We start from the raw sequence: 69,627 nt of genomic DNA on the forward strand, positions 1-69,627 counted from the left end.
TAGTTGGATACTTTGTATCCTTCATTCCTCCACTGCTACAGAAAGCAAGACAGTCTCTTACATCTAGTTGGATACTTTGTATCCTTCATTCATGCATTGCTACAGGAAGAAGTCAGTGTCTTACATCTAGTTGGATACTTTGTATCCTTCATTCCTAGACTACATGTTTCCCCACTGTGTCACATCCCTTTACTTTGAGGAGCTCAAGCCTGACTCCACAAAGATTTGTAGGGAATTTCTCTCGTTGTCACAAAGCATACCTGTCTCCCCCACCCCCATTTTGCTTCAGAAGGATGTGCTTGCTGGCTATGGAGTCTTGTATTTGTAGGGACAAGATAAAGCTCAGTGGAAGAGGCTTTGCCAGGTCACACCAGGCTCTGGGTTCCAGCTCTGGTACCATACACATAAAAATATAACCGAACAAATAGGCACCTGAAGTCCTTTTCCTACTTGACCCTTGGGAGTTGCGGTTCGCTGCTCCACACTCTTCTGTGCTTCTGATGTTGATTTGAATTCTTGCTCCCGTGTGCAATGTGCTACACTTTTTCAGCCTATTATTTTCCAGTCCTTTTTCCTTTGTTCTTTCTAGTGGATAATGACTATTACTCTGTCTCCAGCACACTGATTCTTTCCTGTCCATTCTTCTCTGTTCTCACTTTCCAAATATTCTACTTTACAGTTCTAAAAAATTTACTTGGTGTTTGTCTCTATCATTTGTTCTCTAGTGATGAGAAAATCTCTTTCTCTGTTTCTCTCTCCTCCCTTCCCCTTTCTTTCTTTATTGAGGATTGAGTCTAGGCCCTTGAATATACTGGGCAAATACTCTACCACTGATCTATGTCTCATCCCCTTTTAAGCTTTCTGTTTTGAGGCAGGGTCTTAGAGTATCTAACTTCAAATCTCCAAAGTCACTTAGGCTGGCCTTGAACTCAGTCTGTAACCAATGGAGACCTTGGATTAAGTTTGTAATTTTCCACCTCAGCCAGAATGCTGAGATTATAGGTCTGAACTACAAGATCCAATTTACTCTCGTACTCATTTCTGATGTGTGTCTCTTTACCTTATAGAGCATGGTTACAGTAGTGTTTCATAGTCTCTGGGTGATGACTCTCACAGGCATGTCATTGGTGATGAGTATCTGTTGACTATCCCTCCCTGTCATGTTTTCTCGACTCCTTGAACATTAAAATGACTTTAGTACACACAGAGACACACACACAGAGACACACACACAGAGACACACACACAGAGACACACACACAGAGACACACACACAGAGACACACACACACACACACACACACACACACACACACACACACACACACACACAGAGAGAGAGAGAGAGAGAGAGAGAGAGAGAGAGAGAGAGAGAGAGAGAGTTGGTGCTGTATTGACTCAGTGTCCTGATACAATCCTTTGGGAATGTTCAAATTTGGTTTGGTTTTAGTGGGGAATTAACCCTGTCAGCAGTTTCAGGGTGCTCCAAGAGGCTCCAGTCCTCTTGGAGGGGTGGTGGTGGCCAAAGCCTACTCACTTTCCCAAGCATGTGCTGACTGCTTTGTGGCTGTTCTGTGGTATCACTCAGGGCTTTGCTAGAAATGTGGGCAGGGCACAGGTCTAACTTCAAATCTCCAAGTCCTTGGAACATGGCTCTGGGTTTGCATGCCAGTGAAGTTCAAGGAGAGCCCAGGATGTGGGTGTACTCTCTCACACAGGCATTTCCTTCTCCAGTTTTCCAGTTTGACCCCACCTACCCTTCTCAGGAACTTCTTTTTCCTGGTTCCTCATGCCAGAGCCACCAAACCTCTCAAGGTTTTCACCACAACCCTGCTACAAAGTCCTGCCCAACCCTGAAGGGCAGGGCCCTCATGCAAAGCCACAGGAGAGAACAGACCATGGACTTTGTTTTTTATTTTCTAACCCGTAAGAGTCTCTTTCCTTTTGTATTTGGGTGGGAAGGCTTTTCATGAGGATCTTAGCTATCCAAGCTGATACTTTTCCACTCCAAAGCTGAGGCCCACCCTAAGCTCAATGCCTCTGGAAGGAAGAGAGAATAAAGACTTGGTTGCTTCTTGAATTCTTGCCTTCTGCCATGATCTGCCTGACCTGTTTACTTTTCAGAAAACTCCAATAGTTTAATTTATCTAGACTGTTAAACTTCATTGTATTGTTATTTTAAAAAATCTGCTTCATATCTGGGGCTTGCATGTAGGGCTTTACTTGTGCAAAGATCTAACTCTGCCACAGAGTTACCCCCTCATACCCCAGGCTTGCTTTCCACAGGATCCGTCTGGCTGCTGTTTGCCAGTAGCATGCCTGAGCACCTGTTCTCCCTGGAAGGCAGCAATAGGGGACAGCATTGGCAATTTTTGGAGGCAAAGCTAAATTTTTCAGAGCTAAAATGTTGCTTATTTTGTAGTATTTATCTTTTTTTTTTTTTTTTTTTGAGACAAAGTTTTCCTGTGTAGCCCTGGAACTCACACTGTAGATCAGGCTGGCCTCGAACTCAGAAATCCGCCTGCCTCTGCCTCCCAAGTGCTGGGATTAAAGGCATGCGCAACCACGCCCAGCTAGTATTTATCTTTCTTAACTCTTCACTATTCTGAGGCCAGAAACAGCCAGCTTTAAGAGACTAACACCTGCTGTTTAGCAGCAATTAGGTTAAGTAAAGGATTTATTGCTAGGATGCCTTTCTCTGGCCAGGAGAGAGAACCAGAGTGAAAAGAAAGGGAGAATTCAAGCACACACACCCACACCCCGACCAGACCCAACCACATGTCATATCAACTCCATAGTATTCAGGCATACTTGCATATCTATACCTATGCATGTACATATATACATACATGCAGACAGACAGACATACACATTTATACATTTGGTGGATGGGCTGATCCCCCAATGTCACACTTTATTCCTTCTCTCTGGCAATCTATACCTTCTTAGACATAAGCTCTTTATAAAATTACCTCATAGATAAAATGTTACACAAATGGGAGTTATAGAAGGATCCCAATAGTAAGTTCAAAGCAGTGTTTCATTCCATAAGCCCATTTTTAGCTCAAAGCAACAGTTTCACATGGCCTTGCTTTATCATAGTGCACATCTGTGGCCTCATCCTTGGACCTGACCTAGAACAAATGTTTTTTCTTAATTACAAATTTGTCCTAAGCCTTTTCCTCTTCTTAGTGTAATTTATGAAAACTCATTGTACTCTTTGTTATGTAGCCTTTACTTACTATTCTGTGAGGAGGGGGTACATTCTATTCTTGATTCTAATTTTATGATATCTTTCTGGCAAAACAACTAAAAACCATTTCTTAAAACTTTCTTCCTAAAATTGTTCGATTCAAACCAGGACTCTATAAAAACCATTAAGTCATGTAAACAGCGTTAATTCCTGAAAGTTCATCTTTATGTTGACCTGCAGGAAATGTGTTCTGTAGGATGATGGGCTGACGCATAAGAATCATTAAGCTATGCAATAGTGATAGGAAAAGTCGCATTAGCTGCAAGAAGCAATCCTGAGACAAAGTCTCTTGGGACCTTGCCTCTCAGAGCTCACACTTTGTAAGTCATGAGAAAATGGTGGGCCACCTCCAGAAAGGTCACCTGCTAGCCTTAGCTTCTCCTAGATGACAGCTGCGTGAACACAGGTGCAAGGAAGGCAGAGGAAATACGGACCAGTTAGGAGTTGCCTACAGTCATCCAGGCAAGAGATAACAGTTTGGATGTCAGTGTCAGCCATGGAGGTGATGGGAAACTGCTGGATTGTGGATTTTACTTGATAGCTAAGATGACAAGATTTTCTGATGGAGTGGCTATGGGTATGGGACTGCACAGATTTGTGAATAGTCACTAAATGCCACACCGTGTGGTACTGCAGACACCTGCTGCTGTAGACAACATCTGTGCTGTGGAAACCCAGTGCTGTAGAAGCTGAACAAGAAAGGGCCTCTGGGAGAGCAGAGGGAAGTAAACCTCTACATTCCTGTGGTCCATTAATGTTTATTGAGATGCCTGTTGGCAAAGCTTAATGTTGTGCCAGCTAGCACAAATGAAAAGGTTCCAGGTGCATTTTGGAAGCGTGAGTAGTTAGAGGTCAGTTTGGAGCTAGGGCAATAAATTGGTCACTGATGAGGGGGGTGTTGGTCTGGCTGAGAGGGATACCAAAACCTCCTGGGGCAGCTGCCTCTGAGGGATGTATATGACTTTGCATGTAGAGATGCATTGGACATTCAGGGGCTCCTGGAACAGTGAGCAGGGGCTGGTAAGTCTTGAGTCTGAGCAAGGCGATATGCTTCAGGTTGTTGGCTGGGGTCTGGGAAGACAGGATGTGTGAGGAAGCGAGGCATACTCTTACCTAAGAAGAACTGTGGTGGGTGTGGCTAAGATCTGGGCCCTGGCAGCTGTACCAGGCTGCTGGATGGGCCCTATGCTGATGGACTCTCCTGTCTCCACATGCTGCCTTGTCTTGACCTCTAATGACATTTTACCCAGCTCCAGGCAGGTCCCCCTACCTACCATGTTCTCTCTTCAACCTTTAGGTGTTTGCACTTTTGCACGAACTGTGGCCTCTCTTGGAACTCTTTGTCTCACTTTGATGGCTCAGTCACCAGCCTTTGCATCTATCTCTGCTGGGCACCACATCCTTCAGGAAGCTAGCACTGCCCAAGTCTGTGCAATACACGATGGCATCTGTGCTGGCCTTAGCACAGCACTCAGCCTCTCAAGTCCGCTGTATTTCTAATCCTCCTCTGAAGACTAGACTGGAAGCTCCTTGAGGATAAGAACCAGATTTTTATTACCAATTATTTGCCTGGCATCATGACTGACATGTAATAGGCACTGGACAGGTGTTTATAAAGTGAATTAACTAAAAATGGAAGGTTGGAAATAGGGTGCACTGAGTGAACAGAGGTATGTAGACAGATGCAGCAGGACCAGAATGCCATGTTAAGGATCTTGGGCTACTTTCTGAAAGGCAATGGAAAGCCATGGAAGGTTTTAAGCAGGGGAGCCATGATTAGATTTCTGTGTGAGAAAGGCTTCTCTAGTAGCATTTTGCTGAGTAAGTTGGATGGAGACAAGAATGGAGACAGACAAGAGTGGGGAGAGTCAGACAAGGATACTATTACAATGATCTCAGAGGGCTTGGTGGTGGGGTAGGAGAATACGCGGCGTGGTCAACGTGCTCGGGAAGAGGTCACTGACTTGGAGAAGAGTGTGGGGAATGGGTATTTGTTTTCAGGATCTTGACTCCGTGTCACCTCTGCCTTACGCAACCGTGAGCCCCTCCCTGGTAAGGCTTGCACCCTTTCTCTCTGTGAGACCAGGATATCAGCCCCTTCCCTTGTCACGTTCTCATTAGTGTGAACTAGTGGGTTTCAGTCAGCCACCTCCTCAGTGTGATCCAGATGGACAGGCAGAGTCCTTGTGAAGTTAGCTTGGCAAGTTTATTGAAAACCCAGAAATACAAAGAGTAGTACAAACAGGTCCCACCCACCCCCAGACTCCCAGAGTTTGTAGACACAACCCTGCTGCAACCACAGGGCACAGAGTTGGGCCTCATATCACCACAAGAACAAGGCACACAGAGCTAAAGAGACCACCTCTCCGTCTGAACTCCACCTACTTGGCAGACCCACATACCGCAGATAAACCAACAACCATGAGAGAAATGGCCCGGATGAACCACTGGGAGAAGAACCATCACAGGAACTTAGGCATCCCCGGGGCCACCAAGGACTGTGTGCCCTTTGGGGTCAGGGGAGGGATTATGAAGCATCTTCTGCCAGGGAAAGGAAGAGGGAGGAACAAGATGGGCTAAGGATGCCTTCAGATTCCAGGGGTCTGTGCTCTTGCTGGCTCTGAACGTCCCCTCTCTCCCCAGGGGTACTGCTTTCTGTAGTAGTGCTGAAAATATATTTACTGTGGCTAGAGCCTGAGGAGGATCTGAAGGAAAGGAATTAGGGAGAAGCCGGTCCCCCTGGGGCTGGGGCTGGGGCTGGTGTGTCCACACAAGGAAGAATCCTTCAGGAGGACTTGGGCTAGGTTTGTGTGCTGGCAGGAAGAGTGGCTGGAGATCCCTCAGGACCAGAGTCTATGCACCTCAGGGGGATAGGAGCAGGGGATGTTCAGCTGGTTCTTCTCCAGGCAGTGGCCCCTGGGGCTAGATGCTCAGTACCTGGTCCTTCGGGAGGTGGTGGTAGATGAGAAGCGGATGCTGGAGCTCCTGTTACCACGACCACCACTGCAGCTGCTGAAGCCTCCCTCAGTGGGCAGTGCACAGGGGATGCTGGGAGCGCAGGCATCACCTACCAGCACTGAGCCTCCTCTGGACCCAGAGCTCAGCAGGTCCCCACCAGCCCTCAGGCTTGAGGAAGCCAGAACACCTCCGGTGGCACGGATGCCGCTGCTGGTGGAGAAGGTGACTCCGCCATTGTGGGAAAGGCTGGATCCAGAGACCAACTCGGGCCCACACAGCACACCTCCTCGAGAGCTGCTCACAGCTGCAGAGAGGGAAGGAAAGGAATGTTGACTCTAGGACTCACCAGCCACTGGCTGAGTGGCTCAAAGACCAAGACTACACAGAAAGCAGACACCAAATGGAAGTGGATGGATGCTGTTGCATCCCTGGGTGTTTTCCCATGCCTATAGACTGGCTGCCATTAATGTGTGCACATGTATACAAACTACTATTTATCTGTGGTCCCACATCAGGTGGATTATAAGAGGCCAAGCATCCAAATACTGGAGTCATGACCTTCATATAACCATACAGTGGTTCCTCTGTCATTATATTGTCCCTCTTGCTTATTCCCACATATCCATCAGACAAGAAATCCAGCCAGCACCAGTTCCTGCCCAGCTAACTGATGGCTCTGCGCTGTAGCCCAACTGCCCCACTAGATACAGTCCTTATGTCAGAACTGGAATCCAACTTAGTCTTGATGGAAGTAGCCCTGGCCTGTATGCTTTACATTATCTTCTCTGTTGTTGCACCAGAGTCCTTGCCACCCCTGTGACCTCTGGGCTTGACCTTCTGCAGAAGGCTGTTGCTAACCCTCTGCCTTCCAGCAAATCGTGGTTCTTCTCTGAGAGCACAGCTGGTATCCTTCCAGGATTAGTGTGACATTGGCTAGCACTCTCCTTCTCAAGAAGACTGGAGTTCTACAGAGGTGAGGCTCACACTGCTCTACAGCGATGGCGCCGTATCACACCTGCTTTGGGGATAGTCTATACACTTAGAAGCAGCAGGAGGTTGAAGGAAGGGGGTGACTTCCATTTAGCATTGTCCTATCCCTGTGACCCAGATACGAGTCACCTCTGTGACACAGCCTTTCTATTACTTCTGAGTCTCTGTGATGGCAGCCTACAATACCACTGAAAGCCAAAAGTCTCTTTCCAGAAACCTTTCCTACCTCGAGAGTCCCATAAACCGTTGTCTACTTTTTGTTCTGCGAGCCTCTGCTGAGGACACACTCCCAGTCCAGGGACACTGATAACCCTGCTTCCCTGACTGCCTTGGCCAGACCAGATCTTGGGAGATTCTTGACTCTCACAGGTACCAAAAGGAAATTTGAAGGGGGGCGGGGAGGGGAGAAGAAATGGGCTGAGAAAAGGCAAGAGATACTTACATATGTTTACTGGCCCAACACCTTCGCAGATCCTGGAGAGAGAGAGACAGAGAGAAATGAATTCCTATGAGCTATGAACCTGCTTGCTGTCAGGGGGCTTTCTGTTTGGGGAGTCCAGAAACTGGTGGGTCATACCCCCAACTGTTAGCGTATATTGAAACACACCAGTATCTAGACACTGCCTATAAATTGTTGCACTAAACTATCTGACGGCCTATGACTATTTTAACAAATTAATTAGCCAAGCAAAATGCCTATGACCTGGTGCAGCTTGTCTATAATTTCATTTGACAGCACAGCACCTTCTAAAACCCTGCCCAGGGCAGCCGACTCATAATGCATCTTTTTTGGGAGATACATTGTTCTCCCGAGAGACTGCTCATTCCAGGATTCTTCACCTGGTTCTCTCCCCTTATTTGGTCAACCTTTCTAGAAGTCTGACCTCACTCCTTCCTGGTCTCACCGAATTTCCTCGCCCTCCAGCAGCCTCCTGTAGGTGACAATCTCGATGTCCAGGGCCAGCTTGACATTCATGAGCTCCTGGTACTCCCGCAGCTGCCTGGCCATGTCCTGCTTGGCCTGCTGCAGGGCACCCTCCAGATCAGCCAGCTTGCACTTGGCATCATTGAGGGCTGCTTCACCCTGCTGCTCTGCCTCAGCCACAGCAGCCTCCAGCTTGGCACACTGCAGAGAACAGAGTTTGTATGTGAGCTTTGCTAGGGACTCAGGGGTCCCCGAGTGGGACTGGAAACCCTTCCCTAACTGACGGTGTGAAACCTGGCGTCAGGCCTGGGTTATAGCTTTCCATGGCTGCTTTTCCAGGGATAGTGATTATGGTCAGAAAGCGGCAGAGTGTTGCTGTTCCCTACCATCCATACCCATCAGGTTTTCACTGTTTTGAGACTTAAGAAATCCAGACTCTTCCATGCTTTTTGACCCCACTCCCCAGAGAATCAGCCCCAGGCCTTCCTTCTAGTCCATATTCCTGCTCCCCTCACCCCCCCCCCCCCCAGGAAGTTTTTATGGCCAACCCTTGGATTTGTGTCCAGGTCTTGCTAGATCCTTTACCTTTACCAAACTTGGTGTTCCTCGAAGCCAGGGCCCTGACCCCTCCCTCCACAGCTTTCTCCTCTTTTTTTCCCACCTGAGCCTTGGTATGCTCGATCTCTGCTTTCAGCCTCTGGATCAACCGGGTCAGCTCATTGATCTCATCCCGTGTGCTACGTAGATTGTCACAGTGCTGGCCAGCAGTCACCCGCATCTCCTCATACTGGAGGGGTTGGGGGAGCAGAGTGCAGTGTTTTGACCAACACAGTCTGGGTTGAAGGCCTCAGACCAAAGTCTTTACCCCAGGGCACCTGTACCCCTCCCCCAGTCTCCCATTGCCCACCTTGGTCTGGTACCAGGACTCCACATCTGCACGACTCCGCCTTGCCACCTCCTCATACTGTGCCTTGACTTCAGCAATGATCCCATCCAGATTCAGGTCCCGGCTGTTGTCCATCTTCACAATGACAGAGGTCTCTGATATGTGTGACTGCAGCATCTGGACTTCCTGTATTAGAGAAGCAGGGCAGAGGGGCTCAGTGGTCCATCAGCAGCTGGGACTCTGCCACAGAGTCCCCTGTGAATCAAGGACAGGGAGCATTGCTTCTTGCTTTATGACTGTGTGAGTCCCCATTCCTACCTGGCCTGGGGCTCAGAAAAAGGCATGATTGAGAAGCAATTGAGTCTAACTTTAGAACCCTTGTCATAAGCTCAGACCATACCTCTAGTACCTGCTTTGGCTTAGGTGACTATCAAAACCAGGGGTACCTCAGGCAAGCAGACTGACAGCTGGCTAAATTCATGTTTATCTAGGGCTGGTCATGATCCACTGAGAAGTAATAGTAATTTAAAACACAGTAGTGCCCGGAGATCCCTAGACCCAGAATCTTCAGAGACCCAAGGTCTCCACCCTGGTGAGACCTTCCCCTACATCTCTGTCTGGCTCAACTTCAGATTAAAAAGGTTGCTCGTCAGTAAATGACATTCACCGGTTTGGCTAGCAAAATCAGACGCATTTCCTTTCTTCTTTCAAATCGCTTTGCCATGCATTCCCAAACTCAGTCTTTAGCTTGGACAAGGAAGGTTTGGACCACAGATGATGGGAGTTCATTGTCAGGCCTAATGTGGCTGTGGAGACGCCTATGTCCCTGGCCTTCCTCACCTCCAGACACAGTGACAGAGAGCACAAAGACCTGAGTGGGGGTGGAAGCCAGTATCTTGAAACCTGAAGGCCTGATTCAGCCCCTAGAGTGCAGGCTGAGCAGTCATAGCCTTGAGTTCTTAAGAACCTCACCTCATGGTACAGAGCCTTCAGGAATTCAGTTTCCTGGATCAGAGCATCCACATTGGCTTCCAGATCAGACTTGTTCAGGAAAGCTGCATCTACATCCTGCGTAAAGAAAGAGAGGGATGAGCTCACGGCCTATGCTGTTCAGCCTTCCTAATTAGGAGGGGTCCGGAGATGTGCAGGAGGGGCCATCAGTTCCTACGGGGTCTCTTTCCCTACTGCAATGTAGAAGCTCACATAGGGGTTGCTGGGCCTTATCCTGGGCTTATTTAAAAGCAAGAAAAGGCCACAGAGATGACTCGGGAGGTAAAGTGCTTGCCACCAAGCCTGAAGACCTGAGTTCAATCTTTGGGTCCCACATGGTGGAAGGAGAGAACTAATTCTCTCAAGTTGTCCACACATGGACCAGGGTATGCATGTGCCCTTCCTGAGCAAACCAAAAAAAGGAAATGATTTTTACAGATAGAAGTAAAGAAAGCCTTGTTTATTCAAGAAATAGAGGAGTCCATCGTTTTCAAACTCACAGTATCCAAACACAAATAATCTGTGATCCTGCCAGATTTGAAGGGAGCTCGTGATTTCTGGGGTTCTGCTGTTTGGGGGAGCAGTTTTAGCCACCACAGGGCTGTTGGGAAGTTTCTGGGGCTGGAGCTGGAGCTGGTGTTCTGGAGAACATGTGCTCCCATGTAGAATTTCCCCTCATTGCTCCCCCTTACCTTCTTCAGCGCTACAAACTCGTTCTCAGCATTGGCCCGGAATGCCACCTCCTCTTCATACCTGGGAGCATGGAGATGAAGCAGGTAAGCCCTCTCTACCACTACCCCCAAGCCCTCACCAATCCTACAACATGATCCTGGTTTATTGGGGGGACTTGGTTCTCTGTTGCCACTCACAGGTTATCATATCTCAGTCCCACTTTTAAAACTTTCTCTAAGCCAGTGGCCCACAAAGTTCCTTACTTTCTCACCTTGAATTTAGGGTCTAAAATCTGGACCATTTTGAGAGACAACTCGGGGTCCTTGCAACTGAGCACAGAGGAAGAAGGACATAGCTCAGTGATCAACGTAGGCACTCCTTCCAGAACTAAAGATGGCTTTCCCAGAGTCAACTCATTCATTCCCCACTGGTAGTATTAAGGACAAGTCCCCCACTTCCTCAGCACCCACAGAGGGTCTCTTCCCACCTCCCCACCACTGTTCCCCATGCATCCCGGAGCCGGGTTTTGTAGCCAACAACTATCTGATCCTCATTCATGCAGCTGCTCTTATCTGCATTGGGATGCATATGGGGCACAGATGCCTATGGGGCACAGGTGTGGGCAGCTCAGGAACACTCACTTCTTCTTGAAGCCCTCAAGGATGTCCTGCAGGTGGTTCCTCTCTGCCTGCAGCCGAGCCTGGTCGCTGTTTAGTACATCCACCTGCCTCCGCAGGTTGGCGATATAGTTATCGAAGAGAGGCTCCAGGTTGCTCCGGGCACATTTCTGTTCTTGGAGGAAGCTCCACTTGGTCTCTAGGAGTTTATTCTGTTGCTCCAGAAACCTCACCTATGTATGAGAAGCAAAGGAAACACATTAAGGTGCTTGGTCGTGTGCCGGCGCGGAGTAGGTCTTCAGATGGCCAGCGAAGACTCTGTGCCATAGTACTGCTGTTCTTCTCTCTGCTGGCTTATATTATGCTTCCAACTCACCGGATGCCAGGAGGGTGGGTCTGTGACCCTCTCCCCACACCCAGCTGGTTAATAAAGACATTTAGTAATAAAGACATTTCAGTACTATGTCCCCCTCCACACCTGAGCGAGGTGTCAGCCAGTCCTGCTGGGCTTGCCTGAACCTGGGAATAGAAACCAGCCAACCCCAGCTGAGCGACAGCACTATACTGGGGGTCACCGTGGTACTAGGAGGTGGCTGCCTGGGGCTGCACACCATGGCCAGCATCCCTGGTATTCTATCAGCCGAGCTCCTTGGCTCAAAAGTATGAGGTCCCAGAGGTTCTCCCCCATCTCCTGACAGAAACCAAGCCTCATCTCTGGGCAGACATGGCCTGCCCAGGATCTGCTTTCGGAAGACTGACACCATTATTTCTCTCTACAGCTATTGGTGATCATCTGTGCTTCCTTCAATCCTGACTAGGTCTATGTAGCCTGTGTTGGGTATATTAGTTCTTTGTTTTTTATGTAAGCATCACTCACTCTGTTCTCTACTGAGTCTGAACAGATGACACCATCAGCTTCAGACACTATGAAAATCTCCTCCAGGCTACGGTGATCTTAAAGAATGAAGTACTTTAAGCATGATCCAACTGGGCTGAAACCCCCCACCTCTGTGGGAGACGTGTCTAAGTAACTGAGAAATAGAACTTGGTGTGCCCAAATGCCCTTAGGTTTAGCTGTATGTTTGTTTTTTTTTTCCCCCAGAAATTGTGGCCAGCATCTTAGTCTGTCTCATGATGCAACAGTTCCTCTGGCTTGTCTATTCTCAGCATGGAACAATCTAGAAGCCATTCAGCTCTCCATGCCCTTGGCATATGCCTTAAGTGGTGTGGGTCAAAGGCAGTGGCTCAGACTGGATGAGCTCTTTTGAAGGGAAGAGCATTCCAGAACCCCTTAACTCTCAATGCCCGTCCCAGAAGTTAAGCCTGCAAGGTACCTTATCAATGAAGGAGGCAAACTTGTTGTTGAGGGTCTTGATCTGCTCCTTTTCATCTCTCTTCACCCTCTGGGCATTGGGGTCAATCTCCAGGTTGAGGGGTGTCAGCAGGCTCTGGTTAACAGTCACAGCTGTGATAGCGGGGGCTGATGGGCCTCCAATTCCTCCGATTCTGTAGCCAAAGCCGGGGCCACCAAAGCCAGGGCCTCCGAAACCAGGGCCTCCAAATCCATAGCCAAAGCAGCTGCCAGCCCCAACCCCCAGGCCAACACCACTGCTGGCCCTAAAGCCCAGACCATCACCAGATCCAAAGGCCATCCCATTGCCAGCTCCAAAGCCAACTCCACAGCGGATGGGACGAGAGCATCCAACTGCTATCCGGGGTGAGGATGATCCAAAGTTGATGACGCTCCGACTACCAAAACCACCCAAGCCCCGGAAGCCAGGCCCACTCCTGCAGGAGACAGAGCTGGCCCGGAAGCGGTTCAGATGCTGAGGGGCCATTGCTGAGCAAGAACTGAAGCTTCCCACCCGACGGCCAGAGCTGACTCTGTAGGAGCGGCAAGACATGGTGGCTTTGTAGACGGTAGCTGAGGAGCAATGTGGAGCGGGGCGAGCTGGAGCTGGGAGTCTCTGTGAGGCTAGTGGATCCCTCTCACCTCTTTTATGTGTGTGTGGACATGAGGATTGGCCTCATAAAAACGAAAAAAGCCATTTGAAGGCATTTATGAGCTTGGGTAGTTAGCAGAAACTCTTCACATCTATAACATCCTTCACAATGAACCAATTCAGACACACCTATTCTCATCAGGATTCGGGCTGGAGCAGGCAACCTATAAACATTAAAAACACATAAACACATAAATATTAAAGTCTTATTTTTCCCCATAAGTCCACCGCAATTGCCATTATGGGGATATTAATTTGCTTTGCTCATAAATCCAAAGGCTACCCCCCCCCACCACCACACACACACTCTAAGTGTGGCTAACCACCAGAGAGTTAGAATGCTAACAGTTCTAGTCAGAGGCTCTGAAGGAATGTGGATACCCAGAGTTAAGTCTTAAGGTAGGAGGGGGTGTGCATAGGAGACAGGGTATGCACAGCTCCAAGAAACCATGCATTTGAAAGCTGCTTGATGCATCTCTGCAGACAGAGTCAACGCTCAGAAGACCCTTAGCATTCTGTCTACCCTTCAGGGTTTAACTGTTTACACAAGGGCTGAATCTACGGCTGAGTTCACTGGGGCTGATGTGGCCACGTTTCTGACTCGAGACTCTCCAAGGACATTTATTCTTTAGTACCTATTCTGTCCTGGGTACTAGGTGTAAAGTCACCCACATGACCTGGAGCCCCATCCCTCACCCCCAGGTATATCCCGGAGCTGAGTGACAGGCCTATCCTCACAGGTTCCTTGAACTGTTCATTTGATCAGGTTTCTTTGATTCTTTGACTGGGTTCCAGAAACAAAGCAATAAGTAAGTACCTGGATGCAAAACGGAAAACTCTAAGCTGACGGAGAGCATCACTGTTGGCAATCACAGATCTGCAGGACCTCACGCTCATCCTTCACATTCTAATATACAACACATCCTGTCCTTGTTTTGTGATGGGGGGAATGTGCTTGGCTTGGATGTGTGGGACATGGTTCCTATAGACAGACATTGATCCCTGTCTGTATGTAACACACACATATCCATATATTTACATATAAAGTTATATCACTGTATCAGTGCTTTTAATTTTTTTCTGAGAAGCCTACTCAGCTGAGCAATGCTTGTTTTCTCTATTGTTTGTCTAAAGAGGAAGAAGAAAAATAAAGAGCAGGGGAATATTTCTACTAAAGATGACCAGTAGCCTCTGCTGCTGACCTCCGCGGTCTCCTCAGCCCTCACTTCCCTTGGCCCACCAGCAGTGTTGGACTCAATCCACCAGTGTTGGCCTCCTTCCCACCTCCGGGCACTGCACGCTCCCAACTCCTTTTCCATCTTCTTGGCAAGTCCAGTCTCCAAACTCTGCATACCCAGTGTCCCCAGGCCAGCCCTGTGACTGCTTCTCACCTTTGCCTGTGCTCATACCCTGGTGACATCATGCAGACTCAGACTTTAAATAGTCTGTCCATCAGTGAGCAACATGCATAGTTGCACTTCGGAGTGTGTCTGTCTGTCTGTGTGAAGGTATGCACATAAGAGTTCAGGTGCTCATGAAGGCCAGAAGACAATGTTAGATCCCTTGGAGTTTTAAATTATAATGGGTTTTGAGCTCAATGTTGGTGCTAGGGCTGGAACTTGGCTCCTCTGGAAGAGGAGTGCATAATCTTAACCACAGAGATACCATTCCAGATCCCTAAGCATATGTTTTAACCAACATCTCCTACTTAGATATCAAACAGGCACCCCAAACAATATGTCCCAAACTCCTCCTGACTCCTCCTACTTCTTATTTTCCCCTCAGCCTCAGTCTCTGCAACAAACAGCTCCCGTGGTAAGTCTTGGGATCATCCTGCTCTCCCTGTTTTGCTTGGTGTCTCCCTCCATTCACCACATACCCGTCTTCACAAGGCCTGGCCCTCAGGTGCTTCTTGCTCTCTGCTGCCATACCAGCGGGAACCCATTGCTTGCTCCTCATTGGGTCTACTGACTCAGGCTCCTGAGAGGTCCCTGGCTTTTGTCTCTGCCCCTTCAGAGCATTCTGAACACCATGGTCAAGGGATCCTTCGAAGGCCTGTTTAAGCACGTCATATCTTTGCTGAGCACCTTCAGAACCGGTGTCTCTCTGTAATGACTCTGCAGTCCCTTCTCTGACTGCACCTGTCCCCACTGCCCCATTGCCCACTCTGCCCCGGCCACTCCTGCCTGTCTATCACTCACTCAGGATGGACTCTCCCGCTGCAGACATTTATCACTTGCTGTTTTTGCTTCTGGCACTGCTTCACCTCTAACAGCTTTCAGGTCTTTGTTTATACTCAACTTTCTCACCTGCTTTTGGGGCTCCCTGCCATGCTCCCCTGCTTCCTTTTCTCCTGAGGACTCCTTATCACTTGAGCACTCTTGCATGGGGTTGTCGCCAATCATCTGTCTACCGTGACTGGAGAGCTAGCTCTGGGAAGCAACATATCATAGGCCTCCCGAACAGGATGGTGGGAGGGTGTGTAGACACGCTGTTCGGTTTTGTTGAATGAATGATCCATTTCAGGGGTTAAAAGCAGAAATACAACAGAGAAAGGAGAGAGAGGGACATTTGAGCATTTGGCTTTGCATGTATTTTAGGAAAAGGATCCTTCAGGCATCAGAGTGGACAGAAGTAGCCCTGGAGACACCAGGGGCACTGAAATTTGAGAGGTCATAGAATGGATCCAGATCTTTCTCCTGGTTTGCTGGTTGGGATTCCCGGTTTGGGTGCCTGCTTGGAGAAGAGGGGTCTGGATGTCTCTGAAGCCAGGCAAAGAATCATGGGAGAATGGGAAGGGGACAAGAGAACCCCACTGGAGGTAGAAAGGGGAAGAGTCAGAGGGGTTGCAGGAAGGAGACCAGAGAGGGAGGAAGACTTGACTCAAGGATGGAGTTGGGTAGACTGGGTACAATTCCACTTTCACCACCCTGTAACAGTGTGGTCTGGGTCAGTGTGTTCTGGTGTAAGTAGGTACAGCAACAGAAGTACCTGTCTGCAGAGAAATTTAAAACCATAACACTTTCCATTAAAATCCCCTGCTTTATAACACTACCACACCCTTGCTGGTGTTAATGGGCAAATATCACCCTGGTACGTGGTTTGCCAGTGACCTTCAGGGGCCTGGTTAGCCTGTCTGAGGCCTTTCCTCACGTTTGTTCCCACTGCCAGCCCTCCCGATCAATCCTCCATCTACTTCTGAGCAGCCCCCCACCCCAGTTCTGTACTGTACCCCACATTCCCATTGCAAGATGTTCATTGCCCCACTGGGCATTCCCAGGTGTCTTCATCTGTGCTTTCCTTGCACCCTAAGCAGGAAGGGTGGGAGGGAGTGACTGGGGCCAGTCAAGCATATCCCTGTTACCATCAGCACTTTATAGTTCTGAGCCATTATTTTGCCAGATGATGCATAACACAGTCCTGAGCTGTGTTCTAGGGGGTGGTGGGTGGAGGCAGGGGGAGGAGTCGCCCTGGCAACTCTGGGCTGGAGGTTTTGCTGCTGTGACAGTTTCTCTGGTCAGGAAGCCTGGGTGTAATCCCAGAGATCTGCCTCTCCTCAGTGGTGTGACTGAGTCTCCGCTGCTGGGTCATCATGATACTATCTGGGGCACGGGAGGAGGGAGACTGTCTGAGTGGGAAGGGAGGGTAGGGTAGGGGAGGGGAACCCCCTCCTAGCTAGCCAGGGGAGGTCCAGGAAGCCCTGGTAGGCCTGGCTGGGCCTGTGGGTGTGTGTGTGGGAAGGACAAGAGGGGAAGCCCAGGAGCTGAGGAGGCTTTGCTGAACTGCTCCTTCTGCCTGGGCATGACTTTGTGCTGAGCTTCTCATGTCGAGACCTGCTCCTGTCCGGAAAGCGAGTTCTGGAGTGGCCCCTCCAGCGTGGCTGGCTGGGTGGGTGGCTCAGAGGCAGACGCTACCATCGTCAGGCACCTTCCTGTCTGTGCCTTCCCGGACTGAGGGTCCAAAGGTTTCCTTAGAGGAGGTAAACCGATCCATTTTTATTGGGCAACACCTGCTACCTACCAAAGGATGAGTTTTCCCGGCTGGATTCAAATTCCTTGCCTACCCCACATAACCAGCCCAGAGTGAAATGTTGATCTTGGCAGTGTGCGCGGCTCAGATTGCTTCCACAGAGCTCCACCATGCTTTCACGGTGTGTGTATTGACTGCAATCATGCATCTTCCTGCCCTATGGTTCTGATGTCCCAGCTTCCCTTCCTCTGCTCAGGGTCCTTCCCTTCCCTTCCCCTTCCCCTTCCCTTCCCCTTCCCTTCCCTTCCATTCTCCTCCCCCCACCCCTCACTCCACCCCTCCCCCTCCACTCTATACTGGGATTGAACACAGGGTCTTGTGTATGTTAGGCAAACTGCTCTACCACTGAGCTACATTCCCACCCCTCATCTCCTACTAAGTTGCCCAGGTTGGCTTAGAACTATCTGCATTCCATGCAGGCCTTGAATGTACAATCCTTAGCCCCCCCAGAATCACAGTGCCATTTTTAAGTCATTGTCCCAACCCAAGCTGCTGGGTTTCTTTCTGAGTGCTTGGTAACCCTAGCTGGAAAGAGGCTGAAGTAAGTGAACCTGGGACCACAGATGTGACTGGATGAGGAAGGGCCACTGGGAAACACAGGAGCAGAGGATTCTGGGGACAAGTTCTGAGGCAGAAAGCACATGTCAGCCAGGGCAGGGAGAGGCACATGGGCTTGTGAGACACTTGGGAAGGCAGACACAGGAATATAGAGCTCACCTCTAGCTCCTCTTGCCCTCCTCAGAGCTCTGCAAACTGCTCCCCGGCTGTCCCTACTGGGGCACTCAGTGAGTAGCATTCATGCCACCCACCAGGATAGGCGATTCCCCCTGTCTCCTGGCACCCAGTAGGGCTACACAGAGGGAGGTGCTTTTGAGAAGAGTGGGATGAGAATTGGTAGGTCACCACCAGGAGGCACTTTCTGCCTGCTGTGAATCACCTCCCACACCTTGGAGTTGCTATTGCAAGACAACACAACCTGAAGAAGATGTGTGGAGCCCCTGAGATGTAACCAGGCCTGAGCTGTGGTGTCCACGGCTGCTGCGGGTAGCACTTGCTCGGGGTCCTCCACCTACCAGCAAACACTCTCAGGAGCCCCACTGGCCTGGAATCCAAGTCTCACAAGGGGCTGGTTGCTGACTCCAGGCCAAGAGTTTCCAGAGCCCTGGGTTATAAACCAGGAGGGAGCGTGGCAGGCACAGATGGAGGCAGAGATGGAGGCTCTCCCTCATTATGTCCCTGCCAGCTGCTGGGCCTCCCAGTAAGGGCCTCTCTCTTCCCTCAGTACTGCAGACCTTTGAGGTTCAGGCTTGTCTGCTACCTGTTGCTCTTCCGGAAGGGGGAACTTTTGAGTCTTGCCAACTACACTGAGACCCCAAGTTCTGTCACGCCCTGCCCCCGCCACCCAGCCCTGCCCCCGCCACCCAGCCAGAGACAACAGCTATAATCAGTGCTTCAGTTCTGTACTCCTATTAAGCTGCTCTTAAAAGCCCCAGAGTACAATGCACAGCTCCACACAACAGGCTTATTTAAGGGGACTTGGTAAAATTTTTGTCAGATGTTTGCAGCTGTCATTATTTCCCTGGCTCCCAGCTTCCTCCCTGACTGGCCATAAGGACCCACCTTTTATCTCTATGTATTTCCTAACACTTGCAGGAGTCACCCAATTAGTGGTCAATCGTGCCAGCTTCTTTCACTTTGAATGCTTCAAGGATTGCCCATGTTGTTGCACCCATTAGCATCCTATTCTCAGGAATAAAGTAATATTTCACTGTCTAGCTGTGCCATATCATTTTGCTTATCTGCCGATGGATATCTGAGTCGTTTTCAAGTCTTAGTTATTATGAATCATGTAGCAGCCTTTTGTGTATGGAAACACATGTTCATTTCTCTTGGGTATGTATCTAGGAGTGGACTGGCTAGGTCACTCTATGTGTAACACTTCTGGAAACCAACACTCAGTTCTCAGCATTGATTGTGCCAGTTAGCATCCTGTCACAGGTGTAAGCAATCAGGTAATTCCATCGGCCTAACTTCAGGGACCTGGCAGCAGATTACATCATTACCTGCCCCCCCCCTCTCTCTCTTTTTTGTTTTTCGAGACAGGGTTTCTCTGTATAGCCCTGGCTGTCCTGGAACTCACTTTGTAGACCAGGCTGGCCTCGAACTCAGAAATCTGCCTGCCTCTGCCTCCCAAGTGCTGGGATTAAAGGCGTGTGCCACCATGCCCGGCTACCTGCCGTCTCAAAGTACTTCAGGTGTGGTAGGTGTGGTTCATAAAAGGTCCTGGCCACGCCAGCTCTCCCCGTAGCTTCCACGAGAGGTGGGGGAGGGAGGAAACTGAGAGCTGGGGAAAAGGTTCTGTTCCCTTCCTCTCTCCGTATCTCTTTTTCATGTGCTCACTTCAAGGTGGCCTTTTGCTCCCCTCCCTCCCCCAACACACCTTTTACACTAGATCTGTTTTGAGGCATAATTTCTTAGTGGCACACCGTGGTACCCCCAGTCTTACCTCTCCTATCTAACGGCTCTTAGTATTGTTACTTACAGGGAGGGCTGTCCCCTTCACCTCTGTACTATCAGCACCTGGCAGCCTGACTCAGGCAGGTACTTAATATCTGTTGTTGGCTGGGTGCAGGCAGAGGCAGGAGGATCTTTGAGTTGGTTCTTTTAAACAAGCTGCCCAGAATCTGCAGCTCCGGGCTTCCCATCACACTCTGCTCTTGGGTCTCTGTGAGCCTCTCTAGCTGGCTTTCAGCACAGCCACTAGCTTGTTTTGAGCATTATCTATGGTTGCACAGTTTGGCCCAGAGTTCTCGGAGGTTAACAGGCCTTGTTTCTCATCTTGGTGTCACGGGCCTCCAGCTCAGGTCTCTGCAGGGGATGGAGGCTCTGAATGTGGTTGAGGGAAGGAGGAGGCCTTCTGACTCCAGCAGGGGCCACCACAAGGGACAGAAAACTCTCCAGGAGGGATGAACTCTGAGTTAATGCAACCAGCAGGGAGGGTCCTAGGGCCTCATGAAGGGTCGGGCTGCTGGCCTCCAGGCTTAACTCCAGTCCTTAGACTCCTTAAATGAGGAGAGGTTAGGGGAGTGTCCTGGTCCTCCTCCTAGGCTAGATGCCACTCAGTTCCAAAGCTTTCCCTTGGTGGGAGCTCCGAGGCCATGGGGACAAGTGGTGGAGATGGGAGATGCTAAGTCTTGACATAGCATGATGGGGTCCTATGGGTTGCCTCTAGATGAGTGTGTGTGTGTGTATCCACAGAATGGTAAGGCTGTGCATAACAAGTGCTGTTCATAACACAGAGAGGGTCTTGCACATGTATGATGTGTGGGTTTTAGTATGAATCATATGCCATCATGTTTATCCCACAGGCCACTTGCATATCATGTATGTGAGGTTTTCCCATGAGTGTAACTCCTTCATTTCTATCCCTAGACTGCAATCTTTGAAGGTTCTGTGTGAGTCCCCTTACCTTTATTACAACCCCACACCGAGCAGGGTGAGACATTTTGGTTTCTAGAATGTGTATGAACAGAATCAGTTTATTGGAAACAGACAGCTCAGAGACTCCTCAGAGAGAACCTGAACTCCAGGTGGACAGGATTTATATGCCAGCCTGGCATCTCTTCCCTCTTTCAGATCCTAAACGAGCCAAGGGACTGGGGCAGCCCCACACCAGGCTCCTATTTGACCCAAGGCCCAAAGTTAGAGGGACTAAATGAGAGGGGGGTGGGCAGGAAGCAATGGTTATTTATGTACAGAGGTAGGCGGGGCTGAGGCCAAGGCGGTAGGTGGGGCTGGGACTAAGGCGTCATAACCAAGACAGGCTCTTCACTGTTCGAGCAGCAACCATGCCATACACCATTACCTTCATTTTAGGCATGTCTCGCCATCAGCTGCCAACGAGCGCTGTATTTTACTTTGAGTCCAACATCCTAGAGTCTCAATGCTCAGGAGACACAGCGCCCAGTGACCCTGTAGCTCTGACTGTAGATCTCAGTTTTGAGATTCAGAATGCGAATGGGGAATCTCCTTTTGATTTTTTTTTTTTTTTTTATAATACTGCATGCCTCAGGTGGGTGCTATGAGTTCAATTTTCTTAGCTATTTGAGAGTCAAAGGGAAAGGAGATGGGGAGGCTTGGGTATGGGATAGAAAGGAGAAGGGCTGGCTTTGTGAGGAAAGTGATATGGAGCTTTTGCAAAACAGAACTGTAGTGTGTGCAGCTGGTCATCCCTCCTGGGAGAGAAATGGTGAGACTACAGCCATTCTCTTGACTGTATTAAACTTGTCTTGCTACCCCAGGTGACAGAGACTATAAAGCCCCCTTCTCTGTGTCTCCACATACTCTGTGACCAGCTTGGGGTCTGCATCTAGATATGTGAAGGGTGGCTGTGAAGATGTGAGGGGGGCTGGGAGTAGCTCAGCTCCCAGGAGTATCCCAGAGCAATGTATAGTTGGTGTGGGAAGGAAAGAGTTTTGGAATATTCTGGTTTTCAGCCCTGTAGAGATGTGATATCCAGTGATTTCAGAATCTGAGTAGCCCTAACACTAGCGGCTGCACGAATTGCTACCCACTCCCATTTTCATGCTGGAGCTCCGCCCACTTCCACAGCCCAGGAGCCCTTGGGGCTCGCAGGGGATGTAGAGTTCACTGGTGCCCACCACGCTGCAGCCCCCACTGTTCCTCAGGACACCCGTGGTCCCGGTGCAGTATTCGGTCCTCAGCATGGGCGTGCCCATCACACAGGGCTCGTAGAGAACGGCACCTTTGGAGCTGCTGACAGCTGTGGGGACAGAAAAACATGCTCAGTGCCACACGTGGACCATCCCCTACCCTGGGCCATCCCAGTTTCTGAAACTCCTGGCGCTTGCCTCCAAGGATCCATCTACCCTCCCTAATCATACCCAATGCTTGGAAGCGCCCTATACCTTGACACACACCCCCGCTCCCCCTCCCCCGCCTTTCCCTGGAGCCTTGGTGAAGCTAGGAGTGATGCCTGACTCCCTGCACAGACTTTCCTCACCTTGCACCTTCTCCTGACCCTGCTGCTAACCCTCCAGCAAAACATCCTTTGTTCAGGTAGTGACTTGGGTGGGCAGCCCTGCTGGATTTTCTCCACCCGCACAGGAAGTATGGCAGGCATACTCATCTGGTGGGGATGTGAGAAGCTCCGATGGCAGGGTGGAATGTGGTGGGTTTCTACCTGGGAACTCTACCCAAACCCCAGATCCAGGATTCATGACTCAGCTACTTACAGATATTCACAGGCCCGATGCCTTCACACAACCTAGAGAAAGAAGGGAAAAGATGTCAGGCTCCTGCGGCGAAGGGAGCCCTACTTTCTGCCCTCACTGTGTTAAGGGGTGTGTGTGGGGGGGGATGGGGGCAGACTGTGCTTTGCTTCCCAGGACTGTGGGAAGAGCAGCAGCTAACCTCAGGAGACAGAATAACAGCCGCCCTGGTGCCCATCTTGGCTTACCTGTGCTCTTCGCCCTCCAGCAGGCGCCGGTAGGTGGCGATCTCGATGTCCAGCCCCAGCTTGCAGTTCATCACCTCCTGGTACTGCTTGAGCAGGCAGGCCATGTCCTGCTTGGCCTTCTGCAGGGCCTCCTCCAGCCCTGCCAGCTTGCACTTGGCATCAGTGAGGGCGGCCTCTCCCTGCTGCTCTGCCTGGGCAATGGCCCCCTCGAGTTTGCATCGCTGGGGAGAGGGCACAGGAGAGGTGTTACTGGGACTAGAAACACCGAGGAACAGGGATGGGGTTGTGGCTAATAAATAGATGGTAGAGCCTGGCTGGTTCTCACAAGCCTAGTTGAATTGAGTAGGTCTAACTTTATAAGCAACTTAGTTACGTTGAAGGTCGGGGTCACAGGCTGAAAGCCTGAGTTTGGTCTTCTGCCTCACTACTTCTCTGACAGCACGGAACCTGACTTTGTGGGGCCACTCGTGTGGCTGGTGGGCAGCTTGTAGAGGCATCTTGCTTCCTGTGAGACAAGATGGCCCAGGCTTGTCTCTCTTCCTCACTGACGAGGTTTGTCCTGCCCTGCATGGCCCATCAGGAAGCTGGCCCTCTGGTAGGTTCTCTCGGCCACTCCGGGACCTCACCTGGCCTTTGACTGTCTCAATGTCCTGCTGCAGCCGCTGGATTAGTTTGTTCATTTCCAGGATTTCATTCTTGCGGTTGCGTAGGTTGTCACAGTGGTTCCCAGCCGTCAACCTCAGCTCCTCGTACTGCCGGGACAGAAAGGTGAGACCCCGGCCCTTCACTGTGGCATCTCTTGGCCCCTTCCTTACAGTCCACAGCCTCTTGTCCATTGGCTTCCTATCTTAGGTGCTCCATGACTATGCTCCATGACCATACTTATCCCACATCCCTTTTCTTCCTAGCTTAGGTGCTCCATGACTGTGCTCCATGACTGTACTTATCCCACATCCCATTCCTTTTCGGGTTCTCATCGATGCCAGGGGTCTCGTGTGGCTGCTTCTTATTCCTGTCACGCAGCCCCAGTCTCTGATCTACTCTCCCAGATCCCCCCTTTTGCATCTGATTCCTTCTTTGCCCCAGAGCCTGAGCTCTCCTGAGGGCTATTTCCATTTTCTATGCCCTGTGGACTTTAGAAGGATTGTATGCTCAACCTGGGGTTGGACAGTCAAAACTAAAACAATGTGATACCTTGCTTTGGCTGACTTCAAAGCAACAAACAAATAAACAAACATCAGAAATCAGATTCAAAGTGAAAAAAAATTTTTAAGTTAGCCGCACTTCTCCTGCTCTCTGCTTGTGGGCATCATGGGTCCTTTGAGAGCAGGTCAAATGTCAATGTTCCTGTTTGTCCAGACTCCATGTGCTGCCCCTCCTGTTACCTGTGGAAACCCTCTGCTTGCCCTTGGAAACTGCTGAGTGTCCCCATGGACTTGGGTGTGGCTGGACCATAGACTCCTTCCAACAGGGACATTCCGCCATCACCATCTCCCGGTATCCTATTTAAAGCCAGGCACACTCCACAGCACCCCTGTGGGTCACCCTCTTTCATCTTCTTCATGACAATGCTGTGTGTCATCACATGACACCCCTTCCCGGAACCGGTACTCTGCTCTGTCACGTTTATTGCCTGCCCTTGGCTCTGTCTCCAAGAAGGAAAATGTCAGGAAGGCAGGCTTGCTGCCTATCTCTGTCCCTGATGCATCTGCAGCTCCATGCTCTGCACTCCACACGTGAGAGATGCTCAATGAACAGTTGCTGATCGTGGGAGCCAGGGGGTGATTGCATGTACACTGTATATTACACAGACGAGCCATTGAGGCTGAGATGACATAGCTTGTTAGATCCAGCTGCCCCAGGGCTCCCCTTGCCCTCCCAGGAAGCCCCTAATTACTAAGTCTGGAGCACCCTTAATCACTGTTTCTGCTCCAACACCAGTAACACCCAAGCCAGAGGCCTCCACCTACACTGTGAAGCTCAGAACCCCCTCTGCCACCAACACCAATTATACTGATTGCATGCTGTTTAGAGGGCCATTCTAGTGAGTCTATGGATAAACAGAGCTGGGGACCAGGCACCCTGGTGACAGGGCTGGCCTGTGTGTGGGGTCCATCTGCTCTGCAGAGACCCGACATGGCAGAAACAGCAGAACTGGGATTCCTGTGGGTTCTTGGTGCTGTGGGGTGACCCAGACGTGTTAGGTCCTTAGCGATTCTTGGGGCAGAGAGCACTGGAGCCCTGTCTTCTGCTTCTCCCCACTCCCTGCCTTTGCCCCCTCCTCTGATGTTTCTCTCAGCCCTTCTGCACCCCAGCCGTACCCGGCACTGGTACCAGGCCTCCGCTTCTGCTTTGCTGCGACTGGCGATGTCATCATACTGGGCCTTGATCTCGGCTACGATGCTGTCCACGTCCAGTTCCCGGCTGTTGTCCATCTTCACGATGACAGAAGTCTCCGAGATCTGAGACTGCAGCAGGCTGATCTCCTGAGGAGGTCACGCAGCAGGAGGAGTGAACACCAAGGGTGCAGCCATGAGAGGAGCCCACTCAGATGTCCTACGACTGTTCTCGCTCTTCCCTGCCTATAATCCCCAGCCTGCTCCCTGCCTTGACTTTGCCCTTTATCCCTATGGTGACCCAGAACTTCTCTAAGGGAGATCTGACAACCATCTATCTGGATGACTCTGGGGACTCTCACTCCCTGAGTGCATGAGATGTCCCCTCTAGTGCTTGCCACCGCTCTCCTGTCCACCCATGTCCCTCTGGAATTTGCCTGACAGATCACCCAGAAGACCTCGTGGCCGTGAATACCTCCTCAAACAGGGCTTTCAGGAACTCAATCTCATGTTCTAGAGCCTCCAAGTTGGTTTCCAGGTCAGCCTTCACCAGGAAGGCTGTGTCCACGTCCTGTAACACAGTGACAGAGCATGACCTGGATCAGGGCTATGCAGAGTCAGTCATGCCCAACACTCGTCAAGCACTGCCTGGACAAGCGATGGCAGGGATGGCTGTGGGCTCAGGGCTCTTCTCTGAGTTCCCAACTGAGGAACTGGGTGATTGCGTCTGTGCCTGGGACTAAATTGGCAATTGGTTTCTCACTTGGCATTAGCCACATGAACAGCCAGCTGCTTGGGCAGGCAGATTCACAGCCATCCCCTAGCTCTGATCCCATGTGAGGTAGCAGAAGGACGTGTGGAGATCAGGGCCAATCTCTGTTTCTAGGCAGGGTGGAGTTGAATGGGGTGTCAGGCATTCTTTTCCAGGGCCAACACGAGAGACCAAGGGAGAGGGACTTGTTTGTGGACGTGGTCTTGGGACATGGATGGGATGTGCATAGGGCTGGTATTTGGAGTCTTCCCTTCACTATATATGCACCTCCTCACCTTCTTCAGGGTGACAAACTCATTCTCAGCACAGGGACGCAGGGACAGCTCCTCTTCGTACCTTTGGGGAGGTGAGCACGGCTTTGGTTAGGGTGTAGAGTTTGGAAGAGTCCCCTCGGGGTAGGTGCACTAGCTGTGCCTGTGGGGCTATGCTCCAGCCTTTTCTCCAGACCCTCATGGCTCTTTCCTTCTGAGGACAGACTCTTGTCTCTGGAATACCTCAGCGACCTTTCAACCTGCCCCTTCTCACCACCAGCAGCCTGCTTCTGTGATGATTCATGCCCTTGGATCCTCAATACCACCTCATTCTCTTGCTGTGGAGGAAGCCCCCTCATCTAACCATTACTTTTGGAAATGAGAGCAAGGTCATGCTCCCTGTAGCTCATCTTTCCCAAGCTGTTCTGAGGTGGCTGTAGTCCCAGGGAGATTCCCAGCTGACCCTGTACCTCTTCCTTGCCTGCAGGGTATGTCTGACCCCCACCTGAAGCCCAATGGTAGAGGTAGCAATTACCTACTTACCAGAGCACAGAAACAGCCCAGGTGCACCCCTCCCACTTCCTGGGGGCTCCCTGGCCCACATACTGTATCCGAGGCAGAGAGGATGGGAGTCAGGGTTCAGTCTGGCTACAGAGATTGTTTGATGAGGAGAGCCAGTCCATGCTCCTGGTGCCCATCTTTCTTTGGTCCAGCAAAGCTCTGCCTAGCTTTGATGAGGAGGTCTGCGGCTACTGTCCAAGTTCAAATCCCTATTTTGTCACACACTAGACATAACCAAAGGGGGTGGGTGATGTCTTTTAAGGCCTCATTATTCACAGGGGTATCCCCAGTAGAACTGGGGCAACCCAGGCCTGCCTCAAAGGGCTCTTATGAGTTAGTTCATTGACACCTGTAATGTCCTCTGACAGTGCAGTGGCTGGGACAGGTGTTATGCAAGAGTTTTCCATTGTGGTTGATGTGCCAGAAGGAACTCATATTTTAAACCCAAAGATCTTATTTCAAGCTGCGAACCAGTCCAAACTTGCCTCGCTGTCTAATTCTCAGGGAAGGCACGGCCCCTCTGAGCCTGGCCTCTGCTCACTCCCACAACCTGCCTGTCAGTCACCTGCTCCCCTCTTCCTCCCTCCATTTTTTCAAGTCTACTGTAGCTCTGAGTTAATAGATAAAAAGTTAAAAGAGCTTTTGAGACAGAGTCTTACTCTGTAACCCTTAAACTCACTATGTAGCTCAGGCTAGCCTCGAACTCATGCTCCTCCTGTCAGCCTCCTGGGTGCTGGTGTGACAAGATATGTACCACTATACCAGGCTTTGGGTATCTTTTAGAAGAAGGAGTCTACTGGAAGAAAAATTATCTATCAAGGTCATGGTCCAAACATGTCCCCTGTCCCTGTCCCCCATCTCTTCTCTCGTCTGTGGTTCTTCTTGGCACCTACCCACATGTATAAAGGGTTTTCGGTGCTGTGGGGTAGGGGTGGGGCACTACATCCTAGCACAGTGTCTGCCACCAAGAAGGCCAATGGTTGGCACTTAACAGTCACATCCCCAACATGGCTCTACTCTACTGGCATGTTCCTTGTCCTGTCTTGTCCCGTTTCTCCTCAATGGAAATGTGGGTCTCCTACCCCACACCCTATACATTCCCATGAGGATGTGAGCAGATAGACTCTTCCAAGTGACAAGTTCTCTGTGCCTCCTACACGGTGGGGATCTCCATTTCATTAACGTCAAGTGACAGGCTCAGGGCCTGTCCTCTGGGGAGTGGATAAGATGGGATGGACAACAGAAACCCTCTAGGGGATGACAGGGAAGACGGATGTCAGGAGACGGGACGGGAGCTGTGATGTCCGGATGGGGATGAGGGACTCCTGAGGGGAGGCTGGTCAAATGGAGGAAAGAGAAGCCACAGAATCCTGGTCAGGGGACTGGTGCGTAGTTCTTGGTGTGTAAAGGGTTTGGCAGAATGGAATCCCAAAATAGCGGTGTAGCTGGAGCAGAGACTTGGGGCTCCACGCGTGGCAGGTGAGAGAATTTTTGCCGCAAGGTCTTTCCAAGCCCCTGTTCAAGCAGGGTGGAAGGAAGGGAGATGGGGCAAAAGCACACTTCATGGCTTCCACTGTGGGTGATGAGATGGATGCTCTGCACTACTCAATGGATTTCCTGTCGGCCTCCCTGCTTTAGGGATGAGGAGACGGGGGTCTGAGCTGGCTCTGCCGCTCACTCGCTTGCTCTAGTCCCTTTGCAGGGTGACCACTTACTTTTTCTTATAACCCTCCAGTGCCTCCTGGAGGCTGCAGAGCTCCGCCTCCAGCCTGCCGTGGTCCCCGGACACACAGTCCAGCTGTCGCCGCAGGGCACAGATGTAGCCCTCGAAGAGCGGCTCCATGTTGCTCTGGCAACTCCTCTGCTGCTGCATAAAGTTCCACTTCGTCTCCAGAAGCTTGTTTTTCTGCTCCAGGAACCGCACCTGCCCCGAGAATGGGTTGTCACCATGTAGAAAGGACCCGGAGTCCATCGCCAGGTCTCTGCAGAGACTAACACCCAGAGGGATGTACCTTTGCGCCTCCTCTCATCTTCCCCCTCAGTGGTCCATGTTGGGGCGGAAAGACTGCTGTCCCAAATGCATGGGACAGTCCACACGCAGCTCTTGGGCTGGCTGCTTGGAAGTCCCATGCCCTCGACCATGCCCTCGACCCTTGTGAACCTCTCCCTGTCATGAGCACGCCCACACATGAATGCCCGGGTCCAAGGGCACAGGTCAGGTCAGGTCAAGGGTTGTGCCCTAGCTCTGCTGACTCTTCCCGCTGCTGCTCCTCTACTTTATGTGGTGGCATCTGAAGGAAGCAGACTCCCAGTGATGCAGGCAAGCCATGGTCCACCTCTTGCATCATTGTGGGTTGATTGGAAGCAGCTGCATGTGTTGATCTGGTCACCTATGTGCCACACGAGCATAGTCTGGAGCCTTGCTATGGGGTTCCCATACAGGGACTCTTAAGATAGCCACAGAAGGGATGTTCCTCTAACTGTGGTCAACAGCTACACCAGCAGCCTTATAGAAGCTCATGGCTGAGCCCCCCCCCCCCATGAGATGTTTATAGCCAGAACATAACAGACTTGGAAAGAAAAAATAGTGTTGATGGACCAGCTCCTTTCATTCCTGTGTGTGTGTGTGTGTGTGTGTGTGTGTGTGTGTGCGCGGGTGCGCACGCGCCTGCCTCTAGAGATCTAGTTCAGGTTGTCAGGCTTGGCAGCAACTGATTTTACCCTTTGATCTACGTTACTCCGATCCTCTTGCCTTTATCCCCCATGTGTCACAGGCATGTACCACCATGGCCTGGCATCACAGATATATTTATATAGATCACCTCCTTTGAGTATCTATATCTACATCATCCCCAAACCAGGCAGCAAAATCCCTGAGTCTGAACTATGAGCAGCTTCCATGGAGATTCAGGGTAAGAGGAGTGGGCTCTGCCAGGACTCAGGACTTCTGACTTCTGGCTTAGGGATGTTTGCCCTAGTCCTTGGAGTTTCCGAAACAACATGTAGTGGTTGGGCAGGGATTCTGAGTCTCGAGGGTATAGAAACGAACCCAGGGGAATTAGGGATGACAGGCCAGCTCAGTGCTACTTAAAGGTAGCATGCTACTCTACCTCGTAGCTTCCCAAAGCTTTGATTTGGGGGCTGCCAAGTGCAAAACTTGGATAACAGCCACCCTGTGCTCTGAACTCTGTTCCACATCTGACTCACCCCAGTCTTAAACAGATGGAAAATCGGGGGCTCAAGGTGTTTATGATCTCTGCCTTCAGGACTAAGAGTCTTGGCATAGCCCAGGTACACAGGAGGCAGTTTTACTCCTCACGCGGAAGGCTGTTAGCTCCTGTGCCATCCCTTGCCTATTACTTTGGAAGTCTCTGTGACAGTCTGCTCCCTGACAATCTTGATGATTTGTCAGATGACATGCCGAGAAAGGTCATGTTCTTAAAAAAAAAATGAAGAGTGCGGAAGAGCTTGGGTTGGGTGCGGTTGTGTGTGCTCATAATCTACGTACTGGGACAGAGGCTGGAGGAGCGCAGCAAGCTTCAAGCTAGTCTGAGCTGGGAAGCAGGATGTTTCAGTGACAAACGGTCATGGAATGCTTAAGAGGCCCATGGACAAATGCCTCTTCCTGTCCCCCAGATAGAACAGGTCCAGGACACTCTCTGCAGTCGCTCTCGCCCCGCCCCACCCTGGCTGCCCCTACCTTGTTGATGAAGGATGCGAATCGGTTATTCAGGCACTTGATCTGCTCCTTCTCATCTCTCTTCACCCTTTGCACCGTCGGGTCGATCTCCAGCTCCAGGGGGACCAGCAGGCTCTCATTGATGGTGACAGGGGTGATGCAGGCGGGAGATCCACAGGTGGCTCCCGCTCGGTACCCGAAGCCTGGCATGCTGCATCTGGAGGCCACACGGGGTCTCCCGAAACCCACGTTGCACAGGCTCCGAGAGCCAAGGCAGCCCAGGGCTCGGAGGCCCCCGCCACCCACGGACCGACAAGGCCCCTTGCTCACTTCATAGTGGGTGACCATCCGGGGCATGATGGCGGAGCATGAGCTGAAACTCCGGTTGCCACATCTGGGACTCAATTGGAAATTTCGGCATGACATGGCTTTGGAAGGCAGAGGTGGATCCCTGGAGAGGAAGGAGAATGGGATGGGACTGACCGCACAGTGGCTCAGCTTTTCCCCTTTTATTTGGCGGGGGCTGGGGGACTGGACTTGTTCAAACCCCTAATCACTACTAAATCAGGTTTATAAGCTTGGGGTATTGGCAGTTGCTTGGTACAGGGTGCAAATTAGGGTAGCCAAGAGCAAGAGGGAGCCAGTGGTCAATGCCAGGAGGAGGGGCTGTCCCATAAAAGTCCATTTGTCCTCCTTCCTTGTTTATGGAAATGATGAAAGAGGCCAACCATGCACTTATGGATGTTGTATCCAGTGGCTTAGCCTCCAGGGAGAGAGAGGATTGTGGGACTCTGGGCTGCTCATGGAAGGGGGCTTCACTGAGACGGAGGCAGGGCAGAGACTTTACTAGAGGGTTGTCTCAGCGCCTTCCCATAGATGCCTCACTACTCCACGGGCTTCCAGACGCCCTTAGACGTATCCATGGACGAAGAAGCTCTCCATGGTCTGCCACTCCTTGTCCCTGCATTGGAAGCCCCCATGCTCTGCACAGCTGGGTCAAGGGTCCTCCAGGCGCAGACACTGGGTCCACAGCACTCATGCAGACAGGCTGCAGGGGATTGGGAGGAGAGACCTGAGCATAAAGAGAGAAGAGGGGAAGAGAGGAGAGAGGAGAGAGGGGGGAGAAGGGAGGAGAGGAGAGGAGAGGGGAGGAGAGGAGAGTAGAGGGGAGGGGAGAAGGAAGGAGAGGGGAGGAGAGGGGAGGAAAGGGGAGAGGAAAGTAGAGGAGAGGAGAGAAGAGAGAAGAAGAGAGGAGAAGGGAGGAAAGAAGAAAGGAGAGGGGAGAAAAGAGGAAAGGAGAGGGGAGGGGAGGGAAGAGAGGAGAGGGGAGGAGAGGGGAGAGGAGAGGACAGGAGAGGAGAAGAGAGAGGAGAGGAGAGAGAAGGGAGGAGAAAAGAGAGCAGAAGAGGAGAGGGGAGGAAGAAGGAGAGGAGAGGGGAGAAGAGAGGAGGGGAGGGGAGAGGAGGGAAGGAGCGGGAAGGGGAGGGGAGAAGAGAGGAAAGGAAATGACACCTTCTCCTACACTCTGTGCCCCTGCCAAGCATGACAGTTTGAAGTCTGCACTGTCATCTGCCCCCCGCAGATGGTGATGAGGCCTGCACCAGCCTGGGGTGCCTGTCGGGACAGTATTGCCCTTGGGAATGTTCCAGATGGACCCAAGCTTTTTTCTTAGCATGTGATGCTCCAATACCCCGCAACCTTGTGCTCCCCTTCCTACCCACCTGATAGGCCTGAAGACTTTCCCTCTCTTATTGAGATTAGGTCTAAGTCACAAGCCCAGAGTATGGAAGCATTGATTAGGGGTTTTACTACGATCCAAGACCATCCTGGGCCTTTTCTATCTATAATCTCACCAAGTATGGAGACTAATATGGGGTGGCGGCGACAAGGCTGGGCTTGGACCCCATTCTGTCTGCCCTCATGTGCTTTGTAGTTTCAGAGGAAAAAGCCTGGGTTCAGAGCCTGGGTCCCTTGTCTTGCCACCTATATACATCAGCAGACTGGAATGTAAAACTGTCGTGGGCCTTGGGAATTCTTGTCTAATTGGGCCGTTTCATGTTGTCCTCTTAGCTTTGGGTCTGAGAGTGAAGGGCGTAATTAGAGGTCAGGTGATGGTTGGTAGGCGGATGGAGGAGAGTGGGCTGGCGTGTTAGGAGGTGGAACTGGGAGTAATAGGGCCCAGGAAGCGGTGTGAGGAATAGTGGTACTGCTTCGGGGAGGATGGGTAGTGGGCTGAGCCACGTGGATGCCACAGAGCCACCACCCTCCTCCCTCTGTCTCCAGGATGGATGCCGGTCTCAGGAACCCCAGACTCAGGGTAGCGTTCTTCACTGCGCCTGCGCGACCATCTATTCCCAGAGTTCCCAGTTCTGATGTTCCCATTGGGTATGAGACACAACACACTCAGTGCACAACGTCATGGGTGCTCAGTGACATTTTATTGCAGCAGTTTTGGGAAGTAGGCAGGCATGCGTGAGAGGAGGGGACAGCTCGGGAGGTTTGGCTGCTACTCCGAAGCTGTTAACTTTCAGTTCACACGGCACAGTGGCTGACAGACCAACTGCCTTTGGGAAGTACTTGGGTCTTGAACTCGTAGTGGGTATTTGAGGACTCACAACCCTTCAGACTAAACCACTGTGGAGACCAGGTTCCAAAACCCTCTGTGCAATTCCTTCTGTGCAACCAGGAGTGCCCCCGTGTCCCTGGAACAAGAGTAAGCAGCAAAGACCTGCCTTTCTCTGACCAGCTCTGCCTTGAGGGACCAGAGAGCCTTCGTTTAGCCAGGACAAGGGATGCATGGTCCTCGCAGCTCAGAGTCACTCAGGAGCTGGGAATCAAAGAAAGCTGACTTTGGGCCACCAAGGTCAAGTTTAAAGTTCCCATTTAGGACTAAGAGCCTCTTGTGGTTGCAGGGTCCAAACAGGTTGAGAAGGACTTTCTGCACTTCCCTACCACTTAAGGGGAAAGGTGTAGCCTAGAGCAGTTGAGTCTGTGTGGGTAAGGGAGGACTTTGAGATCAAGAATGGGTGGGGTATCTCTCTGGAGACCTTCCTGGAGGCAGAAGGATAACCTTAAAACTCACAGGCCACTTGGTATCCGTGCCTCTTGCTGGGGACTGTGGGCATGGGCTAAGCATCAGGCCTTAGTGCTGGGGAGATGGGGGCTCAGGGACAGTGACAAAGCGGGTGATACTTTAGCTCCTGTAACTCTTCTTGGTGGATGATGTCTTGGAGACAATTCTCATGCTTGAGCTACTGCCGCTCACACTGCGACCACTGGTGGAGCTAAAACCTCCGCTGCTGCCTCCGCCCCCATAGCAGAGGCCACTCCCACTGTAGCCGCCTCCGCTGTAGCCGCCGCCACTCACGCACAGGCCACCACCTCCACTGTAGCCTGTGCCCCCGGAGGAAGAGACCACAGCTGAAAGAAGAAGGCAGCTGTCAGACATCCCTCCCTCGCTCCTATCTAGGTTGCCTCTCCTGCACAGTGCTTTGGCTCCAGGCAGCTCTCTCCCCAAGGAGCCTGGGAAGACAGACAGCTGTCTTCTGAAGCAGCAGGCTGGTAGGGTGAGCCTGACTTCAGATCTCCTCACTGCCTGCTGAGGACTAACATCCATACGGGGGCTCCGTGACTTCCAAAGCTTTCACGGCTGTGGTGTACTGGTCCCTCAAAGTAATATCATTATGGCAGGGACCCCTTTTTACAGATGAAGAGATGGAGGTACAAAGAGATCAAGCAGCATGCACAAGGTCACCTCCTCCTGAGTCCAGGTCTTAGGCTCCTGGGCTGTATTGTCCCTTTCTCTACTGGGGCTCTACATGAGAAGGAACATAAGGGCTCAAATTTGCATGGGGGACTTTGGACACCCATATCAGGACTGATCCAATGGTTGCCTAAATCTCCCTGCCAACTATTAGAATCTGTTCGGCTTCATTACTCGATATGTTAGTGTCTGCCTTACTACTTCAGCAATCATGAGCTCAGTTCTGTATAGGACCGTGTCCTAGCCTGTCAAATACTTGAAGCAGTGGCCAGCCCTCCCTCTGGGAGTCTGTTCCTCCCATGAGGTGTCTTCTGATTCTTTCTCTAGTGGGCCACAGGCTCTGGCTTCCCTGGTGTTCTCTGACCCAGCCAGGGCCCAGGGCCTCTCATCTCCAGAACCAGGACTCAGTGCCACCGTACTACCTAAGACAACAAGAGATCACCCCTTCTGGTCTCCTCCCGGATGCCCAGGCCATGTTGAGATGTCTGTTTTCCTTGCTCAGTTGATTTGCTTCAGTTCTATATAAGCGGCTATGTACGTGGTACAGGTCTGTAAGTGGCTTCCTGTTTCTGCCAGAATAGCTGAAGGCTGGGGACCCTGGCTGCATGGGGAGTACTGTCCTGTGCAGGCTCCTCTGAGGCTAGGCTGAACATGTGACCACATCACAGTCTCTCAGGGATTAGAGGTCCCCTGCAGTGTTCAAGGACACTTTCTCAGAATAAGAAGCAGACCCTGGACTCCTTCCCCAGAGACAGGGAACATTCAGTGCTCTTGACACTAGTGGGGAAGGAAACCAAGGAAAGAAGAGGGGCTTCATGACATATTCACCCCAGTTGCTCACTTTCAAATCTCAGGGATGCTAGGGACTCCCATTTCACTCTCCTCCCCCTCCACTCTTCTGTCTTCCCGAGACATTTACTCACAGATGTTCACGGCACCAACACCTTCTCCAGTGAGCCTGCAGCAGATGGAAAGAGAAGGCATGTCACTGTGGAGGGCCTAGAGAGCTCTGGGTCCCTCGAATCAGTGCTGAGCACACGCTGTGGGCCAAGCCCCGTGTTTAACAAGCTTGATATTTATCTTATGAGCACTAGAAGCTAACAAAAATACACAAGGGGGAACCTAGAGGAGGAATCAAGTCAAGATACAGAGAGAAACAGAAACTGAGACCCCATGCCAACGAGGCAGAATGGAGTAAAATGTAAGACATGTCTGGGATGGTTTACTGTTCCGGAGGTCAATATGAAAGGCACAAGTTACAATGTCGCTGCTTAGGGACAGCTAAGAGACTGTGGCTGCAATTGTCTCATAGCTTTGACCCTGGCCCAGGCCCAGCTGGAGGAGGAAATCTCTGAGAGAACAGCATTGGCCTCTGACCTTGGCCTTTCTGTGTAAGGGCATTGTAGTCAGTAGCTCATGTGGCCTCTGTGGCATGCTATCATGTTCTGGTAGCATCTATCTAGGCCATGATGGGGACCCACCTGCACTCCTCGCCCTCCAGCAGCTTCCTGTAGGTAGCGATCTCTATGTCCAGCGCCAGCTTGACGTTCATGAGCTCCTGGTATTCGCGCAGCTGACGGGCCATGTCCTGCTTGGCCTTCTGCAGGGCGTCCTCCAGCTCGGCCAGCTTGTTCTTGGCATCTTTGAGGGCCAGCTCCCCGCGCTGCTCAGCATCAGCAATGGAAGCCTGGAGTGTGGCACACTGCTCACAGGAGAAAGGAGGAGTCTGTGATACTGTTCATGGATTTCCATGTGGGTTAGATTAACTGCCCTGGAATATGTTAATGCAATGGAAGTCAGAGTGTTGTGTCTGAAGATAAGATTGTTCACGGTCCCCAAGGATGACATAGAGTTACCTGAATGAGAAAATGGCTTTCTGTGTTCTTTCTCTGGGCAGTGGGTAAGTACATAAACCAAGACAAGAGTGACCATGTGGCCATGGTCAGAGGAATGGCCTGTCCCAGTGTGCATCCCTAGTCCCAAGAGGCCCTCAATCGAGAGATTTCCATCTGCATCAAATGAGTTCAGCCCATGTACTGGCTAGCTTTATGCCAACTTGACACAAGGTAGAGTTATCAGAAAGGAAGGAACCTCAATGCCTCCATAAGATTGGCTATAGGGGATTTTCTTAACTAGTGACTGATGGGGGAGGGCCCAACCCATTATGGGTGGTGCCATCCCTGGCCTGGTAGTCCTGGGTTCTATAAGAAAGAATGCTGAGCAAGCCGTAAGCAGCACACCTCCATGACCTCTGCATCAGATCTTGCTCCAGATTCCTGCCATGCTTGGGTTCCTGTCCTGACTTTCTTTGACAATGAACTTTGATATGGAAGCCGATTTCCCCCAAGTTGCTTTGGTCATGGTGCTTCATCACGGCAATAGTATCCTTAACTAAGACTGCCCAGATCCAAATCTTCCCCGATGCAGAGGCACGGATGGGATGGCCTTTGAGATGTCAGTCCTACCTGCTTCTTCAGGTTGTCAATCTCAGAACGCAGCCTCTGCATGGCCCGGTTCAGCTCAGAGATCTCCATCTTAGTAGTACGGAGGTCGTCCCCACGTTGGCCAGCAGACCGCTGTAGCTCCTCATACTGGGAGGAAGAAGGGACTTTGGGTGAGGGATGTGTGCAGTCACCAGGGATAGCCAGGTCCAAGGGGTGAGGGCTGTGGATCCCCTGAACCATCTAGACTTTCAGCGCACTGCTTGGAGGGTCCTGGATTGTCTCACCCTGTCCACTGAATCCACTGACACCATGTCTTGCTCTGGACTTGTTTCCCATATCCGCACACTTCAGCCAACAGCAGATGCTCATGGTTCTTCCCCCTGTTCCTGCTCCTGGCCTCTCTTCCCTCCCTTCTGCTCCATGCATCTGACCCTCCAGATCAGCACATACATGTGGGGACGCTTTATGATAGGGAATCTTCCTCTACATACATTTGTCATGACACCAGAGCATACTGTCTCCATGACTCCTAGCTCAGAGTATCTACTCCAACTTGGGAAATCTCATTCTGTGATCTATATATAAAGTCTTTGTGCCCAGAGCCGCCGTTCTAGCTGGCTCCAGCTCTTTTTGCTCTGTCCTCTCCTCGAAGGCATTAGGCCTTGGTCTTGACCTCACCCCTTCCTGTTGGCATGGTGACTGCAGCTGACCACTATGCCCACCTCTTTGATGTAAAGCTTTGTAGGTATTTGTCATCTGTCCTGGGATGAGACCTGGCATTTCTGCCTATATCTGACTATTCCCCTTGCTTCTGGTGATTTTGGCCCTTGGTAATGCTCAGAACATATGTAAGCTCTAAGTTAAACTCAGCTACTTTGGTCCCCATTAGGCTGAGACACTGGAAATCTCTAGTCCTTATGCCTGGGTAATTGGATAGATCTTGGCACCTCACCTTGGTCTGGTACCAGGATTCAGCCTCTGCACGGCTTCGATTGGCAATGTCCTCATACTGGGCCTTGACCTCGGCAATGATGCTGTCCAGGTTCAGGCTGCGGTTGTTGTCCATGGACAGGACCACAGAGGTCGCAGAGATTTGAGCCTGAAGCTGAGCCAGTTCCTGTGATTGAGCCCAAAAAGGAGAGATGAAACAGGGCTTTTATGCACGTGCATATGTGCATGCACATGTGTGCAGTTTTTGTGCACGTGTGCAGATATGTGTATGAGTGCACACATGTGCTTTGGAGATGGTAATCCCTTGGGGCAGGTTCCGGCACAGAGGTTCTTTCACGGTGGAGTACAGCTTCCTGTTGTTCAGGAAGCCCACTGACTGTCAGTGCTATGATATCTCACTCTCTGAAGAAGCCCAGCCTGTCACACGCAACTGAGACCACACCTTGGGCAAGAAGCCTGAGTCAGAAGGGACCAGGCACTGCTCAGTCCCATCCTTTCCCCTGACTGCCCTGTGCTATGTTCTTTAGGGATGGGGCATGAAGATAAGCTAGAAAACAGCAGAAGGGGTACCAGAGAAAAGTCCAAAAATCAGGCTCTTGATTATGTCTGTGGTGTCCCTGCACCCACAGAAGAGAACCCGGGCACTCCATAAAATCATGTCTTTATGAGAAGCAAGCGATTGTCATAACTGTTTAGAAAGCACCAGCAGGCTGGGTGACTGCTGCTGATGGGTATACTTGCACCAATTTCTTGTGCTCTAAGAATAGCAGCAGGGTGGGACTGGGCAGGGCTGAGCTGGGCACGGCAGAGCAGGACTAAGTGAGCCACGTCACTCAGATAGTTCTGTAAGAATCCCTTGAATTTGGTGACATGCAGATATTCTGTCTGTTCAACAGAACACACTTATTCTAATTATTCTGGTTGGCCAAGATTGAGTTTTTCACCCTTGGAAACTTCTTGTTACTTCCAGGAATCTCACTTTTACCCCCTTCAAAGATCTGCTCCATGAATTGCAATCCACAGATGGTTTGGGGGGGAGGGGCAGAGAGGAGGCCAGAAAAGACAGACAGCTTGTGTGCCCCTCCCCCAGTGCTCCCAGCCTCCAGCCCTCCAGATAGGGTACCCGGAGTCTCACCGCTTCAAAGAAAGCTCTCAGGAAGTTGATCTCATCCATCAGGGCTTCCACCTTGGCCTCTAGCTCCACCTTGTTCATGTAGGCAGCATCCACGTCCTAGGCGCAGAGCATGAGGTCATTCTGGGTCCTACCCCTCCTGGGTTGCCTAGCAGCCTCTGGAAATTACCTGTGAAGCTAGTGGGACAGCTCCAGCTCCCCAGGGAGCACACTGTCTTCCCTGAATGTTATCGAGTGGCACTGGAGAGATGGGAGGTCTTCATAATATGACCTTCAGGAGTGCCTGTCTGCTGCTCATCAGTGAGGACCATATGCAAGGGTCTCCTATGTCCCCTTCTAAGGTGAGGATACTCCATTCTAGGTCAGAGGCTCCCATTACCTATGAGCTCTTCCAGCCTCTCCCCAAAGACTGCATGGCCTCTCTCCTCACACCTCTGTCCATCCCATTTCCCTTCACTTCTCCTCTGAGCTGCTGTTCCATTCTTTCTTCAGTAAAATCCTCAGAGGATTATTTTCCCCCTGCCCTCTGCCATTCTCAAAGCAGGACAGCCAGAACTCTAGACTTCCACTGCTCAATCCTCCTATGGCTCTGCTTAAAGATCTGTTTTGTGTTCTGGATTCTGAGCTGAGGACCAGGTCCAGATGGCTTCCCTCATCCTACATTGCCCTGTGCAAGGAGAGGGGCTGGTGCCACGACTCTCATAGCTTGAACATGGGAGTCCTAGATCCTGACCTGCTTCTAACTACCTCTGGACAACAACCTGAACCTCCCCAGCTCCCAGTGTTCTATGTTTAAAGTCAGATATGCCTCCAGGAAAACCACAGGCTTCAGTGGAAGTTCTGCCTCTCCCAAGAACCTAACACCTGTGAGAATGCCCTTGCACTTACTTTTTTGAGTACCACAAACTCATTCTCTGCCGCTGTGCGTCTGTGGATTTCCTCTTCGTACCTGTGGAAAGGGCCAAGAAGAGTGGGTGTTGGGAGGAGGGTTTGAGAGTGCGGTTGGACTCATTCTATCTGATCCAGCTCTTGAAGTTCTCCTGCATAACATCCTGCATATTCTTTAGCTCAGGGGTATGGCAGATGGGCACACTTGGAGAACATTCTGTGGTGATGTGGTCTCCTCATACATATGTGGCCTGGAATCCCAAATCAAACACCCATACTTCTGCTAAAAGAAAACTCAAACTGAAAGTGGCAAAATAGCATCATGCCTCTACCTGTGATGTATGTTCATACAGCCTGGATCTCCAAAGAAGCCTGTCACTTCTCTGATCTCCTCCCCCTCCTCCTCCTCCTCCTCCTCCTCCTCCTCCTCTTTCTTCTCCTTCTTGACTGGCAGCCCCTGTCCTCTAGCCTGGTTTCTGCCACCCTGCTATGTCCCCCCATACTTCAACCACACACACTTTCTGTCACGAAAGTGGAGTCTTCAATCCGATAGGCTCACCCACCCCAGATTACTCATCTTAAATTTGGCTGTAGAGACTCTGGCACCCAAGGCATGCTACAGTACTCTCTGTACACAGTCCTTTCAGAAGGGAGCTTCCCTTTCATTGCAGTCCACCCAGACTGCCTCAGAATCAGGGCATCCCATGCTCCCTGCAGAAACCAGATGGGTTTTGTGGAGTTATTAATTATGTCTGGGAAACTGCATGTGGTCTTGGGACAATCTTTTTCTTCTCTATTTCTCCAGCCTCCTGGGCAGGGCTGGAATGAAGGTATAAACTCTATAAATGAACACTTAGTTGAATAAATGGAGGGGTGGAGCCTCTGGCTTTAATTCTTCACTTGTGAGTTGCCCTTGGGTAACTTGGGAAAGTGAGTGGATGTCTCAGAGCCTTCATTTTCTGTCTGCCAAGGTTGTTACATCTGGACAAGTCTTTGGGCTCATTTGTACATTTCCTTGTTAACTCCATCTCTCCCTTTCTCAAACACCAACGTCTTATGCCTCAAGTGTGTGTCCTATTCCCATCAGATGGGGCAGATGTGGAGAACTGCTGAATGCAGTAGAACTGGATAGCACCAGTTCCTCTCCTTTAGCCTGACCTCCCCTGAATCCATGGCTCTGGGCCACATAGATGGAGGACCCACTCACTTGTTCTTGAAGTCCTCCACCACGTCCTGCATGCTCTTCAGCTCCGTTTCCAGCCTTCCCCGCTCCCCTCCCAGGCACTCCAGCTGGCGCCTCAGGTTGGTGATGTAGGCTTCGAACATAGGCTCTAGATTGGTCCTGGTTGTTTTGTGCTCTTGGAGGAGGCTCCATTTGGTCTCTAAGACTTTGTTCTGCTGCTCCAGGAACCGCACCTGTCCCGGCCAAAGGTAAGAGGCTGTGAAGGCTTTCCTCCTCCAGTCTCTTACATGCTCTGTGACATAGGACACCCAATAAATAGTAGGAGACCCTACATGACCCCAAAACTTAGGTGGTGGCTTCTACCCTCTCCCCTGAGCTGCAAGGAGACTAGGACATGGAGAGTCAAGTCAGTGTTGGTGCAGTGGGCTTGGGAAGTAAATGATAGATCCAGAGGGGCTGGAAGCCATCTGAATATACCTGATCATGTTGACATGAGTTAACTTACAGAAAAAAAACACTAGCTAACTGAGCCCAAACTGATTCCTATGATATGGGTGGGAGGGATCTGGTAGAAAATTCTATCTGTCCATTTCCTTTCTGGGAGGATTTTTCAGGATCTGGAACTCAGAATCAATTGCCTGTCATTCTAGAAATGTTAGTATAGGTCATTCTGGAATTGCACTGAGGAGCCTGGGCACAATCCCAGCCATGTGTCTCACTAGTCATGTGGCCCTGAGCAACCAGCTCCCTGGAGTTGCTCCTGAGTCCCTTGTGGTCTTAAGCTATTATTTGGTTTCTGGATCTGATCCATCTGATCCTGGTTCTGGGAATTGTGCATAGCTTTTCCTTAACCTGAAGTCCTTCCACTGGGAGGAAACGGAGTGTCACTTACCTTCCAAGAATGCGGGAACACATGCCTTCAGAGATAGCAGTGTCCCCACAGGGTCATTTATAGATGTTAAGGACCATTTTCCCTTGCCATTCCCACCACGGAAGAGAGAGTGCCCTGGCTCCAAGTCCTACCCAATCCATCCACCACTCCCCTCTCCAGTCGGAATAAACCAGGAAAAGACAAACTCCAGGATCTCCCCTTCTCAGCCAGGTTCCTGGAAGTCATGCCCCTGTTGGGATAACCCAGGCAGTGACACAGGTCACCGGATCAACAAGATGACAGTGTTTAAGAACTGCTGCCCGAGCAGTGTCTTTCGCTGGGTCTATCCACCCAATGATCTGCTCCCAATGAGGAGGCATTTGTAGTTCAGCAGAGCCACAAAGGGATCTGACAGTCCATCTGTTCCACCCTACTGCGGCTTGAGAAGAGGGGTGGCTTTCCTCTCAGTAGTCTAAACTGTAGCCTGAGCTGGACACCTCTCAGCTCCACACTCTTCTTCATCCCAGGGATGTATGTAGCCTGAGGGGTCCAGGGCTGTGATGGAGCTCTTTCCCAGCAGAGGTATGAGATAGTGCACAATGGCATCAGGTCCCACAGGCCTCTCTCCCTGTACATTTAGGACCCTTAGGAGCCCAAATCACAGCCATTGGAATGGAGGCTGCAGTCACACACTTCATCTCACCATGCACACAGTATCCTACACCCAGGCTACTCCCAGGTATACCAACAGGGAAATACCTCTGCCTTGGGAAAAAGAAAGAGACCCGATGCACTTCCATGCAACAAAGCCTTTGTTTCCTTATTGCCTTCCCTCCAATCTGTCTAGCTGAGCTCATGATCACTGACCACCAGAGTAGCAGAGTCTTCGCTGTGGGTCTGAGAACTCAGGCTGAATGGAGGTAGACTCTGGTCGGCTACCCCACCAGCAGACTGCCTAGGTACCGATTTCATGCATCCTGGAAAGCCAAAGGTGACCTCAGGAAATCCCAGAAAGTAAAGATTCCAAAAGGCAGCTGCGACAGCAGTGTGGACCCTGCTTGCCTCTCACCTTATCTATGAAGGAGGCGAACTTGTTGTTGAGGGTCTTGATCTGTTCCTTTTCCTCCTTTCGAACCCGCTGGAGAGATGGATCAATCTCCAAGTGGAGGGGTGTAAGGAGACTCTGGTTGACAGTGACTTCATGGATGCCTCCAGCTCCAGGGGCCATCCCACCTCCAAATCCATACCCACCATAGGCTCCCCCAACTCTGTATCCTATGCCGCCGACACCCAGACCACAGGCAGTGCCCCCAAAGCTGGCTCGGCTGGAGCGGTAGCCCCCACCAATGGAGATCCTCTTGTTACCCCCAAAGCTGTGGAGGCTTCTTGTTCCAAAACCACCCCCTATGCCACCTCCGAAGCTCTTCCCACTCTGGGACACAGAGACAGAGCTGAAACCCGGCCGACATCCAGGAAGGAGGCTAGCCGAGGAGGCACTGAAGTTCCGCGTGCCCCCAGACTTGATGGTCACCGAGGAGGATCGCTGGGTCATGGTGGAAGTCGGCGTCAAAGGTCAGCGGAGCAAAAGAATGTCAAGAGTGGAGAGCCTTCGAAGTCTAGCTCGCCCCGGCTTACCTCGAGTTTTATCCCTTTCAAGAACTGGGCTTGGCCAGAGTAGATCAAAGACCACTGTGTTGTGTTCACCCCAATGGCATGTCTGGCCACAACCCATCTTCCTGCCTGCTAATCACGGTGGGGAACACCCTACCCTGGGCAGGATCAGGCCTGGGAAGTCCAGCCTGAGGCACACCTGGATCCAGAGCTCCCCACTTGCCCAGGTTCTCAGTCACAAACTCTGGACTGTCCCTGTCCCCCAAGCTTCCATCGACAGCTCTTCCCTCCACGCCTAACTCCCAGACCCAAACATCTGATTGTGCCTGTTCCATCTTGGTTACTTACATATGTATTTTAAAAATCCATTCACCGAGGGTCGAGTCTGTGCCACACCACGTGGTAGGTCCACCACAACATTACATTTTATTTTTTTTATGAAAATGGATGGCAGATCATTGCCAACATTTTTTTTTTTTTTTTTTTTGCGGTACCATGGGAGACAAACTCCAACTGTTTACCTTCCAACGTTGGATGTTTTTGCCCTTGGTTTCTACCTGCAACCATCCGCCTCAGGTCACATGGCCAGGGGATCCTGGAGACAACATTAGAACCCAGTGACTGACTGGGCTGTGTGCTCAGAATCCCTTGTGCTTCACATAGCAGGGGAAAGTGATGTCTCTGGTCCTTCCTATGAAGTAGTCTGAGCCCCCCCCCCCACATTCCCACCCTCTTCTTTCCTCCCTGGTCTTAGCTAGTGAATTTGGCAATTATTTGCCCAGTTTTCCTGTCTACTCTGAAATTGTTGCCCTCAACAATTCTATACTTCAGTCTCTTTATCTCACATCCCTCCCTTCTGACTCCTATAATAGAACTTCTCCTTTCTGAGCATGGGTGGCTTTCTGGTTGGCAGCTCCTATCAGTAATCCTATGTGACGAGCCCACCCTGACCAAACACCTCGATCCCACTCATGATTAGTACCATCATTCCCCCTTGGTCCTGAGGGGAGAGGTTCAGGAGACTATAAACTCAGGAATGGGGAGCTTCCTGGGTGTCTCCCTGTCTTGCAATTATGGGCTCATTTGCTCCTTGGCCGCGGGGCTGACTTTTAACTCCTCTCCTGCTCTGTTATTTCTCTGCTCAGGTCTACAAGTTTGAAGCTGTCAGGGAACAATCAGCTCCTTTGCTGGCCAGTGCCTTGACCACCCATCCTACGTCAGTGCTGTCCCAGGAACACAGGCTGATTTGGGGAGGGTATGGCCTCACCCTGCATGACATACAGAGCAGGAGGCTGGGCAGGGCTCTGCCCATGGGGTTGGGACTTCCCAAACAAGCATTCCAAAGAGTAGGAGCTGCTAGAGGAGGAAGACTATTGGTCTGCTGCCCTCCCCATGCTCCCCCCTTCTCAGCACCCCCCAGCTTCTCTGGAAGGGGCAAGAGCTACTATGCCTTAAGTACTGCTTGTATGGAATAACACTGGCTGGGGCTGCCTGAGAGTCAGAGTTGCTCCAGGCTCATCAGTACTGCACACAGAGGACTGAGCCAAACACATGACACATGCATTTAATAGGCACATTCCAGGTGGAAACAGAGGAGTTTTGAGTCTAGCTGGTAGTTTATAAGCAGCCAGAGAAGGACAAGACAGCCTGGCATTGAGGATGGCCAGGGAGACACGTACTCCTCCATTGCTGCACCTGGAGGAAAGGGGCAGGTGGTACCGAGGGGGCATTTGTAGATGTTTGGGTGTATTTGCAGGTGTCCTGCCCTGACAGATCCATTTATTGTGAACTTTGGAGGGGCGTGAGCTTTGGGTCTGTGTGTCTAACACAAAGAAGTACCAGGAGCAGCCTAGGGCTGTCAGGAGGCTGCCATAGGCCAGGGAATGGGTTTAGCCAGGATGCCAGGATCCCAGGCAGCTGAGGAGGGGGATATTGTGACGAGGATATGAGAGATGGACCCCAGGCATCCAGTTATAAGTGTAAGGAGGCTTCGGAGCAGTGGCAAGGGAGACTGCCTGCTGGCCACCTCAGTGCTTGTAACTCTTCCTGGATGATGTGCTAGAGACAAACTTGATGCTGGAGCCACTGCCCACTGGTCCCCGGCTGCTACTGGTGGTAAAGCCAGAGCCTCCCAGACCTGTGCCCAGGCTGTGCCCACCATTGGTCGTGAAGGTGTAGCCACTGTTCCCACCAAGACCCAGGCTTCCACCTCCAATGTTGGCGCCACCACCATAGCCACTGGAAACCGTAGAAGTGACCACAGCTGTGGGAAAGAGGAGACAGGATCAGAATTGCAGGGAGGAGAGAAGGAAGGTGCCTGTGACCTGGAGCTTCTACGGTCACAGACAGATGCTGGCCCTCCTAATTCCTGCTTGCACGGTGAGATCCTGTCTCCACCTCTGCTGGACTGTGCTGCCTCCTCTCTGCTGCCCACTGCCTCTCTTCTAGAACCTGTTGGAGACACTTCCCTCTCTGCTACGTACGGCCACGGCTGCTCTGTCTGAGCCTGTCTGCCTCTTCAGGTTTGACTCTGGAGTCTCCTTCCTTCTGGACACTCACAGGAATACACATGTCCTTCCCCTGCAGTCCCCCCTGGTGTGACACTGTAAACCCAGACCGTAGCTACTGGAAAAGTCTATCACCTCCTGGCAGCAACACACTCTGTAGCAGCAAACTCTTACCAGACTGTTCAGAGCTGGCAGGGCCATCTCTCACTAGCTACGCGTTGTGTCTAGTGTAAGAGTTCTCTCCAAAGGTCTAGGCAAAGCCAGGAGCTTTTGTGTACCTTGGCCCTGTCACATGCTCACCTCCAAGCTCTTGAACCTAGACTTGCAACCCCAAGGGATCTTGTAAGACAATCTCAGGAACCACCGCAACGGGTACAGTGGTTGGCCCTGTCACTCCACAGGGAAGAACCATGAGCCTAAAGACTCTCATCTAATCTGGGAACTAGAGGTATTCCAACTAGGTGTTGGAATTTGAAGCCAGCCCGGGTCCCATGAAGTCTGTCTTAAATCCCCACCCCCCTCCCCAAATCCCTCTAGTTCTGCACCTACGGTCACTCGGGTGGCATGGATTTAACTCAGTGGGAAACAAACAAAAGACGAAGACATGACCAGGAGCAGAGCTTGTTTGTATGAGGCAGAGGTAAGACAGGGTGGGCATGTGGGAGTGTAGTCAGAATACATGCGAGGCCCTAGGTTCAACTCCCAACACTACCGTAAGTAAATAAATAAATTAATCAAGCCCCTCTAACCCACTATGACTTTCTCTCCAACAAACTCAGGCCCCCAGACTTTCTCAAAGTGAACTCTGCCTGTGGAGTTCTCACAGCTGCCTCGTATCCACCCTTCTCCTGACCACGTGAGCCCCAGGCCACAGGGGTCATACTCACAGATGTTCACTGGCGAAACTCCCTCTCCACTCAGCCTGGTTGGGAGAAAAGGAGGGAAGGTTACTGTCCAGGTTGTCACTTGGCAGGCATTTGCAATGACGAATTTATGATCATTTTAAGTGCACTGAAAAACCTCATTATTATTATTTTTATTGCAAGGAGTCATGCAGGTTTAAAACTCTGAAAATACTTGAGATACTAAAAATAGTAAGGGTCTCATAAATGGAGCCTGTGGTTTGGAGCCGTGACGCCTGTAACTTTAGAAGCACAGTTTGGGTTTGAACCAGGCCCCCACCTGAGGCAGCGAAAACCAATCGCAGACTAGAGTTCATTAGAACGGTAGGACATTCTCTGTAACCATATTTCTCTCTCAACAAGGGATTCTTGTCAGTCACCAAGGCTTTTATAGGTGTGGAGAGGTGTCCAAATCATGAAAATAACAGTAGTTACAATCAGTCTATTATTGACTTAGCAACTGGCCTTCATCCCTGAGTTCACATGGAGCTAACACTCACATTACTGAGAACCTGTGACAGTCATTACTTCTCTCAACAATCCTATTAGGTAGGGATTATCATCTCAGTTTTACAGCAGGAAAGTGAAGGTCAGAGACCACAGGCTTTGAAACAAGATTTATCTACCCTCAAAGCCCATTGCTTTGGCCACTAAACTGACTGACAGCAAGATTTGTATGTTTTTTTAACTTAAGCAAAACATTTTTAGGGGTGCAGAGATACCACGTGGTTAAGAGCACTTGTTCCTACAGAGGATCCAGGTTCCCACAACCCACAGGATGGCTTACAACCATTTGTAACTTCAGCTTTCGGGGGATCCAATGCCCTCTTTGACTTCCACAGGTTCCAGACAAAACACTCACACATATAAAAATAAATAAATAAATAGGCCCTTAAATTTTATGTGTATGTCTATGTGTGGGTATATGCTTACTAGTGTAATTGACAGAAGAGGCCAGAAAAGGGTGTTGGATCCCCTGCAGTTGTAATTACAGGCTATTATTAGCCACCCATTGTGGATGTCAAAAACCAAACTTTGGTCCTCTGTTAGAGCAGAACATGTTCTTAATTATCCAGTCACCTCACCAGCTCCAAGAACAAAATGAAACAAAACAAAACAACAAAACAAACTAAATAAAACCTGGAAATACTTGTTACATACCATGAGTGGTTGCAAGTGTTTCATAACTTTGCCTTATTTTAACCCTCTAAACAATATATAACATCAGAATTATCACTACCCCCATTTGACAGACAGGAATACTGAGATGCAGGATGGTTAAGTAACTTGCCCTTAGTGACACAGCCACCAAATGGAAGATTACCAAAATCCTATGTGCTATGGGGTGTCACAGAATCTAGTCCCTTTATTCTTCCCCTGAAGAAATTAAGGGCTGGAGGGAGACCAACTTTTCATAATGAGTAGGGACCTATAAGCCCAAATCTAGGACAGTTTCTTTCAGTCCAGAGCCTTTTACCCCACTTTTTCAGGTCCACCATGCAACCAGCACTCTCCTTTAACAGGGTGTGATTGCTTAGATCTGCTCAGTCCTTATGTTTCTAAGGGGTGCACCTGGATTGACTTAGCAGTTTGGAAAGAGATTTGCACCTGCTCAATGCCACAGCTCAGGCTGCTGAGGTAAGTCTGTTTGCTGTAAGAACAGACTACTGTCACCTCTCCCCTCACCTGCACTCCTCGCCTTCCAGGAGCTTCCTGTAGGTGGCGATCTCCACATCCAGGGCCAGCTTGACATTCATGAGCTCCTGGTACTCTCGCAGCAGCCTGGCCATGTCCTGCTTGGCTTTCTGTAGGGCATCTTCAAGCTCCATCAGCTTGGCCCGAGCATCCTTGAGAGCTAGCTCTCCACGCTGCTCAGCATCAGAGATAGCCGTTTGTAAGCTGGAGCACTGAAGAGAAAGAAGGTGCCATGAGTCTGTGGACAGACCCTGGAGGCGCTGTGATCCTTGGATAGGAGTCCCTGGAGGTGGTGAGATGAGCCAGAAGAAAGGAGCATTCTTGCACTCACTGAACTGTACTGAACTGTACCTGCTTCTTGACGGCATCAATCTCAGATCTGAGCCTCTGGATCATCCGGTTCATCTCTGAAATCTCTTGTTTGGTGTTGCGGAGGTCATCACCATGCCGGCCTGCGGTCACCTGCAGCTCCTCGTACTGTTAAGACCAGAGCAGACCACCTAGTCATATGCCTGTGAGCCGAGCAGGCCCTCACTCACCAGCTAAACTCCCTTTCCCTCACTCTTTCCAGGTGGTTCTTCCTGAGCCCATCTGTTTGTTGGGAGGTAGCTGGCTCTAGAAATAGCACACAAGCTTGAGCTGATCCTGGTTCTCAGATGCCTGTTGCCCGTTTACACTGTTGCCCGCTACACTGTTGCCTATTACACTGTTGCCTGTGTGTATCCAAACATGTAAGCATCCAGTGGCAAACAAACAGGGTCTTTCAGAGCGCCACAAAAGTAGTTCAGTTTGGGTTTGAAGGTGTGTGGTGTGGTGGTGGTGGCTGTGTGTGTGTGTGTGTGTGTGTGTGTGTGTGTGTGTGTGTGTGTGAAAGGAAAGGGACTGAAGGAGAAACATGGAGTTCTCATCTGCAGTATGGGTAAAAGGGAGCCATGTAGTCATCTCAGAGAGAGAACATTCCACACTGGACAAAGGACCTGTGAGAAACTCTGAGGCAGGGGAAATGGCGGTAAGTTGTAGAAGTGAGGAAGTAGCTTGCTCACTGCCACTCTGTGGTGGCGCTTCTTGTATCAGGATCAGCTATGCCCATGAGTTTAGGTAACCTTGTAGACAGTGGTGTTGGGAATCGGAGAGGAAGGGCAGGAGACTGTGTGGATGGTGCCGAGGCTACAAGAGGCATAGTGTTACCTGGTGGAAGCTCTGGTCTTAGAGATACTCATGCTAAATGTACCCAGGGCAAGCAGTATACAAGGGATTGCCACACCCTGCCTCTTCCAGCCTATTCTGCAGAAGGGCTCCTGTCTGAGTTAAGATCCACGGTTTGGAAAGTGCTGGACAGCTGGGCTTGTTCTGCGGCCAGATTCTCAGGATTAGAAGGAACAAACAACCCTAAACCCAAACCGCAGGGAGATGTCTGTTCCCAATTTCACTTTCTGCTGGGGCTAAGTGTACCCCAAATCTCTCTCACTGTCAAGGAGCTGCACAGTGGACCCCTGATATCGGAAAACTGCTTCTTTTCTCCCACTTCCTACCAGAAGGGACTAACAAAGTACAGAGGGCAGCACAAGCGATGGGGGTCAGAGAGCAGTAGGCAGATGCCCCTGTGACAGACTTGGGTTTGGGTCTGGATGGCTCTGGGTCTGCCACACTGTTCTAGGACAAACCTGGCCACCCAGGCTTTCAGCAGTATTTCTCTAAGGTCATCATGCCCTCCTTCTGGCACAAGTGTGTGCATCCTTGTCTTGTAGCTGCTTGTAACTCCCTCTTAGTCTCTCACTTTTCTTTACCCTTTTCTGCTGGACCAAAGACATAGATCTTGCTGAAAGCCCTGTGGTGTCTTTCTTTGTTTCCCTCCTGTGAATGCCCTTCCCCTTTCTGAACTTCTAGACCCCGAATTCTCTGATTGCAGTTTCTGTATTTATAACCTGAAACCTCCGTTTGGCAGAGCAGAGAAGCCCAGATTATAGGAAGAATTCATAAGCCCTTCAGGGCTATGATGCAGACTTTATTGTTTTGGAGTCTCACCCAGTTCAATCATGAGATGTGGACCAGGTATGTCCTTCTGAGCACTGTATACTTCCTGGGCAACACACTGGTGTGTGCTTAGACTTGTATTTAAGCTAGATTTCCCTGGTGTCAAAACTCCACTTGTGAAGTTTCAGTGAGGGACGTGAATGAGTGCAGCCTCAGAGTACTCACCCTGAGCACAGTGCCTCACCTTGGTCTGGTACCAGGATTCAGCCTCTGCCCGGCTTCGGTTGGCAATGTCCTCGTACTGGGCCTTGACCTCAGCGATGATGCTGTCCAGGTCTAGGTTGCGGTTGTTGTCCATGGAGAGGACCACAGAGGTGTCACTCACCTGGTTCTGCATCTGAGACAGCTCCTGCAGGGTTGTCAACTCAGAGTCACCCAAGAACAAACGGAAGGGACCTTGCACTTCTAAGGTAACTAACTACTTAGGCTAGGAATCTCTTCTCTGGCATCCCTGGGAGAAGTCCTTCCAGGTGCCCCTCCCCTCCCCAGTTCTGTTAATCATGTCCCCGGAATTTTCTAGACGACTCATCAGTGTGGTGGTGGGACTGTTCTTTCCGGTTCCAGTGATGCTCTCCACTGGTGATACAATTACAACATGTGAGTTCCCATGTCTCACAGAGGTGTTCTTTGGAATCAGCCCATCCAGCCATCCCAACCCCATAGAGTGACTTCCTTCCTCGTCTTTCCACAGACCCAGGTATTTGCTTTCCAAATGGCAGAGCCCCCTACTGAGGCCTCTTCAGAGGCTAAGCAGCCATCTGGCCAGTGATTTGAACTATAGCTGAGGAAAAGAGTGAGTGCAGTCTTCATCCCCTCTAGGGCTAGGGCTGTCTTGCCATTTGTGCATATGGGGAAAGGTCTCAGAGTCGAAACTGTTTCATGAGTCAAAGTTCCCAGCATTCCTCTCCGGTACCACCTTTCCCCCAGGCTTCCACATAGGATGCTTTGGGGAGAGATGCCAGCTCAACTCACTAAGTGGATGACACCCTGAAGCATCCTTTCCTTTCTAGGCTCTGGTCCCAGGAGCAACAGAAACACGTGCAGATTCTTACTGCCTCATAGATCATCCGGTAGAAGTTGATCTGGTCAGTCAGAGAGTCAACCTTCGCTTCCAGCTCCACCTTGTTCATGTAGGCGCTGTCTACGTCCTGAAATGAACCCAGATCTGAACAGTAAGTCAAAGTGAGCCGAAGGGCATCAAGCCTGGATTTCCAGGGGACTGGGCTAGGTGGTCACTAAAACCAGGGCTTAAGCTTCATGGGCTGACAGAAACCTGAGCAGAAGTAGGGATATATACTGATATAAGGGTTATATTCTGAAAGGTTTGAGCTCATTGGATGGTCTCATCATCGATGTGATATTTCTTGGGGGAGCCCAAGACCAGACTGCCTCATATTCTGAAATGTAAAGTTAAAACACGATCTCTTTCTCTCTCCTCTCCTCCTCCAGCCTCTGCTCTGAAGCGCCTTCTCTCTACCTCTCAAGGCCAGCTCTTGAACTCAGGCGATGGTAAATGCTGTATAAGTCCTACCCCTGATCTATACACCCAGCCCTTCTTTCTTTGAGGTATGGTATCACCATGTAGCCTAGGCTGGCTTCAGGCTTGGTTCTTCCGACTGCAGGGATTACAGGCTCATACATCCATCTCACTTAAGAGACATGCATGCCCCACTCACCTTTTTCAGGCCCACGAACTCATTCTCGGCAGCCGCACGCTTGTTAATTTCGTCTTCATACCTGCAAGAATGAGGGCAAGGGGGGGTGTGTGTGAGGTTGAGCAAGGCTTCTGCTTAATTCTCCCAGGGCTGTAGCAAGAGTTAAAAGGTCTTCCGTTCTTGCCAGCTCTTTGGTGACCTGCGCATGACTTTGGGTGATTCACTTGACCTCTGTTTCTTCCTCCATAAAAGGTAGATAATTCCTTCTGCTTTTTATAAGAAGGTGAGCGTAGACTCATGGGAACAGAATCATGTGCTCAGGCAATTCTAACACTGTAGAGACACACATAGTCCCAATCACCAGAAACACACGCTGCTTCAGTAACGGCTGCTGAAATGGCAAAGAAAACTATTTGTTTCAGGACAGTCTTTCAGGTATATTTTGTTTGAAATATTTTCACTGAGCCTCAGGGCGACCACTGAGAACTGTGCTCCATGGTCATTTGTGATGAAGTAGAGCTCAAACTAGCTAGAGGGGCTTGCTAGCTGCAGCCTTTGCACTGTAGCCCAAACAACGAGCAGATGGTGTTCACCCCCACAAGGAAGAACAGAACCCCTTCTTCCTTGATACCTTCCTTCACTCTGAGCTTATGTCATCTGGGAGATTCAAGCCATCTCAGCCCCTGGGCTCATATCCAGTGGAGATAAACAGCCGACGGTGAAGCAACACTGTTTACCAGGATGAGCTGCAGTGTTCATTTTGACAGATGCTGCTGCTGGTGCCCACCCCAGTGGTGTAGACAGATCAGAACAGGCTCCTCGGTAGCCCTGATGCGGAGACGAAGGCACCTTGGTCCCCTCCATCTCCTGCACTCTGGGCTCCATGCTCATCCACATTCCTGGCTGGTGTGGTATTCACTCCTCTGCATTCTCTGGAGCTCAGAAGAAACAGCCCCAGGGATGGTTGTGTGCAGCCAGGAGCCTGTCTCCCCACTCACCTGACTTTGAAGTCTTCTACAACCTCCTGCATGTTCCTCAGTTCAGCATCCAGTCTGCCTCTTTCAGCTGTGACGCCATCCAGCTGCCGGCGGAGGTCATTGACATACGCATCGAAGAAAGGCTCCAGGTTCTGTCTGACTGTCCTGGAGCCCTGCTCCTGCAGGAGATTCCACTTGGTCTCCAGGACCTTGTTCTGCTGTTCCAGGAAGCGTACCTACAGGGGAGCAGAGAGAATGAGCCTCACTTGAGAAGCTGGGGAGGCAGAACCAGGCACACCTGCTAACAAGGGAGGCAAGCACAAGGGGCTTTTACGCCATGATCGGTCAGCAGCTATGTAATGATAAATCCACCTCCAAATGAGAAAGCCCATGGAAGTACCCTAGAGACTCTAAGATTTTAATGGACTGGCCATGGGGACCAACATAGCGGGAGTCAAAGAGTCTGGGTTGAGTTTCTCAATGCTAATACTTTGGGTCAGGGTAGCAGCACAGTTGGAACCCTTCTTTCTGGAGGGGGACTCCCAGAGAGGAGAAAGAAGCGTCTCTACAAGGTCCTGTGGGCCAGATGGCCTGACCTGAGAATGTCCATGGATGGCACTGGTTGAGCAAAGCTCTTCTCCTGGGGACCCTCCCCTCATTGTTGCTATCTCCAGAGATGAGCCACCCCCACCTAGTTAGTCCATGCACTGGGAACTTGGATGCGTTGCGCACAGGGCCCACCTTGTCGATGAAGGAGGCAAACTTGTTGTTCAGAGTCTTGATCTGTTCCCGCTCTTCTTTCCGCACCCGCTGGATTGTGGGGTCGATTTGCAGGTTGAGGGGAGTCAGGAGGCTCTGGTTGACAGTAACTTCCTGAATGCCTCCAGAGGGACAGACAGAGAAGCCAGGGCCACCAAAGCCCCCTCCGATACCACCTCCATAAGCAAAGCCACTGCTGCCCCCAAAGCCACCGCTAGCCCTGCCACCAAAGCCACCCCTGAAGCCACTGCCAGCGCATCCACCAGTGGAGACCCGCCTGGTCCCCCCTAGGTTGTAGAGGCTGCGGCTCCCAAAGCCAGACCCAATACCACTGATCCTGCCCAGCCCCCCACTGTTTCCTGAGGAGCGGGCCACGGACACAGAGCTGAAGCGGGAGCGTCCAGCGGTAGGCGTGGTGGCTGAGGCTGTGCTGAAACCCCTGCGGCTGCCGGAGTGGAAGGTGATGGTGGACTGCCGGGACATGATGGGTGAAGAAGGCAGCACAGGAGCTTCGAGGTAGATTCGTGAAGGGGATAGAGAAGCCAGGTGGTTAGGGAGGTGCAGGTCCTTAGACTTTTATGGGCCTCCCCCAAAAGGCGGAGCTTGATTAATGAAGGGGCCCCTGCTGATGGCATCCCCTAGGCATCTGCCAGCCCTGAGCTCACCCTGAGTTTCCTGAAGAAAATGACATTCAAATTAAATAAAAAAAAAAATAAAAAAAAAAAAAAAAAAAAAAAAAGAAGGAGCCACTGGTTGGTTGGTTGGCTGCCTCCCTCTCCCCCTCCCCCACGTGGAAACATCTTTCGAGTTATAACTTGATCAGCAGACCAGTGAGAATAAACTTAATTGCTTTCAGTCATGTCCTAACGATGCATCTTCTAATAGACTCAAAACACTGCCTCATTTTTGAACCGCTTTCTTAGGCGCAGGACCAACTCCCTCCAGTCCAAACATCTTGTGTCAACACAAGCGGCTCCAACACTGTCTCCTCCTGTTCCTTCCTGTGTTTCTTATGCCGGAGCATTTTCTTAGCAGCTACTCCAGCCTATCAGGCTGGTCCTCCAGGTCGATGTTCATCTTCCTTAGGCTTCCACACAGCATGAATGGCCCTTTAATTTTGCTCCAAATCCTTCATGCCTGCTAGGTGTCACGTAACTTCCTGGAGCACATGTGTCGATATGCACACACATGGATGCCAAGTCTGTGTTCATCTTTGCCTTTGAAGGCCGTTTGTCATTCTGTTGTGTGTGGACAGGAGTGGGAACAGAAACACTTGGGTTTGGATTCCACCCCTCCAGTGGCTAGTCCAGTGGTGCACTGGGCAATGGGTCCTTGTCCTGATGATACAACTCTTCTGAGGCTCAGTGCGCATCTGCGAAATGAGTTCATGGAGAGTATTCACATATGAAAAGTGTTTTCACAGTGCTTCAGCCATATAAATGCAGAGAATAGGCCCACTGTGTCAGTCTTCGGCAGATAAAACAGGTATTCATGAATGACTGGCCACATGTCCATCCTAGAGAGAGTCCTGAGAATTCAGAAGAAATGTAACACACATTCTTGATTTTTATCCATAAGCTCAGGGTCCTGTTAGGAAGGCAAAACTGAAGCATGCTGGATAACTTTGAACAAAATGGTACACACAGTAACACTATCTTTGAGGCTATCTTCTGGAAGTCTCCCATACTATCCCGTTCTGAAGACCTGTATCTCCAATTCTTATTTCTCTCATCAAAACAGCTCCAAGTGATACTTACTGGAGAAGCCCTCATTCTATTATTATTATTATTATTATTATTATTATTAATTATTAATTTGTGTGTGTGTGTGTGTGTGTGTGTGTGTGTGTCTGCTGCACACACATGTGTGGTGATCAAATGGCAATTTTCAAGAGTTCTCTCCTTTGACCACGGGATCCAGGGATGGAGCTCAGGTTAGGTCATCAGGCTTGCAGAGCAAGTACTTTTTCTCAGAGCCATGTTTTGACCTCTCATTCACCTTGACTGCCTCACTTTCTGCACCAGGGCATGGGTGTATAGGTTTAGTGTTCCTCATCCTCTTTCTTCCCGTATCCCTCTCCCTGTCTCTGCTGCGAGGGGTGTGGCAGATGTCTCGTCCTCCTGGGTCTTGCTGTCTGCTTGCTTCCTGCCATGATTTGGAAGAGTGGGCCAGTGTAAGAGGAAATGATACCAAGGTGTTTGTACTCCATGTTTGGATAAGGAAACTAGACTCATAACAGCTCATTTAGAGGCAGACTGATAGCCTGGTTGTGGGAAACAGCATGCCAGGTGCTGTGGCCTTTCTGTACAAATATCCTTTGGGAGCCCCCACAGTGCTTGGGTGATGTTCTCACCTGCCTGGAATGGCACCTTGGCACTCAGAGGGCTGATCTCTGTCCTGGGGGCCATCCCTTACCTGGGACTCTGACCAAGAGCTGAGCTTCCCTTGCTGGGGTTGGAGACTCCTTGTTTCTGCAGGGAGCCTGTGAATCACAGCTTTTGTTGTCACAGGGCAAAGCAGAGCATGGGTTGTTACTTTGTTGCCAGTGTACCTAAGTCTGGCTCAGTTGGTGTATGCTCATTTTTCCCGTGGGGGGGGGGGAAACAGCTTTGTGTTCTTTGCTTCTCTCTGTGTGATAATCTGTCTCCCAGAGGAAGGGACTGCTGCTTTGTCTCCTGAGCACTATAGACCCTTCTGAGAACAAAGGCAGGTGCCCAGCATGGGACCTCCCCACAGGAAGAAATGCAAGGAGATGTCTTGGCACATTCCCTCTGAGCTGTCTATGGCAATTCAAGGTTGGCATCTACTTGGCCACTCCTTTGGCCACTCCTTTCTCACATGCTCTCCTGGCACCCCCTTTTCTGTTACTGTAGACTTACTGTTTCCTACCCACAACCATGTCTTCTCTGGGGTAATTCACTCACTCTTTCTTCTTCCGTCTCTGACTTTCCCATCAGTGTGGTGGCTGCTCAAGCTAGGTGGCCTCACTCACTCACCTTGGGAACTAAATTGAAGCAGGTGAATCTTTTCCTTCAAGCCTCACTCCTCTTCTGTGACCTTTCACTGTGACTTTTCTTGAGTCAATGGCAAGCGCCTAGGAGAGCCACCATCCCTGACATACACCATTATCTCTTTATCTGTATCTACTTCATTTTAGTTGTGTTGGAGGTTCTTGCTCATGCTAAGCTTGCCCCTATAAAACCTCAACATTGTGGCTCTTTTAGTAAAATAGTATCTTTATTCTTTGTATTCCTAATATATACATATTTGTTTTATATATATTCATATTGTATTCATATATCTTTCATTCATGAATAAAATGTATCTTGATCATGTCCACACCTCACACCATATTCCTACTCTCCTACTTACTATTTTTTTGAACAGGGAACAGATTTTATTCTAAAAATAGACCTTAGTAACAACTAAATACCAAAAGTTGGTCATTATGATAGAAGAAAGGAAAGAGCAGTTTGCTCTAATTTCTTCCCTGAGGCGCCCACCTATTCTTAATACTTTTCTTCTTTGCTTTCCAATAAGGGAGTTTGTTGGGATATTTATTTGTGTATGTGTGGTAACACATATGCTCATAAGTATTGTGCAAGTATGTGTGTGTGTGTGTGTGTGTGTGTGTGTGTGTGCGAGCGTGTGGAGGTCAGGGGTCAACTTTGGATGTTGTTCTTTGTGAGCCAGTCACCTCATTTTTTCAGACAAGTCCTCTCTCACTGGGACCTGGTGCTCACCGGTTAGGCTAGGATTGCAAGCCAGCCAGCTCCAGGGGTCTGCGTGTTCCTACTCACCTGTGCTGCAATTATAAGCAGGAACCTCTGTATTGGTCTTTCTTATGTGGGTTGTGGGGATTAAACTCGGGGCCTGACACTTGTGTGACAACATGTGTACTATCTCCCAGGCCCCCAACATGACTTTCTAACTTCCTTTGCTAGTAACTAAACACTAACCTCCAAGAAGCCTCGGGTAAGCCAGAGCCATGTGCTAACTCCGTTCGACCTGTCCCATGGAACACTTGCTCTTTCATGTGTGGGGCTTCTAGTGGTCTTGGTGTTGGGATATCTCTGGGGTTTGGGGTGTTTCTTCCCCAAGATGTGTCTCCTCGGATCCTTTGACAGAATGGCAGCGAGAGTCATCTGATGTAAGAGGGGAAACAGAGAGGAGGTTCACAGATTCCTTCTGCTCTCTGGCCATGTTACTAGGCTTACCTGGGCTTTTCTTGTGGTGTGGGGTGTGGAGACAGCTGGACCCTGTTGTTTCCTTCATGCCTGCCCCTTTAGCTTAGGCTGATTGCCATAGTCTCAGTGGAACTTGAGGCCCTTGGCAGAGTGTTCATCCCATCAGTAGTGGGCTGGCAACCATTGAGACAGGCTTTCCAAGAGTAAAGAGTTGGGGGTGTACCTGAGAGCTTTGGCTTCTAGTCAGGCCAGGGCAGAAGAGGAGCCTAATCAGAATGCAATTGGACCAGGAGGAATAGCTTTCTCCCTAGAGCAGGCCATTTTGTGGGCATCATAGGACCCAAGCCACAGCCACAGCCTACCCCATTGCCCTGAATCTCCTCCCTCAACAACAGTACCCATCATATGCTGACTGTTCACTGTTACAGTCAAGGGAGGCAGGGCTTGGGATAAAGCAGACAGAGCCCCTTTCCTCCTGGAGCTCATGCCGGAAGGAACAGATACAGTTTGAAGATGCCTTCACCCTGAGCCTTCCAGCTGGCTTATTCTGCAGGGCCAAGTTTGGAGAAAGCAATTCTCTTGAGGATGGACAATGGACATCCAGAATCGAGGCATTTTTTTTCTCCCTTGATTGTGCATGATGGTGGTCATACTTTCTCAATATTTGGTGTGTCTACTAGGTGACACCAGCCTGCCTCTAAGGGGCTCAGACTTCATGCTCGGTCCCCTTTGTACCTATGCTCAGCCATGACAATTGCTCCCTCACTGGCTCTGTCAGTCAACTTCAGCATTCTGATAACACTCAAGACCGGAGGCACGAGCCTATGTGTAGCAAAACTCATTGTTGGCTGCTTCCCATGGGCTTTGGTAATGGGCAGTGCGGAGTCCCTGAGATTCTCCCAGGTGGCTTTACTAACAATATGGCGCACTCTTCCCGTCTGAATCTGTACTTCTAAGAAGCAAGACATGTCTTCCTCCGTGACCAAGAGCATCAGATATACCCAGCAAAGGTACCTATGTGAAGGTCTACAGACACACACAGCTTAGCATTAACTCACTTGACCACACTCTGCACAGAGACATGCTGGTGACTAGGCACAGGAGCAAACAAATAAAACAAAGAAATAAGGTTCATCTTTTAGAGCCAGGAGAAGCTGTGCAGATGAGGAATCTTGGGGACATGGAGGAGGCAAACCTGTTATCAGTCATCCAGCCACTTGGCAGCTGGGCTACTTAGTTTTTTTCTTTGTTTCTTTCTTTGCTTCTTTGCTTCTTTCTTTGTTTCTTTCTTTCCTTCCTCCTTTCTTTCCATCTTTCTTTCTTTCTTCCTTTCTTTCCTCCTGCTGTCCCTAATATGCTTAAGACTCCCTTAATCATGACGGAGGGACAAACTCTGTTGTCTGTGACATGCACTTAGTTGCCTTTCTGGAGGAGGTGGTGGATGAGATGTCATCATCTCATGGTGGGTAGGGAGACCGAGACGAGTTGGATTTAAAATGTGTCTTGGCCATTGGCCTCCAACCACTTCAGTGGTCTTTTTGGTCCCCAGGATGGGCTGTTTCATCCATTAAGTCTCTCTCGCTCCTCTCAGGAGGCTGTGGGAAGGAAACGGTGAGGGAGGAGAGACATGAATTTGATGCTGCTCTGGCTGGAGGCAGAGACCTGGAAGTCTTCCAGAGGACAAGGAGTATGTTATGTAGACTCCTGGTGTGCTGAGCACTGGTGTGGAGACACAGTCTGTAGGCAAACAGTGTAGGTGGGCTGGGTGATACTGTTGCACTGAGGGACGCTGTTGACACAACTTCATTGGCTTGCAACTGGTGTGGAGGTGGCTACTGAACCTGGTGTGTGTGTGTGTGTGTCACAGCTGGGGAGGAAATCTCAAAGCAGTCACCTCATCCCAATGGCCTGGCAGGCTCTGCCTTAGTATTCTATTCATGAACTTTGAGGACCTGGAAACTGGGTCCTCCTTGCTTTTTCCACTCCTTCAATTCTAGTTACCTCGGAGAGATGCTTCAGAGCCGATCATTTCAACACGCAGTGTTTCTGCTCATTTACTCTTTTAAGAGATAATGGAGACCTGTGGAGTACTGTTTTCTGCCACATTGTAAACTCATTTTGTACTTCTTTCATTTGGTTAGGAACTGCTAATGCCAATTTAATACTCATTCTTTACACACCCCTCTATTCCCTTCTTCTCTTCTTTTGTTATATTTACTGTTTCTTTCATAGCTATCATATCTTTGTTAGGTATAGGGTAAATTATAACTAAATAATTTTTTTAACATGCCATTGTTCTTTTGTGGGGTGTGATTATGACAGGAAAGAAAGTCAGACTTTTTTTTTTTTAAACAATTTGTCTGTTTTCTTTTGAAGACACTCAGGGAGTTGATTGTATTGGTTTGGTAGGGGTACGATGTCCCTTTAGGGGTAGGTCCAGGATGCATGGAAGCTCTGAGATCCCTGGAAGGGGTGCCCCCTCCTTGGAATTCCCATGCTTTATAAATGAAAAGAGTGAGTTCCAGTGTCCTGGAGGAAGTTGAAATTAAAAACGGGACCCAGGACCACTGTCTTCCCTCCCCAGCACAGTAGTTCTCATCCTATGCCACGATGAGAGGTGACTTTTTTCTGTGGTTCCCACCCTCTTGAAGCTTTCTGGGCTTTGAGGTAGACTAAAGGGGTGTATAGAAAAATAGTAGTCGCATGCAAGGCTGTCTGGGCTAATTAGAAAATGTAATATTTAGATAGTGAGTGTTTTGGCTAGCTTCAGAATGGGCCTTGAGGACTTCAGATGAGCCTTGCTCTACCGGGTGGCTCCATATGTCACCTTTTGGGCACACACAAAAGAAAGACATGACTTAGGTGTCTGAACATAGGAGAACTTGGTGGTGGCTGGGTTAGCTTGTGTTAAATAAAGCCAGAACTGCAGAGTTAACCCACCCAAGACCCTGAAGATGGGTCTGTGTTTACTTGCTGAATACTTACCCACCCTCCCTTTCTGTGTCACAACTCTGTGGAGTACTGCTTACCCGAGTGGCCCCTGGATGCGTGACTGTGCTTTTCACATTCTCCAGGAAGGCTGGTCTCAGGAAACACTCAGAACTGTGCTAGGAATTGCCTCTCCTTTGCATGGCATGACACCCAGGTGAGCTGGAGGTACCATCAGGAATTCTGATCATGAACACAATGATGACACTGATCTTGGAAACTGGGAATGATTGACGGACGGTGCCTGGAGAAGGGGAACCACGTTCTGTTCTGCTTTCAGAGGGTACAAACCCTAAAACCGAGGGATAGATTAGGCTTGTGACTCATCAACACAGTGGAATTAATGTCTTTGAAGAGGAACTTGGTTGGGGGCCGTTTAAGTTAGTCAGCTCTCTTGATGTGCAATTGGTGTGTAGTTGATTGATATGCAGCTCCAGGGTGTGAAACAGACATGCCACTGGACTCAGAGGGAAGAAACTCATGAACAGACCAGGCTACATCTAGGCCATTTGGACACAGTCACCTTCATGGAAAACAATAAAATGGCAGGTGGCCTGTGGGCAAGACTCCAGTGCTCTCTGCATGGTCCCTGCCTGTGCATGCTCTGCTTGTGCTCCCAGCAGACCAACAAGAAACAAATTTCTCTTACAGGAAACATTGAGAGTGCCCTGTATTCACCCCAAGCACCACCTTATTAAGCAAGAGTTGGGCAACCTGGAGTGAGCTCAGAGGCTCATGAAAAATGACGAATGGATTGGGAAATAACAGGCATGAGGAACGGGGGAGGTAGTTGTGACAGAACCCACTGTGTTTCTTTGTTGTTGTTATGGCAACCAACCAGGGACTACCTTAAGGACTAATTCATTGAAGTATCAAAGGGCTTCTATGTTCTGTCACTACCCGGGGAAAGACTATCTAGAGATGCTGTAGAGATTTTTGGAGTGGCCAAGGGACTAATTCTGGACAGTTCATTGTTGCTTGTTTGTTTCACCTCTTGTTTCTACAAGATAAACACCCACTCTCTCTGTCCTGACGATGTTAGGGACACATCATGGTATTTTCCTAAATGTCCTCTTGAAGATGTAAGTGCCCACTTGGCTTTCCTGAAGTTGAGCCTTCCTTGTTCACACATCACACACTTTTCACCCCCTTGTCTCTTGGTCTCCATGGTATAGGAGTAATGGCATGTATGTGTTTATGCCCATAATTCTGGAACTTACAGGGAAGGTTTTTTTGTTTTTTTAAAAAAAGAAAATCACAGAAGTCAGTTAAGTTCAACACACATTCAGGAATGTGCTGACCTCATTTTAAGTTGTTCTTCAACATCCAGAGCCTTGTTGAGCCACAAGCAGCCTTAAACTGTGTTTATGAGCAACTGCTGGACTGCTAAGTTCCTAAAGATACAGAAAAGTGAGTAATGAGGTTTCAAAGATAGTTTTGGAGACAAAGTAACAGGGCAACAAGAGCCGATGACAGACATGTCTTACTCCTTATCACCAAAGAACAAAGAAGGGTCAGAGCAAGGGAGTGTGATTTCAGAGGCACAAAAGAACTCTTGGAAGATGACAGAAAAATAAATCTTGGCTAGAGGCCAGTGCTGAGGGAAGAGAGAGTGGTAATTTATCACCCTCCCACTGCTGTCTAGAGTCACCAAGCTGTAGAGTAAGCACTGCTTGGCCTTCACCCATGATGTGTAGGTGCATCTATCACCAGCTGATGTCATCACCCAGCATGGCCTTGTCAGGTGATGAAGCCTGCTCCCTAACTCCTGTCTTAGTCTCCTAGGCCAGCTGTATCTCCAGTAGGGGGCAAGCACGGCATGGAAGGCTGGAGGAGAAAGACACTGGCCAGGTCCTATCTATGGTCTGAGAGGGAGGTGACAGAGAACCCAGTACATACATAGTGAGACCAAAATTCCCCAATAGAGGGAAACTCCAGCATGGGTTAGGTCCCTCAGTACTCGACCCTGGGACCCAGGCCTGCCTATTAACATGCCAAGGTCCTTTTCTGAGGCTTGGTCTTTCCCCCTCTCATCTGTAAGATGGGATTGAATAAAAGATCAAGGTGCACCATACATCAACAAGGACTTGAGGTCCTACTGTGTACACAAAGCTCTGGTGATGACAACAACAAGGTCAAAGGGATTGATGGAACCAATAAGAAGCAGAAGAGACGGCAGCAGATCACAGAAGTGGTGTTTCCTGAGAAGGGGAGGAGTGTCCTTCCTGTGTAGCAGCAAAGTACACAGAGCAGAGCAGCTGTCACATCAGCTCCCACCGCTGAGAGTTAACAGTCATTCATATTTTTACCTATTTGTTTTTGTCCTGCTTTTCCTTGCTAGGACCTTTTAACAACCTACAAGCAGAGTAAGCACAATGCATTTTAACACAATCCACCGCACTCAGTTCTTACCAACATGAGCCACCAGCTGGAGCTGCTCTCTCCTTCCTGCAAGGTCAGGAGACATGGAAAGGCCTCTCTCTCTCTCTCTCTCTCTCTCTCTCTCTCTCTCTCTCTCTCTCTCTCTTACCAGTGAGGGGAAGGTTTTCAGGAGTGATGCTTGATCTTGGTTGCCAGCTTGACTGGATTGGAAAAACACATCTATCCTGTGCTTGTGAGTATGTTTCTAGAGACGAGCATTATGGGAGAGTGACTGGGGGAGAAACACTCCTGCTTAATTGGGGCAGCACCAACAGCCTGGTGACCCAAGTGGAAGGATATTACAGGAACACTTGCTTGCAAGCCTCTTTACTTTCTTAATGATTACCTTATGGCCATCAGTTACTGGTGTCTTCAGCCTTTCCATGAGACCCAATACCAGCTCTCTAGGTAGTCAGTGCCAGACTGGAAGTGCTAAAGGTTTAGCCTCTTGCATCGGGAAGCTACCATGTTTTCCTGCCCTCGTGGTGTACAGAAAGCTGGTACTGTTCCATAGGGAGAGACTCTGGGCTGAATAGAAAGGGGAAATTGAGATGAACAAGAACAGCAATTACTTCGATTTCTGACTATGAATGCAAAGTGACCAGCTGCTCTCTATCAGAATAGGACAAAATAAACAGACAGGAGGAAAGAAAACCCAAGGGAAAAAAAGCACAAGAAAGCACAAGAGGCAGCTTGAGAAACCCACTTGTTCACACACTCAGGAATCCCATAAACACTAATCTGGAAGCCAGAATATGTACACAAAGGACACTTTTTCCTGCTCTTTTTACACAGGGTTCCCCTGAGCCCCTAGGGGAAGGATCTGATGGACACATTTTATTTTGCACTGAGATTTCAAGATATCTCCATTTGTACATATCATCTCACGTTGGGTCTCTGAATTTGATCCCACCAGCTTCTCTGATGGTAACTAAGACTATGTCTTGCACTGAACTATGAATAACGTAGAATGTCATTAGTAATCACTTTATTACTGTGTTCTTCTAGTAGAACAGTAGTATTTGGTGTTATCCTAGGTCCTTTAGACTATCTAGTCTCAGGTTCTTGTTTACCCAAGTAGTATTGGTGATTGCCTCCATCTCGTGAAGTGAGCCTCAAGTCAAATCAGATACTGCTTACTCTTACAGCATTGTCCTTCTATATTTCACAAGCATATGTTGCATGCAGGACACCATTGTAGATCAAAGAGTTTGTTGCTGGTTTGTTGTTTACATTTCTCAATTGGAAGAATGCAGAGTACTCGCCTATACTGAAGACGCAAGCACGTAGGGTTGAGAGCCGCTGTGTACTCACCAGCTGGATTTCTCCATGTTCAGTGATTTGTGGAGATGTTTTCTTTAGCAATAGTGCCTTGGCATCAGTTTGAGTAGAGCAACTTATAGGTTTGGCAACAGGCTGGGTTATTTGGGGATTCCCATGTGAACTCTTTGGACACATAGTCAATTAGATGTCATCCAATCCTGGCACAGGAAGTCTCATTTGGTGACAAGATATTCACTGGGGGTTCTGTCTTTCCCATTATTTTTTATCTCACTTAAATCATTTTATATGTATATATTTAAAGAAGCTTCTACTGTATTGGTTTTCCATGCTGCCCCACAAATGACCATTACATTTAGTTGCTTCTCCCCATATCTCCTCTCTTGTCTACCTCTTCCATCCTCCCAACTTGATCCTCCTCTTTCAGTTCCCCCATGTCCATCCATAACTATCTTATGTTGTTTTATCAGGCATTCTGACAGATGTAAGATGAAATATTAAAGTAGTTTTGATTTGCATTTAGATGATAATGAAGGATGCTAGACATTTCTGTAAGTATTTCTTAGCCCTTTGAGTTTCACCTTTTAAGGATCCTCTTTTTAGATGTATATCCCAACTTTTATATTCTTTTTCTTTTAGTTTTTTCCTTTTTCTTTTTGGAGACAGGGTTTCTCTGTATAGTCCTGGCTATCCTGGAACTCACTCTGTAGACAAGGCTGGCCTCATACTCAGAAATCCACCTGCCCCTGCCTCCCAAGTGCTGGGATTAAAGGCGTGTATCACCACTGCCAGGTGGTATATTCTTTTTCTTATCAGAATATTTTTACTGAATATATGGGAATTTCACATCATGTACCCAGATCACACTCATTTCTAAGTCATTTCATGTCCACTTTCATGTTTTTGAACTCCCCTCACCCCCCCCCAAAAAAAAACCAAAAAGAAAGATTTATTTTAAAAAAGTAAGTCCAATTTGTGTTTTTTTTTTAGATACTCATTATACCATGGTCAGACTGTTAGTTGTCTGCCCATTAAATAGAACTTTTAATCCCCTCCCCAGATGCCATCCATTGTGGGGAACTAACTTCAGCATCCTTAGCATCTCCTGATAGACTTTGCCAGTGCCTGACAAATACAGAGGTGGATGCTCTCAGTAAATCATTGGAATGAGCATGGGGTCCCCAATGGAGGAGTTAGAGAAAGGAAGGAGTTTGCAGCCCCATTGGAGGAACAAAAATATGAACCAACCGGTACCTCCAGAGCTCCCAGGGACTAAACCACCAACCAACAAGTACCTATGGAGGGACCTATGGCTTCAGCTGCATATGTAGCAGAGGATGGTGTTGTTGGATATCAATGGGAACAGAGGCCCTTGGTCCTGTGAAGGCTTGATGCTCCAGTGTAGGGGAATGCCAGGACAGGAAAGCAGGAGTGAGTAGGTTGGTGAGCAGGGGGAGTGGGAGGGGATGGAGGGGTTGGAGGGGAAACCAGGAAAGGGAATAACATTTGAAATGTAAATAAAGAAAATATCTAACACAAAAAATAAAATATAATGCAAAACTTTAAGAAAAAAAAGATTTAAGTGTTCTCTTAAATGGCTTCATGCTACTTTTGGTAATGTGGGATTTGGGGTAGGGGTGGAAGTTGTCACAGAAGCCTTCCATGTCCCTTTTTCTCAAGTATGCACCTGTAGTCTGTATATAACAGCCAAAGTACCCTAATTGTTCTTCACAGTCAGCAATAGCATGGATCATGGAATTCCACATTGTTTCTGGTGACAGCACAGACAGTGGACACAACACCTAGCTGCAGAAGGACCTTGGATTCAGACATAGCTGTTAGCTTTAATCATAGGTCAGGTGCATCAACCTGGTCCTCACCACTGTCCTGTCTCCAGTTCTACTTCTCTTCACAGTGCACACCCTGATCTGACTTTCTAGTTTTCCTATCTCTCCATCACATATTCTTTCATCATAGTGGTACCCACCTCCTCTGCCCACACTGTGAGGCAGGTGGTCTGGTTGGCTTCTGTGCCTGTACCAGGGCAGCCTCTATATCCATTTTTAAATTTGGGTTGTTTGTTTTCTTAATATCTAATTTCTTGAGTTCTCTAGGGTTTTGGATATTAGAGCTCTATCAGATGTATAGATGATAAAAACATCTTTTCTCACTAGATAAACTGCTGCTTTTTTTCAAATGATGGTATCCTTTGTTGTACAGACACTTTACAGTTTCATGGGGTCCCCTCCATAAATTGTTGTTGTTGGTGCCTGGTTCATGCTATTCTGTCTTTTCCAGTGTCAATGAATTTAAGGCTATCCTCTCTCTCTCTCTCTCTCTCTCTCTCTCTCTCTCTCTCTCTCTCTCTCTTTCTCTGTTTTTTTTTTTTTCCGAGACAGGATTTCTGTGTATACCTCTGGCTGTCCTGGAACTCACTTTGTAGAACAGGCTGGCCTCGAACTCAGAAATCTGCCTACTTCTGCCTCCCAAGTGCTGGGACTAAAGGCGTGCGCCACCACTGCCCAACTGGCTATTCTATTTTTCTTTTTTTTTTTTTTTTTTTTTTTTTTTTTGCTAATATCAGGTTCAGTGTATCTTGTTTTAGGTGGAGATTTTTGATTGTTTTGGCATTGAATTTTTAGTAAGGTAAAAAGTATGGACATATTTGGATTCTTCAACATGCAGACCTCCAGTTCGACCAGCCCCATTTGTTGAAGATGCCGTCTTTTGTTCTAGTGTGTATTTCTGGCTTCTTTATTAAAAAGTCAGCCCTGTAGGTGTATATCTATTTCTTCAATTCAATTACATTGATCAACTATGTCTTTTTTGTGTAAATGTTATGCTAAAAAACAAAACAAAACAAAACAAAAACAAACCCTAATACCTCTAAAATACAATCCGAGGTCTAGGACCTCAAGCAAATCTTTAATTATTCAGGTTTGTGCAGCCTCTCTCTCTCTCCCCCCTTCTGGTGTATATATATGTGTGTGTGTATGTATGTATGTTTGTATGTAGCTGAAAACTGTTCTTTCGAGATCTGTAAAGAACTGTATTGGGATTTTGATATGGATTGTAATGAATCTGTAGAGTGCTTTGGTAGGATAGCCATTTTCACTACATTTATCCTTCTGTTCTATGAGCATGGGTGACCTTTTCCATCTTCTGATACCTTCCTCAATTTATTCAATAAACTAAACATTTTTATCACTTGAGCCTTATCCTTGCTTGGTTAGGATTACCCCAAGATATTTTATATTATTTGAAGCCATTGTAAAAGGTGTGTTTTTTCTGATTCTTTTCACAGTCAGTTTGTTATTCGTGTATAGGAAGGGTACTGATTTTTGTGACTTAATCTTATATCCAACTACTTGCTGAAAGTGTCTATCAGCTGTAGATGCTTCCAAGTGGACTTTTAAGGTTCATTCCTGTATGGTTTCATTCTATCTACAAATAAAGATACTTTGACTTCCTTTCCAATTTGGGCCTGTTGATCTCCTTCAGTTGTCTTATTGGTCTAGGTAAGACTTCAAGTTCTGTATTGAATAGGTATGGAGAGTGGATAACTTTGTCTTGTTCATGATTTTAGTGGGATTGCCCTATTGTTCTATTCATTGAAGTTGATTTTGGCTAAGGATTTAATGTAAACTGCCATTTACTATACTGAGTTATGTTACTTGTATTCATATTACATCTGAGTCTTTTATCTTGAAGGGTGTCACATTCTGTCAAAGGTTTTTTCTGCCTCTAATGAGATGATCATGCAGGTATTTTTTCAGTTTATTTACATGGTGGATTCCATTAATTGAAGAACATATGTTGACCCATCCCTGCGTGTCAGTGATGTAACCTATTTGATCATGATGGATGATCTTTTTTATGTGTCCGTGGATTTGGTTTTCAAGTATTTATTGAGAATTTTTACATCTGGATTCATAATGGCAATTGGTCTGTAATTATTTATGTTGAGTTTTTATGTAGTTTCCAGTCAGGGTTACTGTGGTCCTGTTCATGAATTGGACATTGTTCTTTCTGTTTCTAGTTTGTGAAATAATTTGAAGAGTATTGGTATTAAGTTTTCTTTAAAATCTGGTAAAATTCAACTCAAAACCCACCAAGCCTGACCTTTGTTTTGGTTGGAGACTTTTAATTACAGCTGCTCTTTCACTAGGGATCATACGTTGGCTTCAATGTCTAGAAGATCTTAACTTTGGTAAGTGGTAAGTATAAGAGGAAAACTATCCATTTCTTTTAGTTTTTCCAGTTTGGTGGCTTACAGGTATTTAAATATGTCCTTGCATTCTCTGGATTTTCATGGTGACTTTTGTTATGTCAGGCTTTTTTCTTTGTTAGTTTGGACATTTACATTCTCCCTTTGAGTTAACTTGAGTAAGGGTTTGTAATTGTATTTCTCAAAGAACCTACTCTTTGCATTATTGATTTTTTGCATTGTTTGTTTTTATTTATTGATTCCAGCCCTGAATTTGATTATCTCCTTCCATCTACTTTTTTTTTGGTGTGACTTCTTTCTCTTCTTGAGCTTTGAGGTGTGTGGTTATGAAATCTCTCCAGTTTTATTATATAAGCCCTTAGTTTAATGAACTAGCTTTCATTGTGTCTCATAAGCTTGGGTATATTGTGTATTCATTTTCATTCAGTTCTAGACATTTTTAACTTTCTTTTTTTAGCCATTTTTAAAAAATTCAGTAGTGATTTGTTTATTTTACAATGAGTTTGCAATCTTTTTATTGTTTCTGAAACAATTTGCTTTGTGTCCAGTAAGTGGTCAAGTTTGGAGAAAGTTGTATGAGTTTCTTAGAAAATTATATTATTATCTGTTTGGGTAGAATATTTTGTAAATATCTGTTAGGTGCATTTGATTTATAACATCAGTCAGCTCCAGCATTTCTTTCTTTAGTTTTTGCCTGGGTAGCCTGTCTGTTGATGAGAATCAGGTAATAATGTCTCCCACTTTCAGTGT

The 69,627-nt window shown here is 49.2% G+C and overlaps 3 protein-coding genes across 4 annotated transcripts; all 3 read right to left on the reverse strand.

The window, feature by feature from the left end:
• Window positions 1-6,182: 6,182 nt before the first annotated feature.
• Krt84 (keratin 84) lies at window positions 6,183-13,194 on the reverse strand. Of its 2 annotated transcripts, XM_021216190.1 has the most exons (10): window positions 12,984-13,194; window positions 12,625-12,830; window positions 11,315-11,523; window positions 10,694-10,754; window positions 9,984-10,079; window positions 9,033-9,197; window positions 8,787-8,912; window positions 8,106-8,326; window positions 7,643-7,674; window positions 6,183-6,514 (listed from the first exon to the last, which is right to left on the reverse strand). In XM_021216190.1, exons 1-10 carry the CDS (start codon window positions 13,192-13,194, stop codon window positions 6,183-6,185), a joined length of 1,659 nt encoding a protein of 552 aa, XP_021071849.1. The 2 variants fall into 2 exon arrangements, with proteins under 2 accessions (XP_021071849.1, XP_021071848.1); XM_021216189.1 differs by having other exon boundaries at window positions 12,625-13,194.
• Window positions 13,195-21,362: 8,168 nt separating this feature from the next.
• On the reverse strand, window positions 21,363-30,882 carry Krt82 (keratin 82). The gene is made up of 9 exons (XM_021216207.1): window positions 30,422-30,882; window positions 28,437-28,645; window positions 26,185-26,245; window positions 25,613-25,708; window positions 25,123-25,287; window positions 23,428-23,553; window positions 22,802-23,022; window positions 22,578-22,609; window positions 21,363-22,105 (listed from the first exon to the last, which is right to left on the reverse strand). The coding sequence occupies exons 1-9, from the start codon at window positions 30,824-30,826 to the stop codon at window positions 21,870-21,872; spliced, it is 1,551 nt and encodes a 516-aa protein (XP_021071866.1). The 5' UTR covers window positions 30,827-30,882; the 3' UTR covers window positions 21,363-21,869.
• A 2,711-nt stretch (window positions 30,883-33,593) lies between these two features.
• LOC110334569 (keratin, type II cytoskeletal 75) lies at window positions 33,594-54,255 on the reverse strand. The gene is made up of 19 exons (XM_021216294.1): window positions 53,755-54,255; window positions 53,035-53,249; window positions 52,058-52,118; window positions 51,434-51,529; window positions 50,566-50,730; window positions 48,699-48,824; window positions 48,339-48,559; window positions 46,638-46,672; window positions 45,285-45,506; window positions 43,268-43,296; window positions 42,702-43,175; window positions 40,786-40,994; window positions 39,579-39,639; window positions 38,694-38,789; window positions 37,560-37,724; window positions 36,629-36,754; window positions 35,645-35,865; window positions 35,087-35,121; window positions 33,594-33,820 (listed from the first exon to the last, which is right to left on the reverse strand). Exons 1-19 carry the CDS (start codon window positions 54,253-54,255, stop codon window positions 33,594-33,596), a joined length of 3,285 nt encoding a protein of 1,094 aa, XP_021071953.1.
• Between the last annotated feature and the right edge of the window lie 15,372 nt (window positions 54,256-69,627).

Source organism: Mus pahari, chromosome 17 (assembly GCF_900095145.1).
Source record: "Mus pahari chromosome 17, PAHARI_EIJ_v1.1, whole genome shotgun sequence".
NCBI lineage: Eukaryota > Metazoa > Chordata > Mammalia > Rodentia > Muridae > Mus > Mus pahari.

Excerpts from the sequence above, each read along its gene's own strand:
- Krt84 (XM_021216189.1), bottom strand. The coding sequence starts at position 13,194 with ATGTCTTGCCGCTCCTACAGAGTCAGCTCTGGCCGTCGGGTGGGAAGC. Across the intron at positions 10,755-11,314 it reads CTTGAGGGCTTCAAGAAGAA|GTATGAAGAGGAGGTGGCAT; the intron begins GTGAGTGTTCCT and ends CCATGCTCCCAG. Across the intron at positions 8,913-9,032 it reads AGTCCTGGTACCAGACCAAG|TATGAGGAGATGCGGGTGAC; the intron begins GTGGGCAATGGG and ends CAACCCCTCCAG.
- Krt82 (XM_021216207.1), bottom strand. The coding sequence starts at position 30,826 with ATGTCATGCCGAAATTTCCAATTGAGTCCCAGATGTGGCAACCGGAGT. Across the intron at positions 25,288-25,612 it reads TGAAAGCCCTGTTTGAGGAG|GAGATCAGCCTGCTGCAGTC; the intron begins GTATTCACGGCC and ends TGACCTCCTCAG. Across the intron at positions 23,554-25,122 it reads AGGCCTGGTACCAGTGCCGG|TACGAGGAGCTGAGGTTGAC; the intron begins GTACGGCTGGGG and ends CTGTCCCGGCAG.
- LOC110334569 (XM_021216294.1), bottom strand. The coding sequence starts at position 54,255 with ATGTCCCGGCAGTCCACCATCACCTTCCACTCCGGCAGCCGCAGGGGT. Across the intron at positions 48,560-48,698 it reads TTGATGCCGTCAAGAAGCAG|TGCTCCAGCTTACAAACGGC; the intron begins GTACAGTTCAGT and ends CTTTCTCTTCAG. Across the intron at positions 37,725-38,693 it reads TGAGAGCTTTCTTTGAAGCG|GAACTGGCTCAGCTTCAGGC; the intron begins GTGAGACTCCGG and ends GCTCAATCACAG.